This window comes from Abramis brama (assembly GCF_963993115.1).
Source record: "Abramis brama genome assembly, chromosome: 13".
NCBI lineage: Eukaryota > Metazoa > Chordata > Actinopteri > Cypriniformes > Leuciscidae > Abramis > Abramis brama.
In genome coordinates this window covers 33,156,907-33,228,995 of record NC_139975.1, presented here as the reverse complement: position 1 = coordinate 33,228,995, position 72,089 = coordinate 33,156,907, and the positions used below count along the sequence as shown (strand labels likewise).

Genomic DNA, 72,089 nt, shown 5'->3' with positions numbered 1-72,089 from the left:
AGATATGGCCATTAAGAATGCACTTTTTTTCCCATGGCATGCCACAATTCATCCCGCGGAATACCCCTGAATCCTGTCAGCACGTTTTTTAGAATTTAAATAAATTTGTTGTGTTTCACAGAATATCCACCAGATGGCGCATGGAACAACATACTCCCAGCATAATGAGGTTCCATTTGTGCCAAAATTCTGTCGACATGCTGTCTGTCTATGCTATGTGTCGTCTTCCATGTCTATGTGTCTGTTCACTGTCTGTCTGTCTATGCTATGTGTCGTCTTCCATGTCTATGTGTCTGTTCACTGTCTATGTCCATGTCTGTCTGTCTATGGTATGTGTCGTCTTCCATGTCTATGTGTCTGTTCACTGTCTATGTCCATGTCTGTCTGTCTATGGTATGTGTCGTCTTCCATGTCTATGTGTCTGTTCACTGTCTATGTCCATGTCTGTCTGTCTATGCTATGTGTCGTCTTCCATGTCTATGTGTCTGTTCACTGTCTATGTCTATGTCTGTCTGTCTATGCTATGTGTCGTCTTCCATGTCTATGTGTCTGTTCACTGTCGTGATTGCCCACATGACTCAACTTTTGTCTTTGTCCACTCAACTTACTCCTGTCATCTGTCCTTGTCGTTTGACTGTGTCGTCTTGCGTGTAAATGCTGCATGTGTCATGTGTTTCCATTCTGTCGTTGCTATGTGTCGTTGCTATGCGTCGTTTCCCTCTGTCGTTACAATGTGTCGTCTTCCATGTCTATGCTATGCGTCGTTGATATGCGTCGTTTCCCTCTGTCGTTACTATGTGTCGTCTTCCATGTCTATGCTATGCGTCGTTGCTATGCGTCGTTTCTCTCTGTCGTTACTATGTGTCGTCTTCCATGTCTATGCTATTGCGTCGTTACTATGCGTCGTTTCCCTCTGTCGTTAATATGTGTCGTCTTCCATGTCTATGCTATGCGTCGTTTCCCGTGTCGTCTTCCATGTCTATGCTATGCGTCGTTGCTATGCGTCGTTTCTCTCTGTCGTTACTATGTGTCGTCTTCCATGTCTATGCTATGCGTCGTTACTATGCGTCGTTTCCCTCTGTCTTCTTCCATGTCTATGTTTCTATTAACTGTCTATGTCTATGTGATTGATTGCCCACATGACTCAACTTTTGTCTTTGTCAACTCAACTTACTCCTGTCATCTGTACGTTTTGATAGTTTGTTTTCCTATTTGAAATGAAATAAGCAGAAACGAGAAAACGGCCCCTTTATTCGTTTTTTCGAAAAAACGAAAAAACGAGATTTCGGCTTGATTTTTCGTTTTTTAGTTCACAGGCAAAAAACGTTTTTTTTTAAAATTATTTTTATTTTATTTTATGGGTATTATAAAATACCCATATTATAACAAATAGCCTAAATAAAATATATTTGGAAATTGCCCTTTAAAACGAAGGCTCAGGAATCCGTGTATCATTCGTTCAGTCGTTTTTTTATTTAATATTGAAAGTAGAAAAATGAGAAAACAGTTCATTTTTCGATTTTTCATTTTTTCCCAAAAAACGAAAAACAAGAATTCAGCTTTAGTTTTCGTTTTTCGTTCTGAGGTAGCAAAATTAATAAACAGCTTGATATTCGATTTCTACACATGGGCGGGAATGAAACGCCCCTTTCCTCTGATTTGTCAGCCGAAGATCAAACTGTCCCGTCATCAGTTCTTCCTCAGATCTGCACTGCAGAATAAGAGTCCTCCGTTGTGCGGATTCTTAACGCGTTTATTGCAACTTTTTCATATTTTTTTCCATCAACCAGACTAACGAATGGCTCGACACAATTAAGTTCTCAAGTGCCAGGGGTTTGCTATTTTCCGAACTGTAAAGTCACGGTTTTTTTTTTTTTTTATCATGAACCACGCTGTGTTTTATTCCTAAGTGACTATATAATGCATTTTACTTAAAATAATCTAAATGTTGACTTTGAAGAGTAGGCGCGTCAGAAGGCTATTCACTCTATTTTGGTTCATTTTTGGTGTGCGCCAGAAAGATGTTCAAGGAGTCTGAGACGCAGCGCATCATGTTGTTTTCTTTATTTTTTAAAGGTCATTTGTAGTCATTTTGAATGTACACAAATAAAAATATAAATTTTACTGCTTCGAATGACAGTATTAAAAGACAGAATATTAAGTTATTTCCCCTGCTGAGCAACAAATCCAAGTGATGGCGCTGGCGCATTGCTCGCTCACACAACATCTAGGCCAGGGCTATTCAATTAGCTTCATTCGAGGGCCGGATTATCAAATCGAAAAGTTGAGGTGGGCCGGTGGGTTGGTTTGGGGGTTTAGCTTATTTATTGAAACATAACAGTTTCAATAAATAAGTTAAAGTAAACCTAAAAAAGTATGGTATTTACTTGAAAATGTGGTACCCAACAGTATGCAGATATATAAAACCATAATAAATAAAAACTTGATAATTTACAGCTGTGTACAACTATTTTCCTTGGAACAAATACATTAATTATACAAACTCGTAGCTGTTGGTGAGAAATAATAATTATTTTATTTATAATTGTTACGCTTAAATGAAAATATTCTGACAGTGAGACTTGATAACCACAGGCTACTCACTCCCACTGTATAAAAAAATGCCTAAACACAGGTTAAAAACTATACGCACCTTTACAAAGAAACTGACATAATTTCATAACAAACATTAATTATATATTCCTCTACCCACCTAATAAATCTAATGCAATATAAATCACTATATTTACTATTATACTGTATAATATTATAGTAAATATATATATTTACTATATTTATTTATTACTACACAGTAATTCAATATAAATATTACACATTTCTGCCCAACCATGGTAAATTACTACAGCACATTCATGGTAAATGTTTGTAAGGGTGATTAGCGGATTTAAAGTCTTCTAATTTCGTTCATGCCACAATGTTTCTTCTCCTGCTTTCCTCATCAGTCTTTTTGGGAATGTTGAGGCTGTTTCATCTGATTTAATACTAGTTAAATGGTCGAGTGATTTGTGGTTTGTAACAGAGAGGTTTCTGTCGAACTGAAAAACGCTTCCCACTGGTTGTCGCAACGCTGTTTAATAATAGTGCCCGGGACCGGAGTAAACGCAACTATTTGTTGTTACTGTACTGACCGAGAAACCGCTTCAGATGATTCAGTGACGGAGCGGTCCGAATGAATCCGAATAGTTTTAGACCGTTACTGACCGGCCACTTTGACGCTCTCGTCTCGCTGGCGGCGGTGTGAACGCACAGTTATGCAAGCGCGTTTAGAAAGGATCGAACTAAAAGAATGATTCATTCACGAATGATTGGTATCGCTGGTTCAGTCGACATAAATTCGGGACACATAACTGCTGAAATATTCGCACGTAAAACGTTTCTCAGGTTAATCGGAGCGAGTATCAAACTGAATTAGCCGCACCGCCAGGAAAAGAGGAGGAGGGAGGTTGGTGCCGTCGGGCCGGATGGAGATGATTGGCGGGCCGCATTTGGCCAGTGGGCCGCCAATTGAATAGCCCGGATCTAGGCTATTATCAGTTCACTTCTGGCATTGCTAACTTGACATCGCAGCCTATTCATTATTAAAATAAAACACAGTTAACCAAATATATAAAAATTATTCTGCTTAATTTAATTGGTATTTTGTACAATATAAAGGCTGTGCCGCACAGTCCTACTTGCTGTTATTCCAAACTCATTTCCCTTGCTGTGAAGATGATGATTTAGCATATACGTGTATATTGGGACTCGACTGAAGTACGAAGCCTTCTTTACATTACTAGTTAGCATCCAAATGTTACATTGCAAATATGGAAACCTTGGACCGAATGAGAGATGCGCAAAACCAATGTCCGTACAGTTTCAGTTTCAATAAAGGACATAGGCTATTATTATAAGTTATTAGGTTAGGCTATATTTTTATTATACGGGCTACTTATTTTTCATTCTTGTTGTTTTCTGAATACCATTCATTTAAGGATTTGACAGGCTACAGTAAGGGGAAGTAAAATACGCATAGACATATGTTATTAATAGCGTTTATAATGTTAATGTTGTATTTTATTTACGGTCTTTTACACTATTTCTGAATAGGCTAATAATAAAATGCGTTTGTTTCCCTCTCAACATGACCGTGCGCTGCGCGCAAGCGCACATCTTTGAGATCTAAATTAATACATTTCAGAAGAGTATGTATTTTAATATCTCTGTTGTTCTCTGTTCTCCGGTTGTTAGATAGTCAGTCTGAATGACAGTTCATGCGTTTACGTTAAAATAGGCCTATTATATAGTCAATGCATTATTCTTTTCTTTGTGTATTAGTGTTAAAAATATTTAATTTACAACTAATTATATTGATTTATATCTTCATTTATTATTAAAAAAATAAAATAATTACTGGGTGAGGCGACCATGGTAGCCGTCACAGCCGTCATTTACCCTGCATACCCAGCTGATGCAAAGCGTATGTGAATTTATATCTACACAGAAGAAAGCCCTGTCTAGTCTATTCCCCAGTACGGGTTGTGTCGAACCATTCGTTAGTCTGGTTGTTTGATGAAAAGAAGATTAAATGTAGCCTAGTTGCAATAAACACGTTAAGAATCTGCACAACGGAGGACTCTTATTCTGCAGTGCAGAACTGAGGAAAATCTTCGGCTGACAAATCAGAGGAAAGGGGCGTTTCATTCCCGCCCATGTGTAGAAATCAAATATTCAAGCTGTTTATTATTTTTTCTACCTCAGAACGAAAAACGAAAAATCAAGCTGAATTCTTGTTTTTCGTTTTTTTGGAAAAAATGAAAAATCGAAAAATGAACTGTTTTCTCATTTTTATACTTTCAATATTAAATAAAAAACGACTGAACGAATGATACACGGATTCTCAGGGTCCGTGTACTTTTTCGTTCATTCATTATTCTTTTTCGGAATGAAGATGAAATTTAAAAAAGGGTGCAGCTTGGTTTTTTGTTTATTAAAAGAAAAAAATCAGAAATGGCTGTATTTTGTTTTCCAGATGTATTGTTATCATCAAATATTAGAAAATTGAAATTCCGATCGTTTTTTAATTTGTAAGATTTATTTGTACGTTTATTGTATTTCATTTGACTGATCCTATCTTTACCCGGAAGTAAATTACACCGTCGTGCGAAGTCATAGATATATACACTAGATGTCGCCTTGGCTACGGCAGTTCATTGGAACGAATGCGTCAATAGAGCCGCCATCTTGGAACAGGGGAGCCCCTCCTCTTTAATGCATCAGCGTCAATGTAGGCTAAGGTCTAACGGAAATAATATCACCTAGTTTTTTTGGTTCGTTCCAACGGTCAGACATGTATTTATCATTGAGTCCAGAGAAAATTTAAGGTTTTGATATTAAGTTAATCTAATTATTTTTCAAAATATAATGCATAGTGCTTGAAGGCCTAAGTTTATTAGTCACATTCTTCCACTTGAGTAAACTTAGAATGAACTATCGCTACTAGTATATACATATATATATATATATATATATATATATATATATATATATATATATATATATGAGCAAAACTTGGCCATTAAATATTTAATATTTAATAAATTAAATAATTTTAATGATCACAATTAAAGTTTTAATTGTATATGAAGAATTGAAGAAGCACAACATTCAGCATTCAATCAAATAATCTAAAAGATGTATTATTATTAATAATGTTATTTCAACATAATATCTCGTTATTTCGACATAATAGCCTATGTGTGCGTGCAACAAGCAAGATGTGAATTTGTAAATCCGGTGACGCGTGTATTGATTTTTATTAATAAACAAGTGTTTTCTCTGACAGTGTTGACTCGGCTGCAAAGATGAAGTTGACGATCGCCATATTCGTAGTGAACGCGCCTATAGCCTAGAGAGAAATGCACATAATGGATTACATCATCTGAGAGTAGCCTTTTTCTTTTCGTTTTGAATTATTTTGTTTACATTTAAAGACATTTCAAGCTTTGTGTAGGCTATTTGATGTATTTCTCATGTCTGTGTGAGGCACACTGAGTTTCGCTCAGGATGTATGATGAGATGCGCTCCGGTTCACTTGCAATGCAATTGACCGCACGGGCGCCTCCATGATTATTATTGTCTGTTATATTTGCTTCTTATTTATTAAATCCAGGAAATTGGTTGATGAAAAATGTATTAAAATTAAGATACAATTTATACAAAACGAAATTCACTTTAAAGAAAGGCTTTCTACAAAACAAAACGTAATGAAGTGGTCAAAATCATGTCTGACTCGCTCCATGTCTCTCGATATATATTTCGCATCCTATCTTACTTGTGCTGTTCACTTTTCATAAATCAACATAAATGGAAAAAAAAAAAAACATTAATATTTAAACAAATATGAAACTAAATGCGCTTACCTATTTAATGGCTACAACAGTATAGTAGGCCTACAGACTCTCTATTTGTACAAATTGCTGCACATTCATTTAATTCAGAATTTTGCACACACAAGTTGAAAGGCATTTGTTCAAATCAAGTTCACGATAATTGTGCGTGCATTTATTAATCATTATGATACTAAAATCATAACAAAGTAGGCTATGCTATGTAGAAAAAATCAGATGAGCACAGAATATGAATGCAACGTTTAATTACACATTAAGACTTCGCACGACGGTGTAATTTACTTCCGGGTAAAGATAGGATCAGTCAAATGAAATACAATAAACGTACAAATAAATATTACAAATTAAAAAACGATGGCTAGGCTACTATTATTTGATGACAACAACATTTGGAAAACAAAATACAGCCATTTCTGCTTTTTTTCTTTTAAACAAAAAACCAAGCTGCACCCTTTTTTAAATTTCATCTTTCATTCCGAAATAGAATAATGAATGAACGAAAAAGTACACGGACCGCTCAGTTTGTGGTTCACAATTATTTGATTAAAAACAACAAAAACAATAAAACAAAATCAAGGTCACTTATAATAAACTTTTTTTATTTATGTTTTTGTTAACAGAAGTTATCTTGCGCCTTTAATTGCCTCCGCTATCGTTCTGTCAATCATCTGTCTCATTCTCGCGGGTCGCGGCTATGATTACAGTTTCAGTAAAAATGTATTTCACCATCATCGGTACCCACCCTCAGCCGATTGGCATTACAGTATTTGCAATCACCATCCCGTGGCAAAACGGAGCGTCTAAAAGCAGGGACGGACTGGGGCTAAAAAACAGCCCTGGACTTTCTCCCAAATAGGCCCATCATCCGGCCATTCGCCTCTAGCCGCGTGGGACAGACACTAGCCAGGATGTCCTGATACTATGCCACAATACTGTAGCCTATCAGACAAGGTATTCACAGCAAGTAACATCTCAAAACCAATGATGATAATTGAGGTTGTGTTTATTAATGAAGCCTCAGCCTTCAAATAAAAACAAAAAATGTACAATGCCATAAAATACAAATAATGAAATGTCACTGGCTACAGAAACCCCAAATTACACAAACTTGTAATTATAAAACATATAGTTACTATTACCAGGGGTCTCCAACCTTTTTGTGTGCGAGGCTCAAGGGATAAAATAATCTAGAAGGGATTTTTATTTGTTATACTCCAATATTTATTACACTGTACACATATAACATGGTGAAGCTGTTTTACTTTTCACCATCATATGGGAAATAATAAAATATCTTGATATTCTGGTTCAGACGTACAAGCGTTTTAAAAAAAAACAATTCCTGAAAAATTATGAAAATATTTATTGATTTTTTTTTTGTTGATTTTCTATAAACCTATTGTATGTGTTATCAAAAACAGTAGCCCAAACATTTAGTATAAATATAAATGAATAAATAAATAAATAAATAAATAAATAAATAAATAAATAAATAAATAAACTGCCATAACTTCTAAACAAAACATTACTGCATTACATTTAATACATTTATACATGACTATATTAATATAACAGCATTTTTAATATGAATACAGGCACATTTCTGCCAAAAAAGTTTGTTTTACTAAAGTTAATTCATAAGTTGTGGAGTGAAATGTCTTCTAACTGGTTTGTTCTCGGAACAATGTTTCGCCTGTTTTTTGCGTCAATATGTTGAGAATATCAGCGCTGTTTCATCTGGCTTTTTACAAGCTTAAATCACATAGTCATTTGTGGGTTTATAATAGAGATAGAGAATTCTGCACTGAATTTAAATGATTCTCAGTGGATCGCGCAGCTCTGTGTAATAATGTTCGCGTGATCGAGATCAGCTTTGGCCGCGATCGCTGTTTTTTGGGCCGAGCTGATAATGCGCTGCTCAGATCAAACAAGTTTTGTTCCGCTTTTTGAGCGTTTGCCATTTGATGTTTCTCATACGCAACGCAAATGACAGCGTATAAATCAAAGAGAGTTGGGTAATTTTGTAGAGGCAAAAGTTCAAATTGGAACGTTTAGTTGAAAAGGTCGCAAAATGATACCATTTATTCTAAGTCTGGAACCCCGACGGCAAGTTGGGGCTATAGAATGTGTTTAGCGGGCAACTCATATGCACCACGTTGGAGACCACTGCTATACTATAACTTAACTATTCAAATATAATGTAAGCATATTTAAATGTGCAGCCTTATAAAACTAACTTTCTGTCAGTGGCTATAGGCCGACTCTTCTTCCTCAGTTTTTTTTTTTTTTTTTTTTTTTTACACGTATCATAAGTGATTGTATTAGTGCCCCTGCTGTTGGCTGTTCATATTGCTTTATTAGACTTGGACGACCATTCTGGACTTTTCCAGAACGCACAGATTGTCAGTCCGTCCCTGTCTAAAAGAAAAGTTCTGACTGCTGATCTGAACATTGGTCAGTGCCTCTCCCGCTCGGACCACTTCAGCTTCACCACACAGATTTAACTCCGCACAGCTAAATAAAACAGGCTGGTGGCAGACTAATAGGACCTAATTAATATTTCTGATGTAAAGATTTCTGTGAAACGTGTAAAGTTGCACAGAAGAAAGCCCAATAGGACCTGCCCTGTACAGTTTAAGAATCTGTAGCCATAGTAGAGGACTATTATTTTGTTGAACAGACCTGACCTAAGCGACAACTGATGACGTCACATGCTCAGATTTGCTTGACCAATCGGCGGAAGGGGGCGTGTCAGGCCGCCCACGTGTGGAAAACAAATTTTGAAGTCATTAGTTTTTTTGCAAAAAAAAAAAAAAAATGCCTGTGAACTAAAAAACGAAAAATCAAGCCGATCTCGTTTTTTCTTTTTTTTGGAAAAAAAACGAAAAAACGAATAAAGGGGCCGTTTTCTCGTTTCTGCTTATTTCATTTCAAATAGGAAAACAAACTATCAAAACGTACAGATGACAGGAGTAAGTTGAGTTGACAAAGACAAAAGTTGAGTCATGTGGGCAATCAATCACATAGACATAGACAGTTAATAGAAACATAGACATGGAAGAAGACAGAGGGAAACGACGCATAGTAACGACGCATAGAATAGACATGGAAGACGACACATAGTAATGACAGAGGGAAACGACGCATAGCAACGACACATAGCAACGACAGAATGGAAACACATGACACATGCAGCATTTACACGCAAGACGACACAGTCAAACTACAAGGACAGATGACAGGAGTAAGTTGAGTGGACAAAGACAAAAGTTGAGTCATGTGGGCAATCACGACAGTGAACAGACACATAGACATGGAAGACGACACATACCATAGACAGACAGCATGTCGACAGAATTTTGGCACAAATGGAACCTCATACCAGCAAACATATTTACATTGTGGCAATGTCTGTGGCACATTGCATTTGTACTATGGCAACGTCGCTGTCTACGTGCTCGCAACATTGTAACAATGTAGAATTGTAAGATGCGACAGGGCTACAGGGACATTCAGCAACTGAGAGACATCGATGTTCTGACATTTTTTTTTAATGCTAGATATAGATATCCGCCATTTAGCATGTTATGTTTTGTGCTTAATTTTTTAATTAGTCGTTAGACAGTTGCAAAAGAGGTTGGAAAGACAATTGATGTAACCCAGCTTAAATCAAATGTTGTTCAGATTATCAAAAAATGCTGTTCTATAGACGATGCGTATATTTTGGTGTTGTCTGTTTAGAAAATTGAAGACATCCTAAAGTGCAAACCTGGTGGTGTAGAAGTGATGCTGCACTATAAAGACACTGGTGATATGTCAACATCCTAAAGAAAGGAGATGATTAATATATTGGTTGCACACATGACTGAACAAGAAGGGCAAGCTTTGTTCATATAATGTGTTCATATCACTGTCCTTCCAACTTATTCAAATGTGACCCTGCCTGTGAAACCAGGCTAAAGTCTCGTCTAATTCTGACATAACAAGCATCAAAGTTTGATTTCAACCATTAATTTAACTATGATTTCAATCTTTGACATGGCCTTACTCAGTCAATATTAAAGATATCATGGTTATATTTTCACAGAATGAGAAAACAGTGAATCACAATAAAATGACTTTAGCTGGGTTTTCACAGGGAGGGTCACAAACGACTTAGAAGAAACATAGATGAAGTTAATATTAAATAAATACATTATTTAGGTGCTTAACCCAAGTTTTCTAAAGTGATCCAATCAGTTTAAATATTTGTAACATTGATGTTGCTTTGTCACCCCTTGTTACGCCAAGTGTATAGCAATAATGAATTACTCACTACTCTGCTCCTAATGTGTGCACTAACTTGGATGGGTTAAATGCAGAGGACAAATTCTGAGTATGGGTTACCATGCTTGGCCTTCACATGTTAACTTAAGAAACGTTTTTATAGATGCTATTGTTTTCACCCCAAATGAACAGAGCAGAATAGACTTAAAATCTTAGCTTTTTTAAATGTGTTTGTTTTACCCAAATATTTTTTTCCTACTATGGAAGTCAATGGGACCCAAAAACTGCCTGGTTACTGATATTCTTCTAAATATCTTCCTTTCTGTTCAGCAGAAGAAAGAAATTCATACAGGTTTGAAACAACATGAGGGTGATTATATGATGACAGAATTTTCATTTTAAAAGTGAACTTCTCCTTTAACTTAACACAATATTAGCACTACAGTAATGTTCAAACGCCCATGTAAAAACCATTAATAACTGAATCATTAATATTTTATTTCTATTTGAGCTGTACATATACAATACAATATAAAATGTGGTTTATGAGCTCTGTCAGTTTGCTGTCAATACGCTGTCAAAACACATCTGTTGCCTTTTATTGTCTTCAGTTCACACTATAACTGAGAAAGAAACAGGACTGCCCCCTACTGGTGATGTACATCATGTGCCAGAGAACTGAACTACTACACTACACTACACTACTGTACACTACACTACACTACACTACACTACACTACACTACACTACACTACACTACTGTACACTACACTACACTACACTACTGTACACTACACTACACTACACTACACTACACTACACTACACTACTGTACACTACACTACACTACACTACTGTACACTACACTACACTACACTACTGTACACTACACTACACTACACTACACTACACTACACTACACTACACTACTGTACACTACACTACACTACACTACACTACACTACACTACACTACACTACTGTACACTACACTACACTACACTACTGTACACTACACTACACTACACTACTGTACACTACACTACACTACACTACACTACACTACACTACACTACACTACTGTACACTACACTACACTACACTACTGTACACTACACTACACTACACTACTGTACACTACACTACACTACACTACACTACACTACACTACACTACACTACTGTACACTACACTACACTACACTACTGTACACTACACTACACTACACTACACTACACTACACTACACTACACTACTGTACACTACACTACACTACACTACTGTACACTACACTACACTACACTACACTACACTACACTACTGTACACTACGCTACACTACACTACACTACACTACACTACACTACACTACACTACACTACTGTACACTACACTACACTACACTACACTACACTACACTACTGTACACTACGCTACACTACACTACTGTACACTACTGTACACTACACTACACTACTGTACACTACACTACACTACACTACACTACACTACTGTACACTACACTACACTACTGTACACTACACTACACTACACTACACTACACTACACTACTGTACACTACTGTACACTACTGTACACTACTGTACACTACACTACTGTACACTACACTACACTACTGTACACTACACTACGCTACACTACACTATTGTACACTACTGTACACTACACTACACTACTGTACACTACACTACACTACACTACTGTACACTACACTACACTACACTACACTACACTACTGTACACTACACTACACTACACTACACTACTGTACACTACACTACACTACTGTACACTACACTACGCTACACTACACTACTGTACACTACACTACACTACTGTACACTACACTACACTACACTACTGTACACTACACTACACTACTGTACACTACACTACACTACTGTACACTACACTACACTACGCTACACTACACTACTGTACACTACACTACACTACACTACTGTACACTACACTACACTACACTACTGTACACTACACTACACTACACTACACTACAGTACACTACACTACACTACACTACTGTACACTACGCTACACTACACTACTGTACACTACACTACACTACACTACTGTACACTACACTACACTACCGTACACTACACTACACTACACTACACTACTGTACACTACACTACACTACACTACACTACTGTACACTACACTACACTACACTACTGTACACTACACTACACTACACTACACTACACTACACTACTGTACACTACACTACACTACACTACTGTACACTACACTACACTACACTACCGTACACTACACTACACTACTGTACACTACACTACTGTACACTACACTACACTACACTACACTACACTACACTACTGTACACTACACTACCGTACACTACACTACACTACACTACACTACTGTACACTACTGTACACTACACTACTGTACACTACACTACACTACACTACTGTACACTACACTACACTACCGTACACTACACTACACTACACTACTGTACACTACACTACACTACACTACTGTACACTACACTACGCTACACTACACCACTGTACACTACACTACACTACACTACTGTACACTACACTACACTACACTACCGTACACTACACTACACTACACTACTGTACACTACACTACTGTACACTACTGTACACTACACTACACTACCGTACACTACACTACACTACACTACACTACTGTACACTAGACTACACTACACTACACTACTGTACACTACACTACTGTACACTACTGTACACTACACTACTGTACACTACACTACACTACTGTACACTACACTACACTACACTACCGTACACTACACTACACTACACTACTGTACACTACACTACACTACACTACTGTACACTACACTACACTACTGTACACTAGACTACACTACTGTACACTAGACTACACTACACTACTCTACTGTACACTACTGTACACTACACTACACTACTGTACACTACACTACACTACACTACACTACACTACTGTACACTACACTACACTACACTACACTACTGTACACTACACTACACTACACTACACTACTGTACACTACACTACACTACACTACACTACTGTACACTACACTACACTACACTACAGTACACTACACTACACTACACTACACTACTGTACACTACACTACACTACAGTACACTACACTACACTACACTACTGTACACTACACTACACTACACTACTCTACTGTACACTACTGTACACTACACTACACTACACTACTCTACTGTACACTACTGTACACTACACTACACTACACTACTCTACTGTACACTACTGTACACTACACTACACTACACTACACTACACTACACTACACTACACTACACTACACTACTGAATCCCTTTCCTTGCGATGCGGATTCTTAATAGCCTCATCTGTATAATCGTGTGAAATTGTGTGTCTTTGTGTGCATGCACCTGCATTTATTTACTCCCTCTATTCATGAGTTTTGTTGGTTTACAAACAGGAAAAATGGGTAACACTTTATATTACGACCCGCAAACAACTGCGTAAGTAAACCGAAATTACGGTGTACGTTTCTGTAATTATAGTGTACCTCCGTGTAGGTATAAGGGAACAATATGTTAAGTTTTGGGTAATAAAGAGGTACAAGCAGATATACAAGCAAATTATTTACAATGTAATTATTTTAAAACTAACAGGTACCTATTCTGTTACTTTAAGATCAATAAATTCGAGGCTTTTGGTCATACCTAGGATATCCAGATCAACCAAAGGAGGGAGAGCATTTTCACATTTGGCTCCAAAACTCTGGAATAGTCTTCCTGATACTGTTCGTTGCTCGGACTCACTCTCCCAGTTTAAAACTAGATTAAAGACGCATCTTTTCAGCCAGGCATTCATAATATTGTTAATCTCACAGTTTCAAACTACAATCCGGCCTCTAGTTCATAAATGCCAGAGGAGAACTGGCCCCGACTGAGCCTGGGTTCTCCCAAGGTTTTTTTTTTCTCCATTGGGTCACCTGATGGAGTTTTAGGACACCATTAGGCCGCTTGATGGAGTTTTTCGGTTCCTTGCCACTGTTGCCTTTGGCTTGCTCAGTTGGGGATATTTTGGGGATATTTAATTTTATTCTATCAATCAATAAATTCCACTAGAAACAAACTTTGTTGTATTATTTTATTTTAATACTGTGAAGCTGCTTTGATACAATCTGTATTGTGAAAAGCGCTATACAAATATACTTGATTTGATTTTGATTTGATTTAATATAGGCTATTCCAGGCAAAAATTGTACGTCTGTTGTATATAAAAGTTTTTATCACATTTCTGGAAAAATATGTTCTTGTGCTTTGTCTCGTAATCGGTCCTCATTTATGTCCAAGAGACTCAATAATAATCTTTTACATTTTAATCCTTTAATTTTTCATATTATAAAAAGGGTTGTGTGCTGCTGCGCATCCATGTGTGATAAGCAAACGCGCATTGTCGTCCCGTATGGTCCCGTATTACTAATGCGCTCATTAAATAACAAAAACAATATTGCACCATTTACTTTAGACTTTAGAGCAGGTTTTAGTTGGTCAATGGCGTAGTCTATTTTAGTTGCCTCAAAATAGCAACACGCCAACAATGTGCCTGAACACACCTCATTTTCAGACCAGAACGCCCATGGGCGCAAAATTGGGCGCAAATGCATTTGCTGTAAACAACATGGCGCTAAACGTGAAAATGATCATTGCGCCCAGCTTCGGAAGAAAATTGAGGACATGAAAAAAGAAAATAAGCTGCTACCTATAAAAAATAAGTTTCGCCATTGATTTTTTTTTTTGTTTGTTTTTGTTTTGTTTTTGTAATTTGTTTAAACCAATTGTTTGTTTTCTCTGTTCAACTGTTGGCGATTATTGTTATTTATACACTTTGTACAGTGTGATTTCAAGATTATTTCTGTTCTGTTTACAGTTTGTACAGTGTTGATGTCATTTCAACATTGTGATTGTTTATTGTTAAACTTGTTTTAATAAATGTTTTTGGTTTAATTGTGCTACTGTTCTTTTACAAGTACTAATTTAGAAATTTGTTGATAATGCTAATGGTAAAGCTAGGTTTGTCTGTTTCAGCATACTGGTTTAATGTTGTATTTACCCTGTAACTACACAGAACAAGGGGGTAACAAGCACCACTTTAATTTACAGCCCGCAGGAGTTACACTTACCCTGTAAATACACAGTTGAAACGGGTAACAAACACTACTTACTATGTAACAATACGAAGCAACACTATTTGCACAGTAATTACAGAGAAAGGTACTCTTATTAAGAAAACAAAACAAAAAAACTTTTTAATTACACAGTATATTTGCCCTGACATTTAAGTGTCATTGCAATACAATGTGATAAGGTAAGTAAGTACTACATGGTATGTTCTAAATTAAAATCATAGCAGAAACTTTTTTTTTTTGGCTTAACGTTAAGTAGTTTAGTAAGAAAAGCCAATAAATTCAATTTTTATCATACTGTGCTTACATGCAGCCATATATATATGCCAGAAATGTGATCAAAACTTTTATATGCAACAGACGTACAATTTTTGCTTGGAATATATTAACAGAATAGGTACCTGTTAGTTTTAAAATAATTACATTATAAATAATTTGCTGGTACATCTGGTTGTACCCCTTTATTACCCAAAACTTAACATATTGTTCCCTTATACCTACACGGAGGTACACTATAATTACAGAAACGTACACCGTAATTTCGGTTTACTTACGAAGTTCTTTGCAGGTTGTATATCTGCTTGTTACCCCTTTATTACCCAAAACTTAACATATTGTTCCCTACCTACACGGAAGTGCACTATAATTACAGAAACGTACACCGTAATTTCGGTTTACTTACGCAGTTGTTTGCGGGTCGTAATATAAAGTGTTACCGAAAAGTGTCCACATCCACGATACTAAATGTTGTCTTTATTGTTTTGAGTTACTATGAGTATGCAATGCAACAGATTGTTGTCATGTGGGCTATTTAATATATTGATTAATTAATTTATTCATCTATCCATCCATTCATTCATTTTAGCTTCCAAGATTAATGCATTTGGATGTGAAACATTTTGCGACACACACTTTCCTTCACTTTCACCAGCAGAGGTCCTCGTCAAGCTGTGATTTGAAAAGCTTTGTGTAATGAACCTTTTTCTGATACAATTGTGTTGAAAGCTTCGCAGGTTTTTTTTTCCCCCCTAGTGGAGATCATGGGCACTCCAGCTGGTGGATGTGACAGTCTTATATGACCCACTAGAAGGGACAATCAGTTTTATTTTTTCGGAATGAATATATATATATATATATATATATATATATATATATATATATATATATATATATATCATATTATGGCAAGCCGTTCAGGAAATAATTATATTTAAAATATGAAGTCTGAATATATAAAACGAATGTCTGAATATATATGGAATGAAAGTCTGAATATATATAGAATGAAAGTCTGAACATATATAGAATGAAAATCTGAATATATATAAAATGAAAGTCTGAATATATATAGAATGAAAGATATAGAATGAAAGTCTGAATATATATAGAATGAAAGTCTGAATATATAGAATGAAAGTCTGAATATATATAGAATGAATGTCTGAATATATAGAATGAAAGTCTGAATATATATAGAATGAATGTCTGAATATATAGAATGAAAGTCTGAATATATATAGAATGAATGTCTGAATATATAGAATGAAAGTCTGAATATATATAGAATGAATGTCTGAATATATAGAATGAAAGTCTGAATATATATAGAATGAATGTCTGAATATATAGAATGAAAGTCTGAATATATAGAATGAATGTCTGAATATATAAAATGAAAGTCTGAATATATAGAATGAAAGTCTGAATATATATAGAATGAAAGTCTAAATGTATGTGAAAGTGTGAATATGTGAAAAAAAAGTGTACATTTGACAATTCTCACTGAATAATGTGTAGCTTGTTTTAGCCTTTTGAATTGCGATTCATTTAAAAATGTCATTCCCTGAAATTTTCCAATACTTTGGTGAGCTACAAGACTTTTTTGCAGCAGTTGGTCATACTCCAAACAACATAAACAATTTGTCTACATCACGTCATCTCGAGGATCATATTTCCATTCTTGCAACATTCTTAGCGCTTATGGGCAGTCATGTTCAACAAAATGTTGCTGAAAGAACATTATGCATCATTCTCGAAGGAATTTATGAATCTTATGAATTCAGCGCATTTGCTCTTCCGCGATGAAATAGCGAATTCATTTCTTCATCAGTAGAACGATGTTGAGTACGGTTGCCAGTATTTTGACCCGTACACGCATTTGCCAGGGTGTTAATTAGATGATCGTTACTTAAAATTGCTGCTACTAAATTTCGTGCGGACTTATTGTTCAAAATGTGTATAAAAATAGTAGATGAATAACACAAGATGGCGCTGATAACATCAGATTTTCATTCCATATATTCAGACATTCGTTTTATATATTCAGACTTTCATTCTATATATATATATATATATATATATATTCAGACTTTCATTCTATATATATTCAGACTTTCATTCTATATATATTTTCAGACTTTCATTCCATATATTCAGACATTCGTTTTATATATTCACTTTCATTTTATATATTCAGACATTCGTTCTATATATATATTCAGACTTTCATTCTATATATATATTCAGACTTTCATTCTATATATTCAGACATTCATTCTATATAGATTCAGACTTTCATTCTATATATTCAGACTTTCATTCTATATATTCAGACTTCATATTATAAATATAATTATTTCCTGAACGGCTTGTCATATATTTTTTTTATTTTTTTTTTATTTTTTTTTTAAATATATATATATATAACTGACTTTGAAAAGTTATGAACAGTCTTAAAAAAATAAAAAAATAATTACTAGCTTGTTAGACTAGTTTCAGTGGTTTATGCAACCAGTCCCAGAGGCTCCAAAAGTTAATCAGAAACTCCACCCTCTTACAAAACCTACCAGGAACTGACTAGTCATTATTTCTACATTTCATTTTTACTGAAAGCTAAAACGAGTTGTGAAGAACAGAGGACGACACATTGTATTAGGGTTTTGTGTATTTCTATTTGAAACCTAGATTAGATTTTGATTGTAATGGTTATTTAGGCTACTCTTTAAACCAAAGTTCAGAAAGTGAAAGTTAATTGTAGATTATTGGATATTTTACAAAACGAGGAAATGGATTCAAAATCTGTGGAAGAGCTTTCTTGTCCTGTTTGCTATGAAATCTTCAATGTTCCTGTTTTTCTGTCCTGTAGTCACAGTATTTGTAAAGAGTGTATACAACAGTTTTGGAAAACTAAGGAAACTCATGAGTGTCCTGTTTGCAGGAGAAGATCATCTAGAGATGATCCTCCAGTTAATCTAGTGTTAAAAAACTTGTGTGATTCATTGATAAAGGAGGGAAATGAGAAACGTTCATCAGGATCTGAGGAGATCTGCAGTTTACACAGTGAGAAACTCAAACTCTTCTGTCTGGAGGACAAACAGCCTGTGTGTTTAGTGTGTATAGACTCAGAGAAACACACCAATCACACATTCAGACCCATCAGTGAAGTGCTTTCATCTTACAAGGTAAGACAAATGTCTCTCATTTCATATGCTAAACACAGTGTTATACATAGAAACAGTATTATTTGTGTATACAATAGATCTGTATTTATTTTTACTCAAATTAAATCTTTATGATTTACTACTGATATAAAGTTCTGCACTAATCTTCGACCCTCTGATGTTCAAATCTTCTTGAATGTAACAGCATCTGCCCAAAACATGTTTAGAAAAAATAGAAATGTCATGGGTTATTAATATTTTTTTCAATAATATGAATTTAATGAATATGAATTTAAGACACACCAAAAAGTGAATGATACTAACATACTTTTACTTTCTGTATTTGTATTTGCACAACCACAAATATACAACTGCATGGATATAATAATTAAGAATTGGCCATTGCAAAAAACACATTTGTTTGGTGAAAACATGATTTATAGATGTTCATCCTTTCCCAATTAAACAATTAAATATATATGTCCTGCCATTGCACAAATGCTTCCTGAGAATGATTTATCAACATATAAATAATAAAAACATCCAAACATACAAAAAAGCTCTTAGAGCTGAATAAGTTTCACAGATTTTCATCTTAACCTGTAGGAGGAATTTAATACAGCACTGACGTCCTTACAAAACAAGCTCAAACAGGGCAAAAAAATGAAGAAAAAGTGTGATAAAACAATTGAGCACATCAAGGTGAGGATATAAAGAGTTAAATACTCAACATTCACACACAGAGTTTATTATTGACATTAGTGGAGTGTGTGTTCATACAGCGCTGACTGAAGTGAATGTGATTTGATTTCAGTCTCAAGCTGAGCACACAGAGCGTCAGATTAAAGAAGAGTTTGAGAAGCTTCATCAGTTTCTCAGAGACGAAGAAGAAGCTACAATCACTACACTGAGAGAGGAAGAGGAGCAGAAGAAGCAGAGGATGAAGGAGAAGCTGGAGGAGATGAACACACACATCTCAGCTCTTTTACACACAATCAGAGACATGAAGGAGATGATGAAAGACAATGACGTCTCGTTTCTAAAGGTGACAAATCAATCTGGCTTCATTCTTTGTGCAGAAAACAACTTGTATAGAGAGACTCATTGACACTGAGAGTGTTTGATAAGATATTAAAATGTTTTCAAACTCTATATTTTCCAGAACTTTAAGGCCTCAATGGAAAGGTGAGTGAGCTGCTCGTATCTCTTCTCTCAGTGGATCTGAACTCAAATTCACTGCAGTTCTGACTCCTGAATGTTCCTCAGAGTCCAGATCTCACAGCCGGATCCACGGATGAGTTCTGGAGCTTTGATTCATGTGTCGCGTTATCTGGGTAACCTGCCGTTCAGAGTCTGGAAGAAGATGCTGGAAACTGTCCAACACAGTGAGTCTCAGCAGATTTGACACCAGTGCAGAAGATAGCTCAGATATAAACACACACAACATCAACATTTGATAGAAATATTTTTAATAATCACTTGAATTACTAAGTGAATCTGAACTGCATTTCAGAAAATCATCAGATCATACAGCGAACTCATAATGAAAAGTCTATTCCTCATGGTTTAAGTATTGTACTTCGCTACATTTTAAATCATATCTGTTAATGAGTAAAAAAAAGGGATGCAGACCCAGCTGAAAGCGAGCCGTCAAATTCTTATGAAGCGAATCATGGCCAGTGTGGAAATAATTTGGATCTAGAAAAAAACGTGTGGTTGTCCTCGAGGATAGATATCCAATTTGCAGAAAATGTGGACGCAAAAAGAGGAAACACAGAACAGCATCGCTCCGTGCAGATAAAGGGATGTGGGTCATTCCTGGGATTCGGTAATATTTCAGTCCCCCAGACTTTTAAAGTGGTGTTTCACCAAAATTAAATATTAAAAGCTTTCCACGATGAAAAAAAAAAAAAAAAATTGCATTTAAATATTTTTTATCATAAAATAATGACTTATTTCTATTGTAAACTAATTTTGTCAGGTCCCTTCTCTGGTACTTCACTGAATTTGTATTTGGAAAATATTTAACAAATTGTACACTTGTCAAATTTTGTTGGCAAATGTTGTAAGTATTTTTTTGTATTACTTTCTTGTGAATTTTTAATTTATTTGAAATAAATGCAAGATATTTGATAAAAAACAGACTATAAAGTGATGTCCCTTAGTCTGAACTCAACCCCGTCACGCCAACTAAATCTCTAAATCTAATAATTTAGACTCCACTCATATGTGACAATTGACCAGAAATTACATCATTCAGGTCTTTTTAACAGTGTTGCATAAGATGGTAAGTAGTATCATACTTTTTATTAATATTTTTGAGGCCTATCATAGTCAAGGGAGGGCACTGTCAGTCTTAACAACTCAACCCCATCACATAAAAATCAAGATGGAAAATTATTATTTTTTTAAATTTTTACTTTAATCCATAAGTATATACAATGTACTTGTTTCATTGCTGCCATGTATGGTCTACTCTCCTACACTACAAGACGAGCAGTGGCCATTTTGTGCAGAAAACCTCAACCTCACATATCTGTATATTTCTCATTATTTCAGGGTTGAAAACTTGTGACAGGGTTGAGTTTTTCACTTAATTTATGGATAATTTTAATTAAAAAAAATATATATATAAAATAGTCATCATGTTTCAGCAAAGATATACTTACCAAATTCATGGCAACTCATAATTCCGTAATAGAGTATTTATTTTAAAGAATATCTGTAGTCTAGATGGAAATAGGGGTCCCCGACTTTTTTTATGCCACCTGATTTTTTCAAATCTTTAAAGTGTCTATTTTCAGAATCTGCCAGGTGCCAAGCTGAAATAATGTCCCAAAGGCTTCATTTTTAACCCTTTGCTGCACCCGACCGGAATCCGAAAAATCAAAAAAATGATATAGAAAGTGGCATAACATTTGAAGTAAACAACATACAGAGACAAATGAACATATTTTCCCATACAATTCTGACCCCAGGAATTGAATGGAATGGTTATTTTTGACATTTGAAAACATATTGACCCTATTTCTGGACAAAAATAGCAAAAAATGGCCAAAAATGTGTAGAGGATCAACTATATTTTCGTTTTCTCAAGCGCATAGAGTGATTCTTTTTTTCACAAACTGTTATTTCTTTATCATTCAGGTGTCTATTTTAAAATTAAATTGGGTACCAAGCTGAAATAATGTCCAAAATGCTTTATTTTTAAACCTTTGCACCAAACCCGAAAAATCTAATGTGATATAAAGTGCCATAACTTTTGATGTAAACAACTCACAGAGACAAATGGACACATTTTTCCATACAATTCTGACCCAGGGAAATTGTTATTTGTTATATTTTAGAACATCTTGACCATCCATGGTCAAAAACAGCAAAAAAAAGCTAATTTGACACCATTTTTATTATACTAATAGCAGCCTGAAATGGGGTTTATTTTAACCTTTTACTGCACCTATCCTGAACCTGAAGAAATTGAAAATAGCTTTACTTTTGAAGTAAACAAAACAAAGCAAATTAACTTAAAAAGTTTGGGAATGTTGAGGCTTTGCAGTTGCCAGTTGGTGGCTGTCGGTTGGTACCTGCAGATCGCCATCTCCCACTGCTTTCTCTTTTGATAATTTATTTCTAATAATTTAAAATGCACAGCGAACACAGCAGAGCGTCTAGCTCGCCCATTGGCTGTGCTGCAGCAACTGCACAAACTATGGCCAAGCGCCTCTGACGTGATGGGCGCCAAGTCATCTGATTGGGTCGCACGTCAGAACGCGCCTAAATGGGCGTGGCCTTAGTCTATAAAGGAAGCCAATTCTGGCCAAATAGCAGATTTTATCTCCTTCAGCGACTCTTCACGACTCTGACCTCCTCTGAAGCTTTCGCTGTCGAAACAAGAAATAACAGCTAGAGCAAGCCTTGCATACAGTAGACAGCGACTTCAACTCACCTCAAAGCCGCTTCTCTTCTGTCGCTGCTCTCTTGAGGCCATCCGGCGAGAAAAATGCTATATCCTTTTACTGCTACTGTTGTATTCGCTGCTGCGACACTCAGTTCTAAAAGAGTCAAATTTAGCGAACGTTGTTTCAAATGCCTCGCCCCTCGTGCACCTCATGCGGAGCACGCATACACAAGGAAGATTGGCACTCGGAGTGCGCCACATGCCTGGGACCCACCCACACTGAAGCTGCACTCTCTGCCGCGGGCTGCTCTCACTGCGAGAGCCTGCTCATCTCAACACTGCGGACGCGGCTAGCTCTCTTTCGAGACGGCGACACCGTCACTTTCTCACTTTCTCACTCACTTTCTACTTCGCCGGTCCTGTTCACTCAGGCAGACCAATGCCCCCTCTCCCTTAGAGCGTCAGGTCTCGTCTCCTTCGGCAGATCGCACGAAAAACACAACGACAGCCTCTCCATCGCTGCGCTTGAGGAAGAGTGGACAGGCCCAGCTGACCCCGCCTTCTCACAGTCTGGTGCTAGCACTGCTGCTACCGGAACTAGGCTAATTCGGACACTGAGATGCTGCGTATCCTCACTGCGGCCGTTTTAGACCTCGGTCTCGAATGGGCCTCGTCCTGAGGAGCCACACAGAAGCAGGCTGGATGGATGGTTTCTGCCTGGGCGCCAGCAGGCCCCCGTCACAAGCCAGCGCCTTTTTTCCCTGAGGTCCACGACGAACTCACGAAATCATGGCGTGCACCGTACTCAGCACGCACGAGCGCTTTTACTTCCGCCACGCTCTCCTCTGTTGACGGCGCAGCAGAAAAAGGTTATGAGAAGCTGCCTCTGCTCAAAGAAGCAGTTGCCGCCCATCTATGCCCGCCCACTGCTGTTGGCTGGAGATCCAGAGCGGTTCACAAGACATCCCTGGAGTGTCGAAATGGTTTTTGTACATTATAAAGAGAGGTTACTCGCTCAAATTCCCTCGCAGACCCCCATGGTTTCAGGCGGTCATCGAGACCTCGGTGAGAAGCGGCGTGGCTCACGTGCTTCTCACCTAAGTGCAAAATCTGCTAGAAAAAAGGGCGATAGAATTAGTCCCCCCGCGCTGAGCCAGTCAGGCTTTTACAGCCGTTACTTCCTTGTACCAAAAAAGGACGGTGGCACTCGCCCCATTCTAGATCTGAGACATCTGAACAAAGCTCTCATGAGATGGCCATTCAGAATGATAACTACCAAACAAATCCTCGCGCAGGTTTGCACGGGGGATTGTTTTTTTTACGGTGGATCTGAATGACGCTTACTTTCACATTAAGATAACGCCCCATCACAGGCCATTCTTGAGATTCGCCTTCGAGGGGTAGGCTTATCAATACACGGTCATACCGTTCGGTCTGTCTCTAGCAGCCCGTACTTTGACAAAGTGCATGGACGCAGCACTTTCTTCCCTGAGGCAACGGAGTGCGTGTGCTGAACTATCTCCACGATTGGCTCATTATGTGTCAGTCGAAGACCGAATTATTGACAGACAGATCTATGCTCCTCACAGGGATTAAAGTGAAAAAAATTCTTCTGACTGAAATGATTTTTTAGGCCAAGTCATATTTCTTTAACTTTTTAAATAGTCAAGACCAACAGCGTTTTAAGGGGATATGTTTTAAACCGCTTTAATATTACCAGTAGGCGTATTTTAAAAGCTATTTTAATCTATGAAAACCAGGCAGGGAGCATACGAGCACGAACGGCAGCATTGTGACTAGCTTCGGATTGATGGCGACCTAGCACTTTTTTTGCCATTATTGGCATATTGAAGTCTCCTGTGACATACTGTGCAAAGACACGTACCTGGCTGTTTGATTTTTTTAGTCCATGAACTAAAAGGCTTGCCATTCTCCCCCCATTTCGCTAAGCCAAGCCCATCTCCATTTATTTTTTACACTTTTATCGATCTCCGATACATCGGAGCCTTTCTGCATTTAGGGCTGAGGGATATGGACCAAAACTCATATCCCGATATATTTAGGCTGAATATCGATATACGATATATATCACGATATTTTTTCCGCAAAGTGAGAGCAAATGTTCAGTCAAAGTCAAAGCCAAATATGATGAATATGTCACAAGTAGTTTTCATTGAAACCAGCTATTTCAGTGAACAGTTGCAAAATCAAATGAATAAATAATAAACTGGTTTCTTCACCTAAGTTAGGGCTGCACGATTATAACAAAATTCATAATTGCCGATTATTCCCTTAGAATTGTATTTTTGAATCCCTTTGAATTGCGATTGATTTATTAATTATGATCAAAGTTTACATTGAATATATATAAACAAATTTTGTGTAAACATGTTATAATTTGCCTATAGGCCTAATATATATATATATAGGCAAATTATAACACGTTTACACAAAATTTGTTAACACACACAAGTACTTTTCCCCTTTACTTAACATAAATTGTAAGAATATGACTAATAGTAAAGACTAACTAATAAATAAACATTAGGCCTATGCTAAAGCTATTAAATGGCAGTCCCAAACTAGTTTTTGTTAATACAATGTTGGTATGAGCCACTACAGTGTAACGACAATGAGAAGAAATCAACCACAGACTAATTTTCTTCCAGAAAATTAATTCAAACTCTCTACTTCCTGCCGAACAAAACAGAAGATTGGTTCAGAACGTCAAATGATCCTCATCACTCTGGCTATTTAAAAGAGCCTCCCCCAACACTAACTAAATAACTGGTCAATGGCTAGCTTTGTGGCCAACTACGGACTGGTTAAGATAAAGACAGTGTCCTCACAGTCCAGAGCCATAAGTCACCCATCCTGGCGCCACAGAGTCTGCAAAAGACCCTTCTAATGACCAAACCAACGAAAACCCCCAACTAAGAACTTTTATGAGCCCAGCTAAAGGAAGAACTTGTCAATATGAGGGGGTTTTTAAAAGACAAATTGGTTCAGAAATGACACCACAGCATTCCTGACCCCTCCTCCTTAAGACCTCTGAACAGAACAAACAGTGTTCTGTCTCTTCAAACCAGAGAACTGATTCTTACCAATAAACTACATAAAATCATTTAAGAACAATTCTCAATGGACTTACAATCAAACAATCACGCAACTACATAATCCTGTGTGTTTCCACCACTTATATGCATATTCTAATAAGATATGCTTTAATCCCATATAATTCATGTAATTGTTATAATTATTAGGTGTGTGAATGACAGTGTGTACTGTTTCATATCAATGCTATCTTACGAACACAACTAGCAAGATGGCTTGAATGATATCGGTGTAATATGTTTTGATCTTCTTTTAATTAGAAATCATGTCTAAACTGTGGCCTCTGTCCTCTCTGCTTAAAAGTTAGAGAACACACCAACACTCCAGATTTACGATGAGACAAAGCCAGTGTCTAATTGGTCCGCTCTCTTCAGGAGGGGGGACAAACTTTTAGTTAAAACCTTAGACCCAAAAACTAAGCTCTCTCTCTCGCTGCTCTCAAAGCTCTAAGCTCTCTAAGTTCCGGCAGACTAGTACCATGTAACAAACGAGCAGAAATAACCCAAATCAAGATCTGTAGAACATGGGTTAAACAGTTTCATTCAAGCCGTCTTACTACTCTCGTCTAAGTCTTCTTTTCTTTTCTAAGTCTTCCTTTATTTTCCGATTGAAAGTCTCGGTTTTAAGTTAAGTTTTGCTGCAAAGTTTCGTTCCACGATTCGCGGCTGCAACGCACGCTTTCAACTTCAAAGACTCATTCAACCATCAGCAACCGCCAGCCACACGTGACTGGTTCTCGCCCCATCTATCCATGCACAAGGAGACCACAGCCGACGAACGAACCCGGGGGAACCCTCTGTTACGCAACGAAGGGAATTCCAAAAAAGGAACGAGAAGACAAGCAAGTAACCTCCAGACTGAAAGCTAAACTGGTGTATTTATATAACTTTAATAACCTGCCTAAAACGATAGAAGGGTTAAATTAATGTTTGATGGTTCGTTCAGGGCATGTCTAAGTGCATTATGGAATCGTGAGATTTCATCCTTTCACTCTTAAACCCACTCTTTCCTCACTCTCTTCCTTTCTGCAACTCGTATGAATGTGTGTGTGTGGGTGTGTGCGTGTGTGTGTGTTTGTGTTAGACATTAGCTGTACGTGTTAGTATATAATCAATAAAGTATTGTTTGTATTTGAAAAGAGATTGCTTGTGTATGTGCTTATCAAATTTTATTGTCTTGAACTTCGATCAAAAGTTACCTATGCTGTTACCCTATTTCTTAATTTACTGTTAGGGGGTTATTCTTTCTTGGCCAGGAAGATATTATATTTCCTAGAGTTAATAATTGTTTATGCTTTCTGTTCATTGGATGAACTGATAAATTATCATATTATTGATTCTGTTACAGTAAATAATTGAAAATAATTAAATTATTAATTATTGATCATAATTCGTTATGAATAATAATTAATAATATTTATACGTGGGCGTATAAACGCTACAACAGTCATTTAAGAATATAAAAAATAACACAAAGAAAAATAGTGGCATTTTGGGGTTAATATGGAAACGACAGTTACCATGGTGAATACACAATATTAACAATGACTGTTAATGAAACATGGAAACTGCTCCTGGTGAATAGAATGAAAATCATACTTGCATTACTTTTATTTCGTGTAATTTACAACGTAACGGCGTTGCATGCTCGTAGTTTCTTTTGCACTTGATCAGGCGATACAGCGCGCGCCGCCGCATTTGCGCGCGCAATTGAAGAGTGTGCGCTAACGTTACAGGATAACGGCTGACAGGACAAGAAAGTCCGTTTTTCTGAGGTGAAAAACTTTATTTCAGCATACACTTATGTCACTGCCTGGTACATGCACTTTCCGTGAGCGGTAATTGAAAACCCGGAGTGGACCATAAGCGAAATGATTACACAATGCTTAGAGTGGAGAGAGGAACGTGCTTTTGCTCCACTCCAGGCTTTGATCACATCCTCCTCAGCAGGGTGAATACACCTCGTCTTTCCTTAATTTAAGACCTATTCAAACTAAAATTAAGACATTTATTACACTATTTGAGAAATCAAAGCCTATTTACGGCCTTACAATTATGAAAAGTGAATTTAAGACGTAAGAACAGACTGGAACCCTGCAATTGACGGAAATCCGTCATAGACTTGATGCAATTAACGGAAATCCGTCGTAGCGACGGAGAACTTTAATCCCTGTCCTCAACTATTTGGAATGCCTGGGGCTCAGGGTCAATTTTTCCAAGAGAAAACTGTTACCCAGCCAGAACTTAATCTTTCTGGGCACAGTTATCGACTCTACAATGATGAGAGCGTGGCTCACACCAGAGTGGGCTCTCTCTATAAGAGGTCCTTCAGGGTAGGTGCGTGCATGCCCCTCAGGAAGTTTCAGAGGCTTCTCGGTCTCATGGCCGCTGCATCGTCAGTACTCCAGCTAGGGTCCAATCTTATTAGTCTACCTATTACTGTCCATTAGCACAATTGTCCTGAGACTTATGTTCGGAGCGACCCTTATACTCCAGCCCCTTATTCATGAAACCCGACTCACGTCTGGTTACTGTCACTATGTTGGGGTTTGTTATGGCTTGTTTCTGTGAACCTCGGGGTGCTTCCCTAGGATCCAGTTGTATGCAGCCGCTTGCTAATAGTGCGGCATTTTACATTGCGTCCCCACTGCGTATTAGCTACGTAATACGAAGTGACCGTTCTTGAAAGGGAACGTACTCGGTTACTAACGTAACTTCGGTTCCCTGAGAGTAAGGGAACGAGTATTGCGTAGCCTGCCGCACTATTACAATCTGTCGGGATTTGTCACTTCAGTCGATTTAAACCTGCTATTTGGTCAGAATGGGATTCCTTTATAGACTAAGGGGATATTTAATTTTATTTTATCAAAGAATAAATTCCACTAGAAACAAACCTTTTTGTATTATTTTAATTTAATACTGTGAAGCTGCTTTGATACAATCTGTATTGTGAAAAGCGCTATACAAATATACTTGACTTGACTTGACTTAACTAAGGCCACGCCCATTTAGGCGCGCTCTGACGTGCGACCCAATCAGATGACTTGGCGCCCATCACGTCAGAGGCGCTTGGCCATAGGTTGTGCAGTTGCCACAGCACAGCCAATGGGCGAGCTAGACGCTCTGCTGTGTTCACTGTGCAGCTGCACTGCGTTTTAAATTATTAGCTTTAATATTCTCGAGGAAAGGAGTTTGCCACTGCGTATTAGCTATGCAATATGAAGTAACCGTTCTCGAAAGGGAACCTTGATTTTCCAATGTCTTCATGTACAAGTTGGGTCTTAGCTGGACAACCTCTTTGCATTCAATCACATTCCTAAGAATGTAATCCTTTTCCACACAATACGACTTATGTGCTGCTATCTTCTAGGCCTGCAGGCTGTCAATGTTGTCTGCTGCCTTTTCTGCTCTCTCCCTTCCATGCTCATGGATTTGGTACTCTGTGTTGAAGTTGTTTCTGCATGATAGATGATACTTAGCTTCCATTGCAAAAAGGTCCTTGTCCTACACCTTGCGATAAAGAGCCTATTTCTTTAATTCTTGTACCCTAGGTTCAATAACTTTCCAGGCTGGTTCCTTGTGTTTCCAACTCTGAAACTTTGTAAGCTCTTCAGTCTTGCCCTTGAACTTGGATTTTGCTTTGTCACAGAAAATGCAATGATTGGGAAACAAGAAGGAACACCTTCTTGGAGCTCCTTCAGATACCCTGGTAATCCAGAGTTCTCACGAGAGCACAAGTTGAATTTGCTCAGTGAGATACTCTGGTGTTTAGTAATGATGCTCATTAAATATGCCCCTCGATCGGAGCTGCACCAATCACATCGGGTTATCTGATATAGGCGGTCCAGAGGCGAGCTAAACAGACGACGACAGCACTGTGACGTCGAAGTCATTAGTAAACATTGCAAGATGGCTATGGATGAATACCAGTTGTTTGAAACAGCTTTGGCCGCTACAATGAACGAGTTAGACTTGGCTTTTTATCTAAAAGAAGAACAGAAGACGGTGCTTGAATTGTTCCTTTGCAAGAAGGACGTTTTTGCTGTTTTGACGACCGGATATGGTAAGACTATAATCTACCAGTTAGCTCCGCTGGTAGCGTTTTATTGTTGTGATTGGTCGTAGTGTTATCCAATTGCGTGCAGTGAGATTTTCAAATGCACGCTTGGTGCTGCCCCTCGAGCTGGGCGATTTGCATTAGTCGACACCAGACCATTAATCTTTTAGATTTAGGTCTGGACTTCCAGGCTATCCTTCAGATTGAATTGACAGAGATTTGACATGGCGCAAAGAGTCCTTTTTCAATGATGATTCTCCAGATGTAGAAGCCTTTGGCACTTGTAAAACAATCTATTTTCCCTGTAAAGCTTTTATAGCAGTATTGGTGATAGCCAATTGTATTCAAAGGTAAGTCCTCTAATGTTAATGGAATCTGTTCACAAATATCCATCATGCGGTATGGTGAACTGGCTCCTTAACAGAGTCTCATATCTCGGATACTGTGTAGATATGACAGCTTCTCGCTTTCCGAAAGCCTGTGATTATAGTAAAAACTGTTGAAAAATGACTTATGACTTAGTTATGACTACAAAGGTATATCTTAATTATAGTTTTAAATACGTACTGAAATTGTTCCAAAAGAGAAAGCAGTGGGAGATGGAGATCTGCAGGTACCAACCAACGGCCACAACTGCCAACTGCAAAGCCTCAACATTCCCAAACTTTTTAAGTTAATTTGCTTTGTTTTGTTTACTTCAAAAGTAAAGCTATTTTCAATTTCTTCTGGTTCAGGATAGGTGCAGTAAAAGGTTAAAATAAACCCCATTTCAGGCTGCTATTAGTATAATAAAAATGGTGTCAAATTAGCTTTTTTTTTGCTGTTTTTGACCATAGATGGTCAAGATGTTGTAAAATATAACAAATAACAATTTCCCTGGGTCAGAATTGTATGGAAAAATGTGTCCATTTGTCTCTGTGAGTTGTTTACATCAAAAGTTATGGCACTTTATATCACATTAGATTTTTCGGGTTTGGTGCAAAGGTTTAAAAATAAAGCATTTTGGACATTATTTCAGCTTGGTACCCAATTTAATTTTAAAATAGACACCTGAATGATAAAGAAATAACAGTTTGTGAAAAAAAGAATCACTCTATGTGCTTGAGAAAACGAAAATATAGTTGATCCTCTACACATTTCTGGCCATTTTTTGCTATTTTTGTCCAGAAATAGGGTCAATATGTTTTCAAATGTCAAAAATAACCATTCCATTCAATTCCTGGGGTCAGAATTGTATGGGAAAATATGTTAATTTGTCTCTGTATGTTGTTTACTTCAAATGTTATGCCACTTTCTATATCATTTTTGGATTTTTCGGGTTCCGGTCGGGTGCAGCAAAGGGTTAAAAATGAAGCCTTTGGGACATTATTTCAGCTTGGCACCTGGCAGATTATGAAAATAGACACTTTAAAGATTTGAAAAAATCACGTGGCATAAAAAAAGCCGGGGGGTGCGCGTGGACCCCTATTTCCATCTAGACTATTGATGTAATGTGTCCACTTAAACACTGACAAGCTTCTTATCTCAGAAATGGCCGTCACATCAGCAGCAGAAAGACAGTGTTATATATGCAGAAATGTTGATCCAGAAAGAAGGGCACAATATGAGAAAGAAAAAAAGAAAGAAAATTGAAGACAATGCCTCCCTTCAAACCGATTACAGTCTTTAACCCCGTCACACTATTTTCAACCTTGTCACATTAATATTTTTGGAAAAAATAGGGAAGGCATTTAAAAAATGAAGGCATTTCTTGCTGATTATCAACTGACATGTGAAGGACTAACACAATACAATTGTGGTTTTAGTTAAACATCTAAATTTACAATATTTTTTATAAAAATAAAGAGACCACAGACATACAATTTGTTTATTTATAACTTCAGTATCCCAAAAATGTGAAAAGTATCATAAATGTTACATTTGAGCAGTAGGTAGATGCAGTGGCGTAACTTTGGGACTATGGGTAGATGTTTGTTTTATAGCAAGTTTTGTGTAAAATCCTCTTTAAATCAAGTCCATTTTGTCCATTACGGGCTTGAGAATTAAAAGGTGTAAAAACAATGAAATTAATAAAAGGTCTAAAATGCCTGAGGTGGGAAAATATGATTATTTTTTTATATGGTTTAATATGTGCCTAATGATGTGGGCTACTTAGAAAATGATTTATATGTAGTTAAAAAAAAAAAAAAAAAAATCCAAGTTGAAATATTACGGAATCCCAGTAATGACCCATGTCCCGTTTATAACTTAAGGCCGAATGATTTCCGTGATTCAGAGGGAATTCCAGAACGCAGATGTCACGAAAAACACACAAACTGATGGATGAATAAATTGAAAGTAGAGCTGTGCAATAAATCCAATGTCTGTGAATATAAAGACTGCTATGTAAATATAATCTGCTTGTTCTGCATGTCTCTGTGTGAATGAGATGTGCCGCTTCATCAAGCACTCATGGTGTTTTCAGCGTCTCATAAACAATATGAGGACATTAATACATGAACATTTCCAGAGCTGCTCTGAGAGAACGCCTAATGAGCATTTTCATCATTTTATTGAAGAAAAATCAGTCAAATACACTCTGAAACATTCACTACAACCCGTCAAAATAAAAGTTTAACTAGGAGAAATTATGACATAAATATATTACTGTTGTAGGCCTGTAATATAAGGTACTTCTCAAAATAATAATAACAACAACAATAATAATACAATTTATTTAAACATTATTTAAAGAATATATTATTATTTTTTGGTCCATGGTTTAATTTAGTAAATCTGTTTTGCAGCACTTCCCCAAAAAATAAAAGGATAAAGTTTTAAGTTTTCATTTGATTACCACTGGTTTTGATAATATATTTGAATTAAATCATAAAAAGAAACATTGATTTTCTGAATAAAATACATTTTAATACATAAAATACATTTCAGGATTCTATTATTCTTAAACATTTGAATTCATTATTTAAAAAATAAGCTGTTACTCTAATTCATAATCAATTATTGAATTTAGTTTATTAGACATGTTTTATTGAAATTTTAATAAACAAAACACACAAATGGTTTCGAGTTTGTTATAATAAAATTAGTTTTTAATAAAAAAATTTGTTCAACCAAAAAAACCTGTTTTCATTAATTTAACTGTCAATTTAAATGATGATGATAATAAACATAATTTAATAATACTGTTTATTTATTTAATAATTGATTAATACCGGAAACCGCGATATTTTCTGAGACGTTGTCATACTGTGAAAATCTCATCCGTTACGACCCTACACAGGAGAGTTCCCACCACACCCCCGCTGTGAAAAAGGAAATCAGTAACTTTTACTCTGAGCAAATACTTGAGTAGAATATTTTATTACTCTTTCCACCTCTGCTGAGAGACCACTGTTATGGTAGCATGATGAAAGTGGGACACTGCAGGTTGATCATATTTATCATCGTATATATATATATATATATATATATATATATATATATATATATATATATATATATATTCTTGCTTTACTAAAAAATGCATTAAGTAGCGTATGATATACAGTACATGGTTATCATAGTTCTGACATTTACAGTTTTTCTCAGTCGCTTTGGTGCATTTCTCACATCACTATTTACATTTGCACAACAGTTAGTTCAACCTCCACAACATTTAGTCATTTGTGCACATCATAGTAGCAGTTTCTCATTCCTTCCAACAAATTGCAAATGCTTTTGGACATGCATCTATTGCTTTCATACAACTCTCTGCTGTTTTATAACATTATCATTTGCTTATGTCATGTCAGTCAAAATTAACTATACTTGTGAATGCTGAATAGTCATTCCATATAAAACTAATAGTCCTCATTTCATTGCTTGAGTCATTACATACAAAAATGTTGAACTAGTTGTCAAAAGTTGTCAAAAACATTTTTTTAAATCTTTTTTTTCCTGAAAATGTCTCCTAAATTCAACAATTTCTCTCAGGTGAATCTCAGCTTTTACGGATGAGGAACGTCTGGATGTGCATGAATGATTACAGTACTTGTTGTATGTTCAGTTCCAAAATGTACTGCAGTATTGTGTACAGTTGTGCACAGCTCTACCCAAAGAGAGTTTATGTTTGTTGTAAATAAGGGTGTATTTTTTCTTTTGCACAATGCTGTGAACAAATTAGAACTGCAAAGAGCATATGCAGTAAAAATGTGAAACATACATATTCAGTGTCTTGTACTCAGTTACCTCACTAAATACAGTAATATGTAACTTTACTGTATTTTTCAAATGGCTGTGCAAATAGTATATATTGCTGTCTTGAGTATTTTCAGGTAGTGTCACCAAGATCTGACTTTTTTGCATTGGAAATCATTTACAGAGTAAACTGTCATAATGAAAACATGACAAAGCCATTTCATAAACAATGGTGTCAGGACTTTTCATATTGATGACACTGACACTTTCATTGACATGAATACTTGCTTTTGAGGAATGATCCATTTTGAGCAAGTGACACGCTTTTGCAGGTTATCAACTAGGTTTTGCAGTTTGTACTAATTGTTTTGAGAACTGCATTAACTGTAGCCTGACTACGTCAGACTTCCTACTTCCGCTCAATTTCATTTCGCTTCTGTAGTCAGTCTGAGATAGCAGCGTATCTTTCAGTTTTCCACCGGCCTGAAAACAGCCGGCCAATCAACGAACAGAGGGCGGGCTGAGAGCCCTGACGTAGATGCTGATTGTACCGTGGATGCGTAGATTTTTACTTCACATAATCTGCAAAAGTCGCGCACAGCCATGTTCACTCCGGTATTTCGCTCGATGGTTTTGTTTTCGCATCATACACGTGTTTACAGTGGAAGTTAGATGCGGCTGAGCATGCGCATAACACACGCCATAACCAAACGTTATGTGATTGGCTTACGGGTAACCAATGATTTTAAACTTCAGACAAGCGCCCCCCGCGAGAGAGAAAACACTTCTCTATTATGCCATTCCAGACTCTGTCTACGAAGCAAAGTGAAGTAGCAGAGTCTGGTATTACCAGGCTACATTAACTGTTGTGCAAATGTAAATAGTGAGAAATGCACCAAAGCGACTGAGAAAAACTGTAAGAGGCTGTCACCAGATTTGGGAAGTATGTTTTTTCTGAATTATTCTAAGGTTCTATAATAGATCTTTTTATATTGGACACAATATTGATTCAGATTTTCCTGTAATATTTATCATATAAATTTTTTTTATGCATCCTTGACACTGACATTATATCAGCTTTAATTCAGCATATATTTTATATACTTTATAGACAGACAGACAGACAGATATATAGATAGATTAATTAATTATTATTATTATTATTATTTTTTGCAGCTCCGTTGACTCTGGATCCAAACACAGCAGAATCTCATCTCACACTCTCTGCTGATCTGACCAGTGTGTCGTACAGTGATGGAGATAAAACACTTCCTGATAATCCAGAGAGGTTTGACAGTTATGCATGTGTCCTGGGATCTGAGGGCTTTAACTCAGGAACACACTGCTGGGATGTGGAGGTTGGGGACAATACAGGCTGGATTCTTGGAATAACAACAGCATCAAACCAAAGGAAGGGAGAGGGTTTCTTTGAGTCTAATGTCTGGTGTGTAGGGTACACAGGCAGCAAATACGGCTCACAATCCCCAGAGCAAGGCGGCGCTGTCTTTACTGTTAAACAGAAGCTTCAGCGTGTGAGAGTTCAGCTGGACTATGACAGAGGAACAGTGTCATTCTCTGATCCTGTAACTAAAGACTGTCTGTGCACATTCAGGACATCCTTCACAGAGACTGTCTTTCCATTCTTATGTAATTTCTGCACAACTTCTCCTCTGAGGATCTTACCAGTTAAACTGTTTATTACAGCAGAAAATCACAGTTAAATCTGATTCTGCTTCTAGATTAATACAGTTTTGCAAATTATGCTTCAATATTAACACTGTAATCAAAGGGTCTCATTGATCAATCACACTTCAATGTAAAGTTTAGAACCAAATTAACCCTTGTGTTTCCTTAAGGACATGTTTGTCTCTTTCAGGTTTTAATTTTAGTTTAATTTTAAATTGTATTTTTATTGGAATTTTCTTATTTCACCCTCATTTCCTTTCATAAATCACTGGGTACACAAAATATTTACACTCAGGACCTTAAGGACAAAAATATCCCCATTGAAACTCATTAAAACTGACAATTTATTTTTATCCCAGGGCCATTTAACTATAAAATGATGCAGTCTTTGTTAATAGACTTTTATTCTGTTGGCAAGGCTTCAAAATTAAAAATGTTTTCTATTTTTTTTTACAAGATGGTGATATCAAAGCTGGTGATCGTTTTCTCAGGTTTGGCCTATAAAGCAAATACTATTTTTTTCCTGTTTTCTGATTCTGCATATTAGAGTCAATTGGATAAATTATTATGTAATAATTGTGTGTGTGTGTGTGTGTGTGTGTGTGTGTGTGTGTTCGTGTGTGTGTATGTACTACATTCTTTTTATTTGTGCATGTAATATTTGATAAAGAAAAATTCTATTGTACTGTAATTCACAAATCCCAAAGTAATTATTATTATTATTATAAATTCAATACTTAACCATTAAACAAGTCATACAATAATAAAAATGGTTAAATTCATGTTTACAATATGCAAGACAAGATAAAGCATTGCCACATTTTAGTAATGTTCTTGCCAGTGAAATCCTCATATTGTCACGTGTCAGTGCTTGTTTGGACTTTCAGTTTGTGTTTTGATTGGTTCCTGTTTTCCTTTGTTTCTATGGTTACTGTCATTATCAGTTCAGTTGTATCACCTTTTTAGTCAATCATCGTCACCTGTGTTCTGTTAATCAGTGTCATCTGTGTTTGTATTTAAGTATCTCTGTTAGATTTAGTGTGTGTTGCTACCTGTTCTGCTGACTTGTTTAATTAAAGTAAACCTTCATTTGAAAATATATCCTTGTCTTCGTCTGCCTTCCTGCAACCCACCGTGCCACATATGTTCATATGTATATATGTATATAACTCAAGCTCTGAAACATATGAATGCACTGAGGCAGCAGCTGTTTATATATTCATGCATAATGATTGACAGAATAACAAGACAAACTAAATACTTTCAAACTGTTATTTAGAAGAGTTTGAAAATGTTTGAAAATTGTAATATTTTTATACTATATTTATATAAAGCGCCACACCAGATGCAAACTGATGCACTTCAATGTATTTTAAGTACAACTGCAGTGACACATATCATAATATCATGAATAAGACAAAATGTCCACTGATGATGTAACAGGACCCGCTCTCAGCACCAGAGACTGCAGTGCATGCTGGGATTTGGTGACAGTAACACAAACATCAACACTGTTATTGAACTGAATGGAATCAACGTTGAACGTTGAAGTGATTAACAACATTATCATCTTCTGTAGAGCTGATCATAGATGACCTGAACTCATTTCATAGTTGATTGTTACACAGTAATTGAACTGACCTGAATCAACACTGAACTGACTTCAGCTGAACAATCACACTGTCGTCTTTTTAGAGCTGCTTTACAGCAGAATTGATTTCTGTTTGCATCATTGATCATTATTTTCCTGTTTATATGTAAAGCTGCTTTGAAACAATCTGTATTGTGTTGTACTGGGAGCGGCCCGCACTTGGTTAGCCAGTTAAAAAACTAAAAACAATAAACTATTAAAAAAACTAGTAATGACTTGTGCAGTTGCTCACTGGTTATGATGATACACTTCTCGTATCAATAGTCAACTGTATATCAACAGCCCTGAGTCAAAGGAAAATTGATAAGGAACTTGATATAAGTTCATGTACACACATTCCTGTAGTTTACAACCCTGAACATCTAGGTGAGGTGTGTTTGATTAGCATGGTAAACTAAAGCTAAACTCTTCACTAGAGAGTAGAGTCGGACGTCTCAGCCAAAGGCACGGTGTGTGTGTGTGTGTGTGACTCCCTCTGCTGGACAGGCTCATGTAGTGTAGGTGAAGATGCTGTAACAATATTTCCCAATCCTGTTCCTGGAGGCACACTAACATTTTTTAACTCTCCCTAATCAAACTCACTGATGCAACTCATCAGCTCTTTAGTAAGGCTGCTGTAAATTTTACAGTAACTTACTGGCAGCTGGATGCCAGTAATTTACTGTAAAAATGTTTACAGTATTATTACTGTATTTTCACTTACAGTATACTGTACCATTTACTGTACTTGCATTTACAGTATTATTACTGTATTTTTCATTTATAGTATTAGTATTGAGTTTATTTTTTTTTTTTTAATTTTCATCATTTTAAAAATTTTTAAAATGTTTTAAATGTTTTAAAAACCCCACCCCCCCAAAATCACAATAACTCATGAACATTTGTCCTTATAATATTCTTTTTAATTGTTGAACATTTTGTTTTAGAAGTACAACTTACAAATCTTGACCTTTAGGAGCCACTAGCTGAAGAAAAAAAAGGCAACATCACCAAAGTCCATAGAATGAATCTCCTGGTGACCATTTGTATCTGTAGCATGGCAAAAACGTACACACACTGAAAAGCAAAACAGGCCTTAAAACAATAAAATACAGTCAAAGTCAGTTTGTGTTGTTACTTTTCAGTAATTTTGCCAGTCAAAGTTGACAAGCTCTCTGAAACACTGAGAGGTTCAGGCTGATGCTTTTCTTTGGACCTTTCCAGATTTCCATCTGATCTGTGCCTTTGGTGTTTGGTGCCATCAGGGTTGATTCTCAGAATGAACCTGCAAGCACAAGCAGGGAAAAATATATTATTTTTTTCAGACCGGTGTTGGCAGAATTTTCCCTAACTCTCAAACTTGATGCTGCATGTACTTTGACGTTAATAAAAGCACTACATCTGATTCTGAATGCTCCTACAGGGATGGTATTACCTCATAATCCATTACATTCAAATCATTAAAGCTTCATTCTTTTTCAATACATTCCTGTAGCTTAGATTTCCAGGGAATGGATAACTTAAATTAAACTTAAATACAATGCTAGTTGCTTTGGATAAAAGTGTCTTCATGCATGTAAATGTAATGTAAAAAAAAAGATATATTTTGGTTTACCTAATTCTGCATTCAACAAAATAGACAGCTGATTGATGATTCTGCCCTTCATTGTCAGCATCCATGTTTTTGCTTAGAGAACAGACTCTCCTGAAACAGACAAAGTCACAGCAGACTTTTAGTGTTATAGTTTACAGAAAAAACTAAAATACAACAACAGAACTTAACTTTAGGCTATTTCACGTTAGTTCGCTGCTGTTAACGTTAAGTTACAGTCGACGACTCCGCCCGCCTGATGAACTAACTTGCGTTAAAGAGGCAGAGGAACACACAAACATTATTTTTTATCGTTTTAACTAAAGAATATTTCGGCTAATATAGGTGAAGTTAACTTACTCACCAGTTAATATTATCACCGTGACAGCGACCCGGCCGACAGTCAGGAAAAAAGGCAGTAAAGGGATAGTTCGCCCAAAAATGATATTTAAGCCATGATTTACTCACCCTCAAGCCGTTCGAGATGCATATGTCAATCTTTTTTCAGACGAACACATTTTCAGTTATTTTAGAAAATGTCTTAGATCTTTCAATGGTTATAATGTGAAGCGATGGGGTCCAGCTGATTCAGGTCCGAAAATGTACATGCATCCTTCTCAAAAATAATCCATCCGGCTCCAGGGGGATAAACGAAGGCCTTCTGAGGGTAATCCGTGCGGTTTTGTCGTAAAAATATACATATTTAAAACTTTATAAACTAAAATAACTGGCTTCCGGTGGCGGTCGGCGCGCGTTCATGGAGATGGATGCTGGCGTATGACGTAGCGTAGGAAGCGTTGTGACGTAGAACGAACGTAGAGTTTTGTTTTGCTCTGCTCTCTGGCTCCGCTGTCACGTTCGTTCTACATCACGACGTCATACGTCATACGCCAGCATCCATCTCTGTGAACGCGCACCGACCGCCACCGGAAGCCAGTTATTTTCGTTTATAAAGTTTTAAATATGTATATTTTTACGACAAAACCGCACGGATTACCCTCAGAAGGCCTTCGTTTATCCCCCTGGAGCCGGATGGATTATTTTTGAGAAGGATGCATGCCCATTTTGGGACTTAAACGTTGTGGACCCCATTGCTTCACATTATAACCACTGAAAGATCTAAGACATTTTCTAAAATAACTGAAAATGTGTTCGTCTGAAAAAAGATTGACATATGCATCTCGAACGGCTTGAGGGTGAGTAAATCATGGCTTAAATATCATTTTTGGGCGAACTATCCCTGTAAGGCACCAAAACCATTCTTACGACAGTCACGAAAAAAAAGGCACTAAAACCATTCAGACGAAAACAAAACGATAAATCATGTTAGTTTGCTGTTAATATAAGTAAAAACATTTTAAAATATTTGTTTTACATAAAATAGAAATGATATACTAACCTTTTTGGTGAGTTACATGATCTTTTGTCCGTGCATTAACTGCCACTTCACCCCTCACAAAAGAAATCTCTCTTGCCATTGGTCAGTTTTTCGCGGGCAAGTTCACTACTGTAAATTGATTTACAGTAGGGAAGAATTACAGTAGTGACCCTATATTTTCCCATAATCCTTTGCTGTTCACAGTAACATACTGTATATATATTTTACAGTATCTTACTGTACATATTACAGTAAAATACTGTTCAAATTACAGAAATCCGTTACAGTGAATGCTTCAAAGCTGTGTTCAGAATCATGTTCTTACAGAGTAGATATAGGAACATCAAGCAACTAGTGTTTTTAGGGGCATCAGTAACAGTTCTGATCAATAAACAATAAGATCAATGAATTTGAGGCTTTTGGTCATACCTAGGATATCCAGATCAACCAAAGGAGGGAGAGCATTTTCACATTTGGCTCCGAAACTCTGGAATAGCCTTCCTGATACTGTTCGTTGCTCGGACTCGCTCTCCCAGTTTAAAACTAGATTAAAGACGCATCTTTTCGGCCAGGCATTCATATAATATTTTTAATCTTACAGTTCAAACTACAATCCGGCCTCTAGTTCATAAATGCCAGAGGAGAACTGGCCCCCGACTGAGCCTGGGTTCTCCCAAGGTTTTTTTTTTCTCCATTAGGCCACTTGATGGAGTTTTTTCGGTTCCTTGCCACTGTTGCCTTTGGCTTGCTCAGTTGGGGATATTTTGGGGATATTTAATTTTATTTTATCAATCAATAAATTCCACTAGAAACAAACCTTGTTGTATTATTTTATTTTAATTTAATACTGTGAAGCTGCTTTGATACAATCTGTATTGTGAAAAGCGCTATACAAATATACTTGACTCTCTGTTATATGTGACGGAGCTATCTGCAGTATTACCTGTATTAACTGTACATGTCCCATACAGACACGCCACTCTCTATTACTAATAAAACCTGAACAGATTCTTATATTACCATTACAGTTTAGTGGTGTTATTATAAAGTATACATGGGGGCCAGGATAAAATCTTGATATAATATACATTTTTTAAATTAACCAAGCAAAATTGCAAGTGAACTCGACTGCCGGTGGTCAACCTGCATTTTCATGTGGAAAACAGTTGATTTTTTGATAACATTTTAACAATTACTGCCATGTCTTCAGACCCACTTATATCATTTTGTATTATGAACCGAAGCAAGAACATGCATAATTTCTATCATGACAACTCTCTGAGAGTTTAGCATGCTAATGGATATGACCATGTTAATGTGCCCCTATTATGGTTTTTCGAATATTCCCTTTCATGCAGTGTGTAATATAGATGATTGTGAATGTAAACTACACTGCTGCTGTTATTATTGCTGCTGTACAATATAGCATGCATGATATTACCTGTAACAGATCTATACAGGTGGAGCTGGGGAAGGTGGAGGGTTTCTGCAAACTACAGCAAACACTGATCAAGTATTTGAATGTTGAACAACAAGCTCATTGGCTGCTGATGCAACAGGAACCATCAGCTGCGCCATGAAGAGAACAATGACTGTTTCTCAATATGCGTTCTTCAGCGATGTGTTATCGTACTACGTCTTTATCAACCCTCGAAGTTCAATTCCAATACTAAAGAACGCAAGCGCAGAGGACGCATGAAAGTGCCCGTATGTGTTCTTGATATCGAGGATCATTCTGAAGGGGGTTGATAAGAATCCACTGCTGCTTCAATGTATATGAATGAGTGATTATAATCAAGGTCTTAATCAATATTTTAACAATTCGAATGCAGACTTGAGAGAATCTAACTGATAAAAATCCCAGAAGACGCTACGGGCGGTCGACGTACGGAAGCCTGTAAGCTTTAAACATCTCGTTCTCACCCTGGTTCTCACTTAAGAGATCAATTGATTGTAAAATGGAAGAGTTACTGAAAACAATGATAGAGAGTAATAAAGTGCAGCAGCAAATCCAAGCTGGCTTGCTGGAGGAACAAAAGCGGGCTAATATCCTTAAAGTTAAAGAATTGGAAATGAAACAAGCCCAAGATGTTAGCAGGATACGGGCTAGTGACTTTATTCCTAAAATGGGAGAGAATGATGAAGTCGAAGCTTACTTGCATGCCTTTGAGACAACTGCTTTTAGAGAAAAATGGCCAAGAGATCAATGGGCCAAAATATCGGCACCATTTTTATCTGGAGAATCACAGAAAGCCTTCCTAGATCTAGACCCAACCTTGGCCAATAGTTATGACTCCTTAACCCTGTAAGACCCGTGGTTGTAAAATTAAAACATCACTTTTAGCTCTTCCAAAAACACATCTGCAATTTTTATTTTTTTATTTTTTTGAAAGACCACATTTACATAGCCAATGGGTCCTATTGTTTAGCCTCGCAATGTCATTGGATAGTAAATATGTCTATAGGTCTTGCCATAAGGCCATGAACTCATACAACCTGCAAATTTTCCTGGACATGCATCTTCTTGTTTCACTGGACTGCATATCTCAACATTGAAGTAAGAAAAACCCCAGAAATATTTTTTTTTGTGATTGTTAGAATGTCTAGTTAATGTAAATACTTGGTTATTGTGGAATGCATGCATCAAATTAGATTTTTAACTTGTTATGTCTTTGTTGTAATTTTACAACGTTGGGAGAGAATGGTAGTCAAAGTAGCTTGTGCCCCTTGCACATTACACGGAGACATTGCACTTCTCAAATGTTCACATATAGGAGAAATGCGTACAGAAATATAATGTATTTGATGATTCACAATTTCTAAATGTGTTATTTGTTATAATTTTCAGTTTAGACCAGATTTGGATAATTCTAAATGAATAAATTATTTCTGGTTGCAGTATTTTAAGTCCTTTCAGTACCAGTATTTGAAATTGTTCCTGTATGTTGGCATAAGTAAATATTGTTAACTGTATTTTTTTTATCTGGGCTTTGTTTGTTTGACCAACTATCTGCTTGTTGCAAGGCAGACACTGTTTGTGGAATGCTTTGGATGATGGTTTTTCAAGGACAGGTGTGAATGTTCAGACGAATGTTGCATGGTCCATTGTTCAGGAACAGGTTTAATTGTTCTGGGATGTAAGAGGTCTGGGGGTTTGTATATTCCTTTTAGAATTGTGTGACTTCAGTGGAATGTACAGTATCACATAAATAGGATTCATTTACATTTAAATTATTTATACTTGAACATACTCTAACTCTTACAACTATTATTTTCAGTTCAGAATGATATCAGCAAGAGGTTCCTACAGCATGAATGATGTTGAAATAGACCTGGACACTAGTGATTCCAGTGATGAGGAGGGGGTTGAAAATGTCGATGAAGTTTGTTGGACTCATTAGCAGCAAAATACAAGTTCCTCATGAAAATGCGTCACTGGTACATTTACATCTTCTGGCACACCATTATCCTTGCTGTGATCAACGACTGGCTCGGACTGCAAAACTCTAAATATTCCCAAGAAAAAGATGCTTTTACACTTACATTTGGCAGACACTTTTATCCAAAGCGACTTACATTGCATTTCAAAGTACACATTTACATTCTTATCAGTTCTTGTTATGAGGAATCGAACCCATGACCATGGCGTTGCAAGTGCCAGCGCCTTACTGTTTGAGGTACAGGAAAGGGTACATTTACATCTTTTAGATGCTGAACAGGAGGCTGTTTCAGGGGCAACTAGCATCCTCTCTCATCCTGGTAAGAATCCATTTCTGCTCTTTACCACATTTAATATTTTACTAATTATACAATTTTTACTGCATGTTTGACATGGCAATTGATTATTTTCTAATTCAGACAAACACAGCCATTACCACACCAAGGAGAGGGTGGCCATCTTCAGCCAGTAGGAGCCCTTTGACGTCCATAACAGTGACACTTCAGAAACCTGTGACTGCTCAGAAAAGGCCATCCTTATGTAATGGGGGTTCACCAAATGAGGTCCTAGCCAAGAGGTCATGTGAACCACCAACGGATGTGTGTAGGGATATGGCAATTTACCATTGCAAGTGAACACGGTTTCATTTGACAGTTTTCAATCTGTTTTGTACTTAATATTTGTTTTATGTTTATTTTTAATAAATTCCAATTAATAAAAATTTGACTGTTGGGTGATTATTATTATTCATGATATTTACTGTTATGGTGCTATGTAAGCAATCCACACTCCAAATGAGCCCTTAGTTGTTCTCTATATATTGACAGTGTGAGTTCAAATGCTGAAATTCTGCTCCCAAATAGGCCCAACGTTGCAATATTACAACATTTCCTTAAAAACTTACTAAAACATAATTTTTTTAAAAATCCTTCATTATTTGCATCAGAGGCCCCCTACAACAATATCTGACGGGTGAAATTTTTTCTTTTTCTTTTTTCTATATTTGGGTCTTACAGGGTTAAAGAAAGAAATATTAAGTCGCAGTGGTCTTACAGAATTCGGGAGGGCCCAGAGGTTCCATGCATGGTGCTTCAAGAAAGAACATCCACCACGTACACAGATGCACAAATTAATGCGTCTGGCTAAGAAATGGTTAGAGCCTGGTAGGCACTCAGCAACAGAAGTGGTTGATTCCTTGGTGATGGACAGATTTGTAAGAGCCCTACCCAATGAAGCTAAACGATTTGTCTGTCTGAATAACCCAAGTTCACCCCAAGAATTGATAGAAGAAGTTGAAAGATACCAAGCCAGTGTAGAAATGCTGAACTCACGGTTCCCAACCAGTGCGAAGCCCCAACAAAAGTTTTTCCCTAGAGCCCCTACTCCCAGATGGGCTAGTCCACAGGCCTGGATGATGCCATGGAAATGCTGATGCCCTCTCTCACAAGGATGTCCTCTTCACAGTGGCCTGCCAACCAAGAGCCTCAGAGCAGAGGAAGGGCATCATGAGAGGGCGTGTTCTAGAGGGCAGGTACATTGCCCTTAGATGGCTGGAGCAAGATGGCCGTCTGTTAAGGACTACAAAACCCAGGCTGCCTGAGAGTACAGCTGCAGCTAATGAGACTAGCAGCAGGCTCTAATAGTGGGTGTGAGAAACTGTTGATTTGTGTGTGTGGCTGGGGAAAGGACACGTACCTCTGTGAAACAAAGAAGATTAAGTTACTTTTGAGCTGAAGAGATTTAAGTTGTAAACCTTTTTGTTTAATTATTAAACACACCTACATACTGAAGAGACTGTTGAAGTGGTGTTTACTGGGAACTTGCACAAACTAAAGATCCTGAACCTCTCATGCTGCCACAATATAATATTCACCCGAGCTGTTTCCGCTTGAGCTGGTGTTGTGGCATTCCTGACAGTATTTATCATGTTACAGTTCACAGGAGAATTGTATTGCATTTATAATAGTGTATTTTTCATAGTGACCAGTTACAACCCCAGTGTGTGCAATTTCACAAACCTGGAAGAGCTTCTGAATGGATATAAGCAGTGTAAGAACAAGATCAAATAAGTAGTAGTGAGAATCAATAAATTATGAATAATTAACTGTCATTGTAAGAATAACATGTAATAATGTAATAAAAAAAGTAACTGTAGTCTGATTACGAGTATTTTAAAATGTAATATAATCCAGTTACAGTTAAGCCCCTTTCACACAGCGCGTTGATCCTGGGAAACTGCTGGGAAATTGCCAGAGTGCCTTCTGTGTGAACGCAAACACGTCCCGGGATTGATGCCGGGATCGATGCTGGGTTGGGGACCTAGTAACATTTCCGGTATCAGTCCCGGAATGCGCTCTGTGTGAACGAAAGCCGTAATCAATGCCGTAAGGTGTGTGTCGTAGTGATGACGCTAAAGCTGGGATCGTTCACCAGCTAGTGAAACGGTACGTAATGCGCTTTAAAAAAAAAAAAATGCACTAGCGAGAGAGAAATCGCAGCTCATAAGATAACTTAAGACGCTAGAAACATTATCGATGTCACGTGTCTTTACAGGATCTTTACGGGTTGTGTGTGAATGCACACACAGATTCTGGAAAATTACTGGCAGTGTGAATGTACCAAAATCAAACAATCCCGGGTCACGTTATCTGTGTATTTTACGGAATCTCTGTGTGAAAGGGGCTATAGTTAAGTTCTTAATTTTTGGAATCTGATTACATAATCCAGATCACATGTAATAAGATACTACCCAGCACTGATAATAGAATATATATCAAATGCTAGTGAAAAAATCAAAACATTGTTCAGTGTTAGTGAAATTCATTCTTATGCGTTACATTGTTCGTTTATTTTTGTCGTGGCCACAACAGAATATTATAGCATGTGGAGGCCAAAACATATTAACTTGTGGGAATTTGAGTTAATAAGTAAAAAACATTGTGCTGTTTTTTGTTTTTGGACATGTAGCAGTCATAGTGTTTTTGAAATATGCTGAAATAAACACCTGAAATATACCATATAAATAGTAGGCTAAATGGTAATCATTCAGTACTATGGTATTACCATCTGATACCAATCAACCTACCAACACAGTACAGTGAATCTTTCTATTGACACATTGATTTAGAACATTGTTACTGTTTGCAGGTGCATAACGCTTTACGCTTCTGGAAAATATAACATAATTGACAGTATTCATCTTCCTGGCTGTAAAAAGTGGAAGGATCAAAAACAGGCTTGAGGCATATAAAGAAGAGGAGCAGCTACGGATATTGATGCAATTTGAGAATCATACATGAAGTATCTTTCTAGCCTGTATGCGGAAACATGACAGTTAACTGACGGTGTTTTCTTACTCATATCTTCTTTCGGGAAGTGCTTTCTCATTCCACCTGCACTCAGCAGACCTGCTCAAACATGCCTTTTTTTCTTTTCTTTTTTTCATTGATAAAAACCCTTTAATGTCTTCTTGGGAACTGTATGATTATGGCATCTGTTTTGTTTTCTTTCAAGAACTTCTTTTATTGAACACTTTTATTTTTACTTGTATAAAGAAACATAAGTCAAAATCAAAGTTCTTAAAACTTCTTTCATGCATAATCTTGTCCAAATCACCAGCATTCAAAAGAGAATAATTTACAGTTTCCTCGTTCCATTCATGTTTATTGAGCCTCTGAACCTCCTGAATGGGCTGAGAAAGGCGCTATTGTCTGTCAGGAAACCTGCGGGTATGAGATGAATGATGTCTGACAACCTTTACTACAATTCCTTGCAATTTTCATACCCTTTTTCAGGAGGTTTCTCCACAGCATAAACTACCAAACAGTGTTTGGTACAGTCTCAGTCTCCATGTGATGTTAGTGCACGCAATTATAAGAAAAATAAAAGTCAGGATTGTGAGATAAAAAGTCGCCGTTTTTTATTTTTTAGTCTGTGGCGGAAACAAGCTTACTATACAATACTAACCAAAAGTACAAGTCAATGAATACTATTTGCAGGTTATCAAAAAAGACCCCCCCCCCCCTTGCTTTAGTTTAAGGGTTTCAGTTCACCAAAATTTTCAGTCTCCCATGCAGTCTTTTTCTTCACTTTCCTTTTTGTGTGTTTGTGCTTGATAAACACCACTGCAAGCACCAGAAGAACACTGCCCGAGACGATCATCAGGCCCAGGCCGCAGAGAAGAACGAGCCAGGCGTTTGATTCGCCTCTGCAGTCTTTGACAGGTAGTGGCTTCGGAGGCGGCAGCGACGCCGGCAGGTACTCTGGCACTGCGCTCACCTGACATTTCTCCAGAGTCTCGTTGACCAGCAGGTTGACCCACACTGTGGTCTGCAGCGGGTCTGGCTTTCCTCCATCGCGAACGACTACGAAGAGGTGGTGCATGCCGTAGTCCTCGCCGCTCAGGCGCTGGACCAGTGTGATGTTTCCTGAGTGCTGGTCAATCTGGAAGGGGCTTTGGAGAGCCGGTTCACTCGCAACAATTTGGTAAGTGATGTCCGAATTCATTCCTGAGTCCTCATCAATGGCGTATATCTTTGTTATCATGCTCCCTGCTTTGGTAGCTGGAGATATGGTCAGACAGGAGAGGTTGCTGCTAGGAAGAAGGACCTGGGGTTTATTATCATTGACATCCTCAACAAAAACGGTCATTTTTACCGTAGTGGAAAGAGCTGGTCTGCCGCCATCGACGGCTACAACCAGAAGCTCATAGAGATCCTGCTTCTCGCGATCGACCTCATCAGTGCTGCGGAGCGATCCCTGCGCCAGGTCTATAGCAAAAGGGACCTTTTCATTTAAAATACGCACATCCATTATTCTTCCGTTGTCTCCATCATCGGCATCACTTACTGGGATTTTCCCAACTTCGGAAAGTCGTGGAAGGCTCTCAGGCACAAAGAAATAGAAATGCGGGGTTGAAAAGGCCGGTGGATTGTCATTCAGATCCAGTATGTTCACGGACACAAAAGCAAAGCCCTCCTGTGAGGGATCGCCGCCGTCCCGGGCCAGAACAGTCAGAATGTACGTCTCCTGCTGTTCTCTATCCAACGACTCTGCTACCGAAATCACGCCGGTCTCTTCATGAATACTGAAAGGCCCCCCGTTTGTAAGCCTGTACTTTACTTTGCCAAACTGATCTGCGTCTGCGTCGGTCGCCTGCACTTTCAGCAGAAACATTCCAGGCGTGTTGTTCTCCTTGATGTCCTTTTCATATTGTGTTTGATCAAACTTCGGGGCATTATCATTCACATCTTCAACCACCACTTTTATGACTTTCCTTCCATGCAGCCGTTTGCCGTGAGGATCAGAAATAACTACTGTAACATCATACTCCCTGTGCATCTCAAAATCTAGAGGTTTTGATGTTGAAAGCAAATAGCTGCCTGCTTGCGGTTTCAAAGAAAATGGCATGCTGTCTGCTTCTAAGGACAGAGTACCTTTATCACTAGAGGTGTCTTGTATCTCCAAGAGGGCCAAGACGGTGGGGGGCTCGTTCTCTGGTAACACGATCACTTGGTCTTTATGCTCTGCGACAAACCTGATCTTTATGGTCGGCTCTGGACTCGCCAGCGGCTTAATGTCTACGGTTACCTGAGTTTGCGCAGGGGGGCAAAGTGGGCTGATCGCAAGGACTTTCAACATGTGCTTTTCAGAACTGTCAACCTGCACGTCAACAGCTAGGCTGATCAGACCTGTGTGTCCGTCCACGTGAAAGAGCGTTTTGGCCCTGTCTGAGATCTGACGGCTGAAGGAGAAAGTGATCTGGGCATTTTGGCCCAGGTCTTTGTCTGTGGCTTTAAGCTGTGCCACCGCAGTGCCCTTGATTCCTAATCCTGCCACAGTGGCTCTGATGGGACTATCGGCGTCAAACTCTGGGCAATTGTCATCAACATCGGTTACGGTTACAATGAGATTAGCTGTAGCGCTGAGAGGCACTGAACCTCCATCTACTGCTACAAGAACCAAGAAGTGGTTTTCCTGAGTTTCCCGGTCCAGTTCCCTTTGTAGCACCAGCTCAAGCTCATACCCGTTTTGTTTGATGCCAAAAAAGCCATCGGAGCCTTTTAAATGGTAATGTATCAAGCCATTATTGCCAGTGTCCTTATCCTGTGCCTGGTCATCCAGTGGAAAACCCGTCCCATTTAATGCATCTTCAGGTATGCGTATATGAATCTCGTTCCTCTCGAAAAAAGGAGCGTTATCGTTAACATCATCCACAACAATTATTATCGGCACCAAATCGAAATTAAGACCCACGAGTGCAGTGTTCGGAAAAGTGCAGTCCCCGTCTTGATGTGTCGGACACAAGGTCTCTCTGTCGATGCGCTCTTTAGTGAACAGATCGCCTGTGCTTTCGTCCACCCTGATGTGCGTCTCGTCGCGGAGCTGGTATGGAGCCGAGTAGTTCCTGCTTAGGCTTCCGATCTTAACGCCCGCTTCTTGCTCCTCCAGGACGGTAAAACACAGTTTTCCTAGGCTTTGGATTTGCCCTGCAGATGCCAAGAGAAGCACCCACTGCAAAACAAGAGAAGCAACTTACTACTTGAAAGAAAGCAACACCCTTCTTTCCATATGAAAGTTTAACCACACTGTGTAATCCTTAACCACCAAGCCCGTCTTTTTTTCCCCTGTTGAATGCGTTTTTGCAAAGGCTGTATTTTAGACTTACTTGATGTTCCAGCAGCCAGACAGTTTACTTTAGAATATATAATCTGAACTAAGCTTGCAAATACCTGCATACTTTCCATAAACAGACTACAAAATAGGTCTTGAATTCTTAAAAATTAATGCATCCCCCAACAATGCATCTTCTTCCACAATTTAAATAGGTAAGACTTTATTGTATGGTGATGTAGTTACACGTTACAACATGTACTTACTATAACAGTAAATTATGCATAATTATTGCAAGTAAACCAGACCTTAACACTAACTGTAACTCTATAGTAAGTACATGTAGTTAATTATTATTACTCAGTACTTATTTGAGTAAGTACAATGTAACTACGTCACCTTAAAATAAAGGATTACACTTTTGTTTTATTTTAAGGTGTCCGTGTTAGTGTAATCATACATTTAAGTACTGAGTAATAATAATGATCTACGTGTACTTACTAGGGTTATGGTTAAGATTAGGGTGCGGTTAGTTGCATCTAGTTAAGCACAATGTAGTGATTACTCTAGTAACATTTAACGTGTGTAACAAAGACACTAAAATAAAATGTTAGTAACCTTTAAATATATTAAATCAAATCAAATCAAATCAAATATATTTCGTAATTTTTTCCAGCCCTTTTCTATATTGTTTGTATGTATAGTTTATTTTCTTAATATTCTAGAAATACACATCCTGTAAAACATTAATAAAATCCAAAGGTTAATCGTTCTAAGGGAAATAGCAGGTTCACAGATTTACACTAAGAAGGGACTTAACAGGTTCTGCAACAGATGTGTATGTTTGATAAGCATATATTTTCCCAATAATTAACTATGTAGACTATTTGATCGTTTTTATTATTATAATTACTAACAGGGTTGAATAATTAATCTTAAAAATTGCATGATATATAATATATGCAATCTAACATATCTACAAATCTAACATAGCTTTTGTGAATAAAACAAACAAACATGGGATTTTTGCTTTTTTTGCTCTAAAAAATTGGTATTTGACACCATGTGCTCTATTCAGGGAAAGTGCCAGCAACACATTTTAAGTTGGATATTAGACTTTGTTCCTTTAAACCGTTTATTTTCTAGTTCTTTGTATACAGTATCGTCTGTCTCTTTGAAACTACCAAATGAAATAGTTGGAAACGTGTTAATCCCCACCTGACACACTGAATGCAGACTGACTTCTGTGGACTTTACCTCCGTGTAACGCCTGACAGACTTGGCGATGGACGCCAAAATAAGTGAAATATTTTCTTTCTGAAATATAATAATAATAGCGAGTAAAGTGCTGGATATGACACTGACCTGTAGAGTAGTCCAGTTCATCATGTGGTGGTTTTGAGCTGTCCATTCTTCAGGAACATGTTGAGCTCTGTGAGCACGAGAAGAGCTCGGGTGAAATGCGTCGGGAGCGCGCCGCGTACCTGTGCTACAGGTGAACAGCTCGAGATTAACCCGCGATTATTCTGCCGTTGGGCGAAAGCGAAAAATACTGGTCTGACGGGATGTTTTTCTGCCTGAATGCCTTTTAATGATAGATGGGTTGCGGTTAAGCATTTTCCCCCATTCAACACTAAGGTCTCTGTAATGCATTATAATAGCATATATACACTCTAAACTATAATAAGAGAGATTATAGTAGTTATACCTTTTCATTTCAGTTGTTGATGTTCAGTTTTGCTTTCCTGAACCAAAATGAATTTGAACTGTGGATTTCAAAACAAAATGCACAGTTATATTTGTATTATTGCTATGTTTTTTTGTTTGTTTGCTTGTTTGATTTTTTGTATTATTGCTGTTGTCATTATGTCTCAGTGACGCCATCGTGAGGGCACCAGTGATATCACATTTATCTGATGGCTCTCGAGAGATCGTATTCATATTCTAGCCACATAGTTATATTCTATTAATTTTCTTCTTTTTTTTTCTTTTTTCTTTTTTTATTGTAAGAAAATAAACAGCACTGCATTGAATACATCAACAAGGAAAATTAATATAGACAAATAACAATGGCACCTCAACCAGTAAGAAAAACGTGTAAGAAATAGCTAATTCGTAAGAAACTTGTTCTTATTTTTATCAAAAAGTTTAAGAGATTTTACAATAAGGGAAATATCAGCAATAAAGACATCAAATGTAGGCAAATGCAACACAAAGTAATAAACAACAATCTTAATAGCATTGTCACTCCCAGAAAAAAATAAAGAAATGTATCTTTTAATGAAAAGTTTAAATCACATTTTATAAAAGGAGAAAGATAACAACTTAAGTTCTCCAAAAGAGATTTAAGTTGATTGCAATGGTAAATGAAGCAGAAGTTAGATAAATCAACAACAACAACAAAAAGTGATTTGGTGAGTTTGGTGAATTTGTGAGTTGGTTGCATAGACATTGTAGTATACCTGACTGATTTTATTGGACAGTATTTGTCAGGGAGTAAGAATGCTCTCTTTCCAGTGAATAATGCTGTCATAACATGGCAAGCCGTTTTAACATTTAATCCTTAAAACCTACTAGTATCTATTTTCATACTACTAGTACTTATTTTTTTAGATACTAGTATCTTTTCCATTAAGTACTAGTACTTATTCATTAGCTACTAGTGCTTATTTTTTAGGTACTAGTGCCTATTTATTAGATACTAGTACTTATTCATTAGATACTAGTTCCTTTTTATTAGATACTAGTACCTATTAAAAAGACACTAGTACTTATTTATTAGATACTAGTACTTATTCATTAGTTACTAGTATTTATTATTAGATACTAGTACTTATTCATTAGATACTAGTGCTTATTTCAATAGTGACTAGTAACTGTTATTTTGTTACTAGTAACAAATTATTTTTTTTGCCATTGACTTCTATGGGGATCTGTCATTCAGATATCAACTATTCAGTTCTGACTAGTGTGTATTCCAACTGTGACTAGTACGTATTTATTAGATACTAGAAGTTATTTATTAGGTACTAGTACTTATTTTTTAGATACTAGTACCTATTACTAGATACTAATATTTATTCAATAAATACTAGTACCTATTAAATAGATACTAGTACTTATTCATTAGCTACTAGTACTTATTCAATAGATACTTGTACCTATTTATTAGACACTAGTATCTTTTGTAATTGTTACTAGTAACTATTTTTATTTTACTAGTCACAACTGCTTTTTTACTCATCTTATGTTATGACTAGTCAGAACGGCCACTGTAGAGTTCAATTAAAAATCTTACTAGTAAAATAAAAAATCGTACTAGTAACATTTGGAATAAATACTAGTATCTAATAAATAGGTACTAGTATCTAATTAATAGGTCTCTATTGAATACGTACTAGTATCTATTGAATAAGAACTAGTAGCTAATGAATAAGTACTAGTATATATTTAATAGGTACTAGTATCAAATGACTTAGTACTAGTATTTATTGAATAAATATTAGTATCTAGTAATAGGTACTAGTATCTAAAAAATAAGTACTAGTGCCTAATAAATAACTTCTAGTATCTAATAAATACGTACTAGTCACAGTTGGAATACACACTAGTCAGAACTGAATAGTTGATATCTGAATGACAGATCCCCATAGAAGTCAATGGCAAAAAAAATAATTTGTTACTAGTAACAAAATAATAGTTACTAGTCACTATTGAAATAAGCCAACGTGATCTCATGAGAATACGTGTGTATTTTTACGTAAAGTGTAGTTCTACCATACGTACATTTATTTACGTTTTATACACACAAAAATGTATAATACTGACGTATTTACAGCACTAAAACGTATAATATGTACGTATTGACAGCACAAAAACTTAATTTATTTACGTATAAACAACTTTACCGACGTACAAATTTGTACGTATTCCTATTTAACTTATGCATATTCAAATAGTGGCATTAATGTTTTGACTCTATTACATTCAATTGTCTTATCAATTAAATTTTCAGTCGCATTTATTAATACAGTTTAAGGTTACTCATATAATAAGGTTAGGCTACTCATAAATTAACATTTCGCTCTGTGTTCGTGCCTTCTGCTGCAAACTCATTTCGGAGGATTAGCATATGGTGTTAAACAAGAATACACTTTAAAACCTTAAAAATATCTTATTTAATCGTTTAACCATTTTGTAATATTTGGTTTATTTACAATGAGACACAAAAGGCGTTTTCTCCAATAGACCCATAATACACTAAAACACAACATATAAATTCACAAAAGACATACATTTTATTAGCTTGATGTAATCCAAATCTTTAGAATCCATACGTTGTTTGCAAGAAACAGATCCAAATTCAACCCTTTATCCAGTGATCTTCATCTCCATTCTCAGCAGAGACCGTAAACGTCAAATCCCGCGCTCGTAGTGAATTCAAATTCAAAAATTGCGCCCGAACGAAGCGTTCTGACATGTTTTACGGCAGTGATATCAAACGCCCATTGGCTCTCGCATGCTTCATCACAGATTGTAACATGTTTAAGTTGGTGTGCTACATTTGAAATGGAGAAGCGCGCGCGCCCTCACAGAGCGAACAGCGAACCGAAACCGGATTAACATTTTCATGGATTAATAACTTAAATTCTGCTCTGTAACGTTACCTCATACAAAACTATTATACACTGCCAGAGAGGACTGCGACACATCGTCATGTGAACGACTTTTGGTACCGGTTTCGACATTTTCTCAATAAATAAATTAGCACAATTTGTCTGGCCCACCTCTGGGCCTCATCCTTGCTTCAATTCTGGCCCAGTTCTGGCTGGGTCCCCGGCCCAAAACTGGCCCAACACACTGAAAACGGACTCAAACAACTTCCTCTGGCCCAGATGTGGCCCACACCCTGTAAAATTACTCTTATTTATTGATATGGCCCAGGTCTGGCCCAGGCACTGTAATACAGAAATGGCTTAGAGTCGGCTGGGTCCCTGGGCCAGATGTGGCCCACACCCTGTAAAATGACTCTTATTTATTGATATGGCCCAGGTCTGGCCCAGGCACTGTAAGACAGATCTGGCTGAGTGTCGGCTGGGTCCCCGGGCCAGATGTGGCCCAGAAACAGTGAAACAGTGGCAGTGAAACACAGATTCAACCATTTAAAAAGATTAAGGGTTTTTATTATAAAATTAACAAATACACTTTAATATAAACATGTATTAACAATGAACAAATACACTCTATTAACATTTATTTACAACACAATATTTAAACTACAAAATAACAAGTAAATTATATTTACTGTATATGATTAAAAGAAAAACATCACTCTTTCACACACAAACTATCTTTCACTCTCTTTAACACTAAATAAATTCCTTTTGCAAATGTCAAGTCACCATTAAATATATAGCGCTATATACAGTAATGACTGTTTCAAAGCAGCTTTACAGGGTTAAACAGGAAAATGATCAATGATGCAAACAGAGTTCAATTTGGCTGTAAAGCTGCTCTAAAAAGAAAATAGTGTCATTGTTCAGCTGAATTCAGTTCAGTGTTGATTCAGTTCTGTTCAATAACTGTATAAAGTATATCAATTATAAAAAGAGTTCATTTTCATTATTAAGCAACTCTGTGGAAAACAGTGATGTCATCGTCCAGCTCCGTTCAGTTCTCATATAATGGTGTCAATGCAGGCAGATCAATATTATTAAGAATAAGTGTCCCCAATAAGCAAGCCAGAGGCGACAGTGGCAAGAAGCCAAGAACCCAAACTCCATCAGTGACAGAATGGAGAAAGAAAAACAGGCTCAGTCGAAGGACCAGTTCTCCTCTGATCAAACAACGAACATGGTGTGTGTTAGGATTCAGGTCTCTTCACAAGTCAGATTGTGGATTGATATCATTCAGAGTATTTTATTCAGCTCCTTTTGCTTGAAGATTGGAAAAGATTACATCAAGGTAAAAGAGTAGCAAAACTCGAGAGCATGTAGATGTGAATTTGAGAACTTGTACAATAGATATTTGTACTTAAATAAAATTTACACTCACAATGTGAAAACCTCAATTAGGCATTTGCAACTTCTCAAATCTGCCATTGCAATTTTTTTAATTGCCCCGCCTTTCTCTCTCACCGCCACTAAGTTTGCAAGTGCACAAGTTATAGTTAGGCATCTAATATATCACGAAAATAGTTGCAAAGTCAATGTGTGAAGATTTGAAATAGCAATGGCAGATTTGAGCAATTGCCTAATAGGTTGTACTGTGAATGTGAATGAAAGAATACAGGTTTGTGACTATTGTCTTTGAGTGAAAATCTCAACATTCAACAGGTTTTCACAAATATTTATTGTACAATTCACAAACTCACATTTACATGCTCTGGAGTGTTGCTACTCTTTTACCTTCATAAGCTCACGTCTGCATTTGGTGGGAGGGGAGTTGAAGCTGGCCGTTGGGTCTGTGCGGAGGACTGGTCTGGTTCTCGTGGATCTGATCCGATGACTGTGCCGAGGACTGTTGTGTCAAAGACGTCTTCACAGCGTTTGTGTCTAGGTCAATAACCTCACATTTATTCTAAAAAGAGACCGTAACGTTAGGCCTTCTCATCAACACTCTCTCCGGGACCGAATGGATATTCTGAAGTAACGTTATTATCATCGTAAACATCTGATCTAACGTTAGATATAAAACAAAACTATATTTATCTTGACAATTAATACATCAAACAGCACTAGAACAATAAATGAATTAAATTACTTACTCGTTTTTTCAGATGAATGATTCCTCTCGAAAATGTACGTTGGTCTGTGTCTGCAGGATCTTCCTCAGGATTTAAATTAACCGCCAAAACCTTTTTTCAAGCGGCTGAGTTCCTTAAATGTAGTAGTGGCCCGCTTGTGACAAAACGAACTCGGGCCGATTGTAAATACACACAGCTATACCGAGTATGGACCTGACACAAGTAGCTACAACTGCTTTCAGCCGAGGCTGGCCCATACAGAAAAAGCCGTCAGTCAGCCAGCACAAGTACAACTGCTTTCAGCCGAGGCTGGCCCATACAGAAAACGCCGTCAGTCAGCCAGCACAAGTACAACCGCTTTCAGCCGAGGCTGGCCCATACAGAAAACGCCGTCAGTCAGCCAGATGTGTTATGCACAGTCGGCACGGATCTGGCCCATTATCTGTTCACCGGTGCCGACAGTGAGCCAACAGTGACGCGTTTCAGCCGGAATCGGCCCGACTGTGCTTGCTATCTGGGGTACGTGTCTGTCTGTTGTTTTTCTTTATAATTGTAGCCTACGTAGTTTTAAGAAATTGTTAGGTTTAGGGGTAGGGGTAGGATTAGTGGCTCAAACTATTTTTGAATCCTATATTGTTAATAAAACTGCCATTTCCCTAAACATATCTGTCCATTACGTTGTATCATTTTAATATTGTCAATAAAATGGGTATGTTTAGGTGTGGGAGTAGGGTTAAGGGATCTTACATTTATAATCTATAAAATGGTAAAAAGGAAATTATACAGATCTTTATGATATGAAATATTCGTAAATACTTTACGTTTTTTAGCTGTAAAAACGTAATAATGTTACGTTTAAACGTTGCAGATACGTCCATATTATACGTTTCAGCATACATCCAAATGTACAAAAAAGTATGTTTTCTATCTTTGAAAATTACGTATTAATACCCACGTATTAACAATGAGACCAGGCTGAATAAGCAGTATTATCTAATGAATAAGTACTAGTATCTAATAATACATACTAGTAACTAATGAATAAGTACTAGTATCTAATGAATAAGTACTAGTACCAATTTAATAGGCACTAGTATCTAATAAATAAGTACTAGTGTCTTTTTAATAGGTACTAGTATCTAATAAATAAGTACTAGTGTATTTTTAATAGGTACTAGTATCTAATAAAAAGGAACTAGTATCTAATGAATAAGTACTAGTACTTAATGGAATAGATACTAGTATCTAAAAAATAAGTACTAGTAGCATGAAAATAGAGACTAGTCGGTTTAAATGGTTAAATGTTAAAACGGCTTGCCATAGTGAAAAGCGTGGTCGGAAACTATCTTTCTCTGGTTCCGCATGTGACGCCATGTGTGGAGGAGTCAGGGGAAATTTCTTTACTGTGACCACGGAGACCAAGCCGTGCTCTGATTGGTCGACGCATTGTATGCTTGGTCTAGTCTATATAAACACTCATGAGAACCCAGAATCATCAGTTTCCAGGACTATTCAGAGAACCTCACGATGTCTACACCAAACAATTCTGGTAAGATTAAGCTTTTCTTGTATAAAATCCCATATTATTTCAAATGTGATATGGAGATTTGATTTATTTGAGTTTATTCATTTTATGTATTTATAGTCTTCATATGTCACAGACATCAGTCATAAATAGTTGAAAATGATTTCTCAGTATTTGGTTCAGCAGTTCTAATATAAGATGTGAATTGTAGAGATGGATTTGGAGCTGGGAGACTTACTGCAGGAGTTTAATGATGTTGTGAAGGAGTTGAGCTCTGAACACGTGCTGAGAGATGTGAAGAGACACACGGGAGTCAGTGATGGAGATGATTCAGACTACTGTAAGTACACTACCTGTCAAACTGCACAGCAAACTTAATGGACGTACATATAGATACCGAGCCTTTTCTTGTACTTAAAATATATTAGATGTTGTCCTCGTATTTCTCTATCTCCAGTCATTATTTTCATAATTTGCAATTTGCAAACACACACCCACGTTCTCACTAAATGAGGACAAACCATAGACTTCAATAGCTTCAAATATATTTAATACAGACTAGCTTTAATCATAAAGAAAACTTTCTTTAACTTTTGAGAAACCATTGTCTTCGTTAGATTTAGCTCTGTGGACAGTCTTGCCTCTTATAAAGACCCGACCCACACACAGGGACACTTCTATAGCTTTGCTAATGTGATTCACATCTCTCTTGGTTTTGATCCCCACAATCCTAATGTAACAGAATACATGTATTAGTTAACCTTTGATCGTAAGAAAGCTTTATTCTTGTGATATCAATCCCCTTGTGCGGCTCAGCCACCCTTGCATTGAGATGTATGAGGCACACATTAACCCTTCAGTGTCTTTTCAGGCAGTGAGGCTTCGCTGGCAAACAGTCTGAATGCCAGTCAAGAGGAGCTCCACATCGCAAGCATGACCTCGGCACCAAAAGGTATTAACATCACAACACCCAGCAGACAGCGTCACATTTACTCAACAGGCCTTACTGGGGTTTCCTCCCATGGCTCGAACCCCTGTGTGCTCTCTCTGTCCGTCTTATTCTAGCCTTTGTTTGAGGATTGTTCTGCTTTGATGCTTTTGATCTGGCTACAGAATGCATGAATGCTGGTCTGATGGAATTTAATATGATAATAAGATGGTGAACCAGTGTGAACCAGAAAATACATCTTAAAAACCAGTTTAATCAATCAGTCAGTATAAGAGGATCTATGCATGTGTTTTACTAGTGTAATTCTAATTTTGTTGTGTTATTAATTATATTTATTACAAGGGCATAGACTTTATTAAGGATGATATACCAATATCCAGCAATCATTTTGATCAAACAATTATAATATATTCATATATAACCACTGTTGTCCATCTGTGTCTAACCTTTATTGGGCCACACTGAGATTATCTCTTTTGCTCGTCTAAATAAGGCTTGTCTTAGAAAGTTGATACTTGTAAATATGAAGAGACATTTCACCAGCTCTGATTGTAATTTCGTTCACACCTGAAATGGGTCATACCAAGGGCATTACCTGAGAAGTTTTAGTAAATACACTAGTAAACCCCACTCATTCAAGGAATGGATGGAGTGAAAACAGAACGTGAGTGTTTAAAATGCAGGTTCACCTTCTACACTTTCTGCTGTTAGATTGAGTGCAAACGGTTTTCTGAAATATCCACCAAATTAACAATAACACTGAAATAAGAGCTTTTATGAAACAACTGCGTTTTTGTCCCCACCAATATCAAACTCAAACCTGTAACCTTGGTTTATTAAAACCATTTTCATCATGCATAGGGAATTTCACCCCCTCTATTGTCTTGCCTTACGTAATTCAGAGGGTCGCATTTCTTTCTGGCTGGAATGTTTCACAGGAAATGCCTTTTCCACGGAGTCTGGAGCATTCCAGTGTGCTCACGTCTTCTGTCTCTCTCTCTGCTCTTTACAGCCAGGCTCGGGGACACCAGCGACCTACAGAGCTTCATTGAAAACCTGGACAGAGAGCTTGCAGGTATAAACACCGTTTGGTGCTTGGTCACATTTGAGGCAGATGTTATATTAAAATTGAAAATGCAACTTTCAAAAGAAAAAGTTCTGTATAGAACCTCAAAGGGTTCCGTCAGGCGTTTCACATTTAGAACCTTTTAATGTTTAATTTTATGGATTTAGTTGTAATGAATTAATTTTGTGTTCATTTTTTATTTCAGTAAATTTTTCTGAATTAAAGAGCTCGTAAACATAGGTTATCTGTAGAAAAAAAAATGACCAGGTACATTTTAAGAAATGTTCTCTTTATATAGAACTTTTTTTTGGTCAAGAACCCCAGGGTTCTTTATAGAATCTCGCTGGACCTTTTTTCCCAAGAATGTATCTTTTGAAAGCATGATGTGGCGTAATCAGAATTACAATGTAGAATTTTATTAATCTAGATAAAAACACCTAGTATATCACTGGGAAAAAAAAGTTGCTGCCTTAATTTTTTTAAGTACAATCAACTTGGATGTTTAAGTAATTTCAACTTAAATTACATTAAACTGACTTCTTGTCAGTTTATAAAATAAAAACGGACTTATAAAATCTGGCTTATAAAAAAAGTTGAAAATTTAACTTATTTTGATTTAAAGCAATGTAAAAACACGTTTTCATAACTTATTGATCATATGATTTTTTACATGTCCAAAAGTATTCTCTACGCACAGAATGTCTGACCAACTGCAAGTGTTGTGGCGATAACAAACCTCAGTACCTGAAGGGACTATAGAGTTACATTCATATGTCTTTGCCATATAACTGGATATGTTACCTATTAGTAGATAGTATAACAGAAAACAATTGCCATTACACATTAACACCCATTATCTTGTTTGTCACATTGTGCTTAGTGAAAGACCTCCAATCTATTATTACATCATTCTTGACAAATAAAGGTAAAATGTGCATCAGTGTGATAATGTTAATATGCCTATTGCTAAATTGCTAACAAAGGCCAGTGGTTAAACAGCGCTCACTCCCAGCATGCTCCGCTTTCAGTGTGACAGTCATGAATCATAACTCCCCAGATCTGTGATATCTCATGCCCCTGACCTGAGCTGTCACAATCTTATCTGTCTGACAGAGATGTGAGCTGACGGGACAGGCGTGATCGGACAGGACGGAGCACCTGAAGAATCTCTGCTTCCACATGAGGAAATTAGGAAACTGAAGGCTTCTTTCCCACATTCACTAAGGAAACAGAGCTTACTGTGTCTTTCTCATTTGTCACAAACTTCCAAGTTTCTCAGTAGATGTTTTATTTTAATAAATATATTTTTTCTACATAAAAAAACACAATTTCTTTTATGAAAGACTTGTTGATAAATAGCTATTTTTTTACTTTTTTGTAAAAATATCAGTGTTACCATGTTTAACATAATGTGTAATGTTAATTTTACTTTGTAAATATTTTTTAAATAATAAAGGTTTTTGCATTAAAAATGTATTAATTGTTTTATTTTTTCTCTTATATCAGGAACTAAAAGTATTGAATGTAGGGAATAACTACATAATTATTCAGGATAATTGGGTATATCTGACAAAAGAAAGCATTTAACTTTCATGAAAATCATTATGCAAGAAAATCGTTATATACTGTATATAGGTCTATATATATATATATATATATATATATATATTAATGTTGTAATTAGTTAGTTATTCATTGGTAGTTAGTAGTTCTTTATGAAGCTAATATCATTCTCAGTCAAATCTCAGTCCTAAATTTTAATTTTTTTTTCTTTTTTTTTTTTTCTTTTTTTTTTCTTTACAGTGAAATATGACCTGGACAAGTTTTTTGAGATTCATCTAACTATAAACTAGGGCTGGGCATTGACACACATTTCATGATTCAATTAGATTTTGATTCACAAGCTTGCGTTTTGATTACGCTCCAATATCGGTTAATTGGGATATATTATATCAGCTACAGTACATGGCAAATTTCCTCAAGGAAATAAATCTCTCTCAACTAATGCTGTAAACTAAACAGGGAACACAAGCTGGTACATCAATTATGTTTAAAGTGCAATTACCACATTATAATAATAAAAAAAACGTAATTACTTAATTATGTTTCTACTCATTTTTTAAAATATAAACATTTAAATGGTGGCTGTCATTCAAGAGCAGGTTAAGGGATAATTATTAAAATAATTATTGTCTACAGGGGGACTTTAAGGATTGATATCGGTTCCTCAAACTGAAAATCGATTAAAATGTATATTTTTAGCCCAGCCCCATAAACCCTAACATAGAGTTCTTGCTTGACTGTGTGCTGTATCTCAAATGCATTATTAGTTGTATCTGTACCACAGCCGCTCTCGATTGAGGTCATGGAAATGCACAGATATGCATAGACGCTCTGCAACGTATGAAAGAGGAAGTTGAAGCTGCTCTGCAGTCGAAACTAGCACAGTTTTTTTTTTTTCTTGTTTGCGGTATTTTCACAAGAGAGAATGCACTTGAACTGCATGAATGTCATAGCAGTAGAGAAAATATCAAACATGATGCATATTACACTTGCTTTCTTATCTAATGTGTTGACGTCCGTGCTTTTTTCATTTGAATTTTTTTTTTTTTTTTTTATAATTTACTCTAAATTACCCTCCAAACCTGTATGATTTTCCTTCTGTGAAACATAACATATAAAGAAGATTTTCAGAGGAATGTTGATAACCAAGCATTTGAGTTACTATTGTCTTCCATTGTGTATTTTACACTGCAGAGAAGAAGAAAGTCACGAGGGTGAGTAAATAATGACAGACATGATATCTTTAGGTGAACTATCCCTTTAAGTGTCCAAACAATGTTAGTATAAATTAAAATGTTCCCCTTATATTACAGTAAATACCTACAGGGTACTTTTGTAACTTCATTTTTAGCAGACTGTAGTCTCACATGTTACATAATAGAGCAGATGTGAGATGTGGAACGAAGCACGAGTGAAAGCAGTACGTGTTATGGTCACAGCGGGAACTGGGCAGCAGTGCTGATGGAAAGAGGAACTTCAGCCTCTGGTATTTCTGATCTAAAGTCTCATGAGGTTTGAGGAAGAATGCTGACATCACTGATCCAGACTTTTATGAGAACACTTGTTATTACAATAAATGCTCCAAGCATGTGATTATGAAGTCACCAGTGAACGGATTTAAAGAATCTAAAACTCCAACAGAAGTAGCCTTTTTGAAATCTCGTTATTTTAGGTCAATAGTCCTGATCAGAATGAAATGTGTAATTCCATGTTTCCCACAGTGTCTGCTTTCAGACTGAGCTCGAGACAGTTAAATGTTTTTCTGAAGACATTTTGTTCAGTTTGTTTCCTTCCTTGAGGGACACAATTATGCTCTTGGTAATAGACTCATGGTCCAGAATGACCTGACTGTCAAAACCGCAGTGTGAGTGGATGTGTTAAGGGTCGAGAGAAACAGCAGTTTTGACATCTCTCTCTCTCTCTCTCTCTTTCACACAGTGTTTACAGCCTCCTGCGATGGGTGTGTGAGCTGAGCAAATAATAAATAACACTTTGTCCTGCGAAGAAGAAAAGTGACATCAAAAAGACTGCATGTGAAAACTGGGTTAGACTTTAAAGCAGAATTATTAACCGTACCGTTTCCTTCACGTTCCACTTCAAACTGGAAGTGTACACTATTAGAAAAAACTGTGGGATATAGGGTACTTACTTGACCCAATTTGAAAGAAACGTTTATGCCAAAAAGGTTAAATAAGGAGAAATGTCCTAAATAATTGCATAATATTTCTAATTGCAAATTATTTCATTTTTTTTAAAAAAGTGATAAAGTATGTTTACAAGCGGTTCATAAAATTAATTATACGTACACTATGTAACTTCCAAAATGAACTAAATTGAAATAATGAGTCACTACATCATCAATCCTTCTTCTAAAATGTTTATTTATTATTATTTTTTGTCTTACGTACACAATGTCCCGTCAGGTCTGAAATATAAACACTTATAATAGACTTACCATAGTGAACCAGGGCACTATGGTAAGTCTATTATAAGTGTTTATATTTTAGACCTGATGGGATATATTGCGTACATATACTTGTCTGTGCGTGTCTTGTTATATCCGTAAATAGAGAGGGCCCAAGCACAACCAAAACAATGTTCTTCTGCAGAATGCATGCAGTTTTGTCTTTTAACTTATAGAGGGCTTTAAGTTAAATACATTTAATTAAAAAATTGGTCCATAAAATGATCCCATGATGGGAACCTCAAAAAGTTTCTGTACATGAAGAACCTGAAAGAGTCCGTCAAGGTTCCATATAGAACATTTTCTTCTAATTGTATATATGCATGAAAACATGTATAGTACTTTTATACAGGTTTAAAATGTAGGGCAGTATCTCCGGTGTAAGAGTATCCAAAGTTTCAATTCTTCTTGCTCTCACAAAATTATGGGTAGTGTTTGCACATTGCTATGAGCCAACAGGTCTCCGTAATATTCTGATCCCTAGATATGGCTCAAATCCATGGGATTTATGACCCCTCTCTTTTGTCCACCATTCTAAAATTGTAAGTCAGATTGTCTTCGAAAAATATAAATATAACCTTCAGTCAGATGGTTAAGTAGTCCATACGAAGATTTATGGCACACAGTGTGTGTTCATCCTAATCTGGTTCTTAGATAAACAGTTTGACAGCTGACAGTCCCAGATGAAGCCTTGGGTCTCCTGCATCACATCTATGAATATACAAAGAGATTAGTCTGCGAGGGACGGTTGAGGATTTCAGCATGAATAGGCCCTTTACTGCTGTGACAATGTCCACCTCTACTGATATAAAACAGACAGATTTGCTCCTCTGCTGTTTTGCATTACAAATAGGCACAGAAGGGAATGATTCGACGGCATGTTGAGCAGAAGAAAACAGGTGCTTTCAAGCATCCTTCCGCTGATTGCCTAATTAGAAAGTATGCAAGAAAATGTGCGTGTTTTGTGCATCTTGGAACCCCTCCTCCTCTGTTTACAGCAGCTTGACATCTGTTTGATGCAATGCTTTGCTGAAGTACACCCGAGAGAGATGCACTGTGCAATGATTGCATTAAGATAGAGAGAGCAACACTACGCTACACATGCTGCTTATGCAACAAAAGATTCAAAAAGTAGACCGTGAAACAAGTTTCTACACTCTGTTTATGCCAACCAAACCTATTAATGGCCCCACAGAAGCCTGGGTAATTCCAAAACAAACAGTACAAACTCTTTTTTTTTTTTTTTTCTGGAATGAAGTGCACACAAGTTCAGTCGAGCAGATTCTGGTCTGATCTGTCAACGCTTCAGTATTAACAGAACTGGTATATGGCACGAAATGCTACTCTGAGAACAGATGAATGTTTTAAGAAATGTTTAATCATTCTCCCACAAAGACTTGTTATCTGGAGCAGGAAGAACAAGAAAGAGCAAGGAAATCTTTTGGGTAAACTTCACTACAAAAGAATGTTGGTCTTTTGTACTCATTATGTTATCCTTTAGATGTTAACCAATTAGTTAAGGTTACGCATTTTGATATCTATAAAAGTAATAAAATATTAAATAATACATTAAATAATCGGCAGAATATTTTTTTCCCCTTAAATATTTCCTGTAGTGACTACAGTTGATAAGTATTAGATTCTTAAAACATTTGTATCACTGCCATCTGATGGCCAAAACCTGCCAATGCAGTTCTAAAAAGCTGTATTTTATAAAAAATAAATAAAAATGATTTTCTGAATACTGATAAATCGAGTTAAATGAAAATATTCCTGTTTCTCAGTTGCAGGAGAGTCTATCTATAGCAGGGGTCTAGGGCCCACTAGGGGCCCCAGCAAACTTCCAAGGGAGCCTCAAGATGACTTAAAATGAATTATAATAAGTCTGCAAACTAACCAAACCCTAAACCTACTCATCACACAAAACTTTCTGCATTCTGACATTTAAAAAAAAACCTCATTCTGTATGATTTATAAGCTTGTTTCCTTATGGGACCCTCAGTTTAGGTCCCCACGGTGACACAAGTCCCCATGAGTATACATTCAGGTTGAAGTCCCTACCGGGATAGAAAAATAAGCACACGCATACACACACACACACACACACGCGCACACACACACACACACACACACACACACACAAATTGGAATAGTCATAGGCTTTTGAAAAATGTTGTGGACAACCTCTGAACTTCACTTCAAAAGGTTCATAGAGAGATCGTAAAACTAATCCATACGAATCGAGTGGTTTAGTCCAAATATTCTGAAGAGACTCGATCACTTTATATGATGAACAGATTCTGGCCTTTTATTCTCATATACACCTTGATCAGCGAAAACAGAAGCTGAACCGTACTTGATTAACGCGAGATAATGAACCTCATTGGTTCTTGCTGAAGCTCAAACGTGCTGCGAAACACGAGAATGAACCTTTACAAGCGCTTTACAATCATGTCAGGGAATCCCTCCTCAACCACTGCCAGTGTAATCATCCACTTGGACGATGCGACGTCAGCCACAGTACAACGCTGCCAGTGCGCTCACCACACACCAGACATAGGTGGAGAGGAGAGAGAGAGAGAGAGATAGCCAATTCAAAGGATTGGGGATTATTAGGAGGCCAAGAATGAACCTCACTGGTTCTTGCTGAAGCTCAAGCGTGTTGCGTAACACAAGAATGAACTTGAATGGCTCTTGTTGAAGCTCAAGTGTACTGCGCAAGAAGAGAATGAAGCTCATTGGCTCTCGCACGTCAAGCGAATATGCTTGTTCTTCCGTTTACCATATCTGATGTGCGCTTTGATTAATGTTTATGTGAATAAAATCAAAATGATATCTGCTCATCATATGAAGCGATACTTCAGAAAATGAGGACTACACCGCTCAATTAATAGTATAATGAACTTTTTGAAGAGACAAAGTGGTAGTTGCGTAGAAAGTTTGTGTACAAAATTCTGACGGGTTTGGAACGACATGAAGGTGAGTAAATGATGACAGAATTGACATTTTTGGGTGATCCATCCATTTAAATAAGATACCGGAGACAATGGAGTGCACTGCAATGTGTGACACAGTGTGAAAATAATGGCTTGAGCAGAAGAAAGTCTGGATGACTTTGACTCATATCCAGCCCCCTGCTCGAGGGCCACAGAAATGCATTTCCAGATTAGGAGAAATATTTTAAATTGGGGCTAGTTTTCAGTTGTGCGGTTAGAGGCCAGCTTGCCATTTTTCTTCAATATATACCATATTACTGGAGGTACAAGAGGATATCATGTATCATTTATTAGACCCTTTTGATTGCCGGTGGTCATGCACTTCAGAGAGCAGCTGTTCTGAGTTCTTTCAACAAGGACAAATTGTAAGCATGAATTTAAACCTAGTAAATGATGTCAGTCATGGATTTATGTGCATTTAGCCATTATAATTTAATAGAATACTTCTGTGATCAATGAAAACAAATGTAGTGCTCATCTAATCATTATTTAAACACTTCAAATAGCTGGGAGCATATTTATACCATCTGTTCTGTAGCAGATTATATATTGGAATAAAAAGCACAGGGATGTCTAACACATTTTTACGTTTGCATTACATAATCAGCTCCAAGTGTGTTGCTTTTCTGATATAGGCCAAGTAAACTTGCTTTTTAGCTTACCTGGTGCAGCATTGCACATGAGATGCGAAGTGTTTGGGTAAGAGTACGTGTAACCTTTAATTGCCACTCACCGGACATTTCATTTCTGAACTGCAGCAATGCGTAAAACAACCAACGTAATAAAAGCTGCCAGACTTGCATTGGTCAGTCTCAAATGAAACGGTTTTAACACCACTTTCTGGATATTTGAAAGTGTCACCAAATGTGCAACTAGCAACATAATGTTATTTTGCTGAAATGTTGCCACAGGCACTTTTTTCCAATGAGCCTGGGTTGTTCAAAACACAAAGAATACATATTAAAACAACTTATTACTCTTCTGAATAACAAACAAACAAAAAACTATTAAAATTAATCAAGAGAGCAACGCTTGAAAATGTAGCTTTACTTAGGGCCAAATTCATTTCTTTTCAGTAGCATACTCTATGGATCTCATTTAGGAAAGACTTCCTCAGATCAGCTATAAGGCGCCTGAAATTAGAGATAATGACATGATGATAATGATATTTGTTCTTTAGCATAATAGCGCTGAGGTTAGGAGCGTCTGTTCAAGGTATTAAATCTCACTCCATTTACTTTGAAGAAAAAAGACAACACCATCTGAAGGTAATGAAAGAAAGAGCAGGAGACTGCTGAATGGAGAGAGGATTTAAATGGAAATTGTTATTCAATTCTTCTGAACACTTCAGAACATAGCAAAATTGAAGAATTATTTAATGATAATGATAACAAATCTAGCTGCAAGCAGTGATTAAGGGGCTAAGAACATGCAAAAATGACTAATTCAAGACATTTGTAGATTATTTTAGGCAAAATGGTTGAAAAATCATAAATAAATCACTTGTAATAATATTTCATTGCTTATCACTTTCATCCAATAGGTGGCGCTATCACACAATTGACGTGGTCTGGCCAGCGTGGGGTGACAATGACATCCACAAATTTTGGAGTTAATACAGCAAAAACCTTGCAGAGATACAGCCTCAGATTCTGTTTGGCATCACACCATCAAATTCGTTATGTTCGTTATGTAAACGATAACAGTTTTGTCTATCAACACAAAATCCATAACTTTTTTGCTGGCATGATCTGAAGATGATCTGAATCGAATTTGGTGAAAATCTAACCATCGGTCTAAGAGGAATTAGAAAAAGTATGTTTTCAAAGAAATTAAAATGATGGACAGAATGTTTGACCAACTATGGCATAATTGTTATCATGACTCAAGGAATCAAGAAAGACCAGTTCAATAAAATAGGCAAAATTAATCAAAACCTATTAGCATGTTTCAAAATTTCATTATAATATTTGACCAAAAGGTGCAACTAGTAATGATGCAAGAATACATTCGTGTTTTTTTTATTTTTTTTTTATTTTTATTTTTTTACTAAATTAGAAATGGTAAATTTTGGTCGTTTTTTTTTTTTTTTTTTTTTTTTTTACAAATCTTTCAAATGGTTTAACCAAAAATAGCCTCTTTTTTTTTATATCTCCTGACCACTAGGTGACACTGTGCTGAAACTGTGCAGGTTTACTCAGGTCATGGTTTTCATGACACACACCAAGTTTGGTCTGAATACGCTAAAGCATTGCAAAGATATAGCCAAACAAAAATAGTTTTTTTTTTTCCTAGCCCTTATGGTTCAAAAGTTACTAGCATAAATGTGAGTTGAATTTTGGATAGTTGGTGGCACTAGAGGGATTGATGTAGATACTCTAAATTTGCTGTGGTTAATGTTCAGACGGTCCTCTATCTGTGTGCCATATTTTATAACTTTTCTGCAACTGGAATAATAATAATAATAATAATAATAATAACACTAACAATTACAATAGGTGCCTACACACCTCCGGTACTTAATGATAAATGGTGCATAATGATGGTGTTTTTTCATGGAAGAAATCCACAAAAATGCCTGTGCCTAAAGTCTCTAAGGCTATAGCCCTTGGAGACTTTAGACCAGTGCCACTCACTCCACTCTTAGCCAAGTGTATGGAGAGAGTGGTCAGCACCCATCTTATGTCTTCTGTTGGGAATCAACTTGACCCCCTTCAATTTGCCTATAGGTCACACAGGGGCACAGAGGACGCAACTCTTACTCTTGTAAATCAAATAGCTAAACATTTGCAACAACCAAAATCACTTGCTCGGGTTCTTTTTATTGATTTTATTTCTGCTTTTAATACTATGCAAATTGACATTATTTTAGAACAACTTCATAGGATGAATGTGAATGGTGGGCTCATTCACTGGATTAGAAGTTTCTTAACTGACCGCCCTCAGAGAGTCTTAATGAATGGGGTTTACTCAGATGAGCTTGTTATAAATACTGGAGCACCACAAGGCTGTGTGTTGTCACCTCTGTTGTTTTCAATTTATATAAATGATATGACTGTGCACAGCACCAATGTTAGTTTACTTAAATATGCTGATGACATGGCCTTGGTAGGACTTCTCACAGAAAATAATGCAGCACATGAGGAAGCTTACTTTAGCCAAGTCACTTTACTGCAGGACTGGTGTCAGACTGTTAAACTGGAAATTAACGTGACTAAAACAAAAGAACTTATAATACAAATGAAACCAAGAGGGGCCAGTAACATCAACCCTGCTGTACTTAAAGGAGAACTCCGGTCAATTTTAACATTGAGCTAATTTTTTTGTAAATTTGGAGTGCTGTCAGTACAGAGAACAACGACAAAAATCAGTATTGCCTACACCGTGTTATCCTCTTTTTAAAATTTGCACTCTGTTGACTTCAATGGGGCAAGTTTTAAACCTGCTTTTAGCCTCTTAACATCCTTGATGTGTCATTACAAGTGCACAGCCAATGTGAGTGATTCCTTCAGAGTGAACACGGTGAATCTGACTGCAGTAGATGTGAAAGATATGAATAAAAATGAAGTTAATTCGGCCAGCGCTCATACCTGTATTTATTTCCTGTTTTCGGTCGAAGTCCACAGTAGTCCATTGTCGAGTTCTCCACTGTTGCTTAGTTACCTATGATCACGCGCGTGAATCGTTGTTCTCTGTACTGACAGCACTCCAAATTTACAAAAAAATGAGCTCAATGTTAAAATTGACCAGAGTTCTCCTTTAACAGCCGGCCTGTGGAAGTAGTCGAAAATTGTAAGTACTTGGGTACAATCATTGATCACACTTTAAGTTTTAATGTTAA

General features: G+C 36.9%; 3 protein-coding genes and 1 long non-coding RNA gene across 4 annotated transcripts; 2 read left to right on the top strand and 2 right to left on the bottom strand.

The window, feature by feature from the left end:
- Positions 1-18,793: 18,793 nt before the first annotated feature.
- On the top strand, positions 18,794-37,391 carry LOC311095487 (E3 ubiquitin-protein ligase TRIM35-like). Its single transcript, XM_084134017.1, has 6 exons — positions 18,794-19,381; positions 19,967-20,062; positions 20,175-20,405; positions 20,523-20,545; positions 20,627-20,745; positions 35,781-37,391. Exons 1-6 carry the CDS (start codon positions 18,986-18,988, stop codon positions 36,323-36,325), a joined length of 1,410 nt encoding a protein of 469 aa, XP_083990143.1. The 5' UTR covers positions 18,794-18,985; the 3' UTR covers positions 36,326-37,391.
- A 1,467-nt stretch (positions 37,392-38,858) lies between these two features.
- Positions 38,859-40,264, bottom strand: LOC311095081. The gene is made up of 3 exons (XR_014608766.1): positions 39,980-40,264; positions 39,536-39,625; positions 38,859-39,205 (listed from the first exon to the last, which is right to left on the bottom strand). It is a non-coding gene; the product is annotated as an uncharacterized lncRNA (long non-coding RNA).
- A 7,506-nt stretch (positions 40,265-47,770) lies between these two features.
- On the bottom strand, positions 47,771-53,089 carry pcdh20l (protocadherin 20-like). The gene is made up of 2 exons (XM_084133906.1): positions 52,306-53,089; positions 47,771-50,841 (listed from the first exon to the last, which is right to left on the bottom strand). Exons 1-2 carry the CDS (start codon positions 52,327-52,329, stop codon positions 48,358-48,360), a joined length of 2,508 nt encoding a protein of 835 aa, XP_083990032.1. The 5' UTR covers positions 52,330-53,089; the 3' UTR covers positions 47,771-48,357.
- Positions 53,090-59,066: 5,977 nt separating this feature from the next.
- LOC311094392 (uncharacterized protein) lies at positions 59,067-62,697 on the top strand. The gene is made up of 5 exons (XM_084132348.1): positions 59,067-59,234; positions 59,422-59,550; positions 60,082-60,162; positions 61,172-61,234; positions 62,339-62,697. Exons 1-5 carry the CDS (start codon positions 59,213-59,215, stop codon positions 62,344-62,346), a joined length of 303 nt encoding a protein of 100 aa, XP_083988474.1. The 5' UTR covers positions 59,067-59,212; the 3' UTR covers positions 62,347-62,697.
- The last annotated feature ends 9,392 nt before the right edge of the window (positions 62,698-72,089 follow it).

Bases quoted from the DNA above. Each gene is read 5' to 3' on its own strand.
- LOC311095487 (XM_084134017.1), top strand. From the start codon at position 18,986: ATGGATTCAAAATCTGTGGAAGAGCTTTCTTGTCCTGTTTGCTATGAA. The intron at 19,382-19,966 runs GTAAGACAAATG...CTTAACCTGTAG, and splicing joins AAGTGCTTTCATCTTACAAG to GAGGAATTTAATACAGCACT. The intron at 20,746-35,780 runs GTGAGTCTCAGC...TATTTTTTGCAG, and splicing joins GCTGGAAACTGTCCAACACA to CTCCGTTGACTCTGGATCCA.
- LOC311094392 (XM_084132348.1), top strand. From the start codon at position 59,213: ATGTCTACACCAAACAATTCTG. The intron at 59,235-59,421 runs GTAAGATTAAGC...TGTGAATTGTAG, and splicing joins GTCTACACCAAACAATTCTG to AGATGGATTTGGAGCTGGGA. The intron at 60,163-61,171 runs GTATTAACATCA...TGCTCTTTACAG, and splicing joins CATGACCTCGGCACCAAAAG to CCAGGCTCGGGGACACCAGC.
- pcdh20l (XM_084133906.1), bottom strand. From the start codon at position 52,329: ATGATGAACTGGACTACTCTACAG. The intron at 50,842-52,305 runs GTCAGTGTCATA...CTTGTTTTGCAG, and splicing joins TGAACTGGACTACTCTACAG to TGGGTGCTTCTCTTGGCATC.